Raw genomic sequence first — 72089 nt, forward strand, 5'->3', positions numbered from 1 at the left:
TAATTATTTTCTTTGATGATATACTTATCTTCAATTAATCAAAGGAGGAGCATGAGAAACATCTTCACATTGTATTTGGTTTACTACACAAAAATCATTTTTATTCAAATCCTGATAAGAGTTCATTCAAAATCAAACTGGATATTTAGGACATATTGTTTTTGTTGAAAGTATTACACTTAACCCTAACAAAATTCAAACCATAAATGATTCACCTCGTCCTAAGAGTGTGCATGAACTTCAATCTTTTCTAAGATTAATCGAGCTTCATAGAAAAATATTAAAATTTATATTTATCACAATATTTATCAAATTTTACTATTAAGAAAGATTGATTTTGTTTTATTTGTTGTGGATTTTATTTATTTATGTATGACTCCTGACTTATCGCACGATGTGTAAATGTCATACTAGTTCCATTATACCTAGCAAATAAATGAAAGAACACTAATGCGTTTTATATTATGATGAGCAGATTATTAGGAAAAGTTATATAATGCACATTTTAATACGTAAAATTTTTACACTTTGTCATGGAAATATTATTGAAATTTGTATGCTGGTGTGAAAATATTATATTTTGTAAGCACTTATAAGTGTGGCAACTTTACTTGTGCACATGCACAATAGATTTATTTTGGATATAATGATTAGAAAATTAAAATTATTATTTTCAATATAAACCTATTTAGAATAGTGTATGTTAGATTTATTTGCACAAAAGCAAGTCATGTAGGAAAAGAAAAAGCAAAAACTCAAAAAGATGTCTTCAATGTATTTTGAATACAAAAGCTTAATCCAATTTTATAGAGGGAGAGCCTTTTGTAGGGATAGAGGATGAGCCTGGTCTGCATAGAGCTTGTGCATACCATCATTGTGGATAGTTTGGTCATTATGAGAAGGAATACTAGCATAAGCAGAATGCTATGTCTAGAAATCATTGGAGGACTTAGTATTGTCATTATACAGGTGATTATGTAGGTATAGATTATGTCTCTAGAGGTAGATTGGCTAGAGGACATTTGTTTTCCATGGAGCATGTACTTAGAAGTATCACTCATCGACCTAGTGAATAAGGATTGGCTTTTGGATTCAAGGGCTATAAACCACATGACACATCATGAAGAATGGTTTGACAAAAAGTAAGAAATCCATAATAAAGAGTATGTAGCCACTAGGGATGATATCCTACATAAAATTATGGATATTGCCAGTATTACATTGGTCACTAGAGATGGGGTTGAGAATAAACTTGGAGATGTATTGTGTGTGCCCATTATAATAAATAATCTTTCTTCTATTTGGGACAAATAGCCGATCAAGGCTTGGAAATTAGCTTTAATAAGTTTGGTCATTTCATCGAGTTTGCAAGGGGCCAACTTGGTAGATTGATTGCAAGAGAACAAAAGAAAGGAAGGTTTTTTGCATTGGGTGCTAGCACTCCCATTGTACAAAGCTCTATGTATGTAGAGACAAGACATGGACAAGATAAGGATGTGGAATTTTGGCATAGATGCATTGGATATGTAAATTTGGAAAGATTGACACAAAAGCAATCTAGACCAATAGTATGTGGCCTTCCATTTCCATTGTACATCTTCATTATGAGAGCATCTATGTGAGGCATGTCTATTTGGGCAATGATCTAGATTTCCAATTCCAAAGGGGAAGTTAGGGTTGGAGCAACAAAGCTCACGGGGCTCATAGTCATCATAATTACCAAACAACAAGAAACTAAGGTTGATGATGATCAACCTTATTGTGTGCTATAGTACTGTCACATTCAACTATATCTAAGAAGGTCAAAGATGCATAATCTCTAATGTTCAAAGGACACATACATGAGCACAAAAAGGCTACATCCAAAGGTCATGTCATCTATGGATTATATTGTGGATACAAGACAAAGGGCCCCTCTATTCACCACATTGTTATTCATCAAGATAATTGATGGATACTAGTAAATATATTTTAGCAATTACAAAACAATGTTTATGAGCATGTCATTCCAACTTGTTGAGTGCTCAAGTAAATGCTTTAAATTCAATATATCATTATAACTTGTAGCAAGCTCCTACAATAATGCTTGGAAAGCAACCAAAAAACCTCATTAGGAAATGTCCATATTCATGTTCACAATAGAACACGAGAGCCTAAGCTAGAAGCATATGAAAAAAGTATCAAAGGTGAATGCCCAAGCAATTAACACGTGGGCTCATAATCGTGAGGTTGTGGCTTCAATTCTTAAAAGAGTCGTATAATTTGGTTGGACATGTGATCATGTAAGTCTCAAGAATCTTGCCCTTTCAAACACTTGATTCAACCTCCCCCTTCCTATTATGACAAGGGAGGAGGGTCAATGTGCCATAAAGCTCCATTCGTCATTTTGGTTGTAGCTATCATGTATTGCCATAGGAAACAAACATCAACATGGCCCTTTCTTGCTCTCTTGATTGGTCAATATTTGGAGGTATGACATCCCCCTAGAAAAATTTCCAACATAGCCCTTGCTTGCTCTCGTACACAAGCGGAGACACCCCCCTACAAGGACTCATGTGGGCTTCACTTCTCATTAGAAAAAGCATATGAAAACATTGTCCTATAGTCCATATGTATTGTAAATGAGACCTTCAAAATTAGGCTATTGACACTAGAATGTTGGAAATTCAATGCAAAGAGTGATATTTGGACAAATGATGAGATGCACATACCTCCAATACTCATCAATTTTCCACTTCATTCATATTTTGTATGTTACAAGGTTCTCGAATATGCCTTGGTTTGTTTATTGCCACTTCATTCATATTTTTGTATGCTACAAGGTTCTAGGATATGCCAAAGTTTGCTTATTCCCAATTACAAGTTTCAATTTTGAGTTCAAATCATGCTCAAAACCTTCAAGGCAATTTCACAAACAACAATATTTTCATTTTACATTTTCTTATTGGAATTTCAAAAATCTTCAAAGAGTAACAATTGATACATCATAGAAAGGACCTTTGTTGTACGATATTTCCTACCTACGTTATGTCTTGCTTTCATCCCTTCCTCGTGTAAGTTCTAGATCCCCTTTGGAGTGGCCTTGTTCCAAGAACCATGCCTTAATTCCTCACTTACAACCTAAATTCCCCTATCCACATCCCAAAATTTTATGTCTTACAAATTACCATTTATGCTCATAAAGCTATTCTATCCTTGCAAAAAATAAATGCTAATATCGATCTTGGCACTCTCTCAAATACTCTTTGCAAGGGGTACCCTCCTCAAGCCATTCAATGTTATTATCAAATACCCACTTCACAAGGACAATCTCCCTTGCAAGGTAGACATCTAAATTTTTCCATCAAAACCCCATGTGGAAGAACATCAATACCACAAACATTGCTTGGTGTCTTCCCTAATAAAGCAAAAAGTAACGACTTGGACAACATCTTTATGAAGTTCAACAAATGAAATTCTCAAACGTGATATGTTGCCCATCTCATCACTTGAATTCCTAATAAATTGACTCTCATGCATGTCAGTCCTGCATATTGAGTTGAACCTCTGATTCCATGTTGCATGTTTAACTTCACAAGTATTGCTATTCTCAAAGAGTGTGTTTAGCTTTGCTTCTATTGCATATCAAGAACGAGATTTAGACATGTTCCATGTAGAGAGTTGAACAACCTACTCTACATGTTCCATGTATAAATCCATGAATGTGTGCTCCAACATAAGGACATCAACATTCATAGCAAGAGGAAAACTACCAAAACCAAAAGTAAGCAAAGCAAGAAGACAATGATCGGGGATGGAGGGCCAAGTAGATTAAACTCCATTTCACGTGCTTCTATCTGTTGCCCCTTGACAAGCTAGCAATGTTACCCAATCTTAAACTTTGCTATATTACTCTCAATTATTTTCCACCAAAACTTCTCTTCTCCCACTCAATAAACAAATAGTGTTCGCATCCATATTTGAAGAACTATTAATTTGCATGGTACACCCCTTGATTGTCTATAGAGTGACTCCATCCACCATCAAACAAAGGTTGCCTTGATGGTAGCAATAGAAGAAAATAAGCATAACAAGCTACTGAAACCTTTGAAGAGATGATCTGAATGGAAGAACGTGTGCCCTACTTGTGCACATGCACACAATTATAACGACACTAAATAGGAGTGTATGCCTCTACAGCATGCAAAGGTGGGTATGGTATCTAGATATAGGACTTAGTTACAGTATTCTGGTTACGGGGCTTTATAAACATGATAACGTTTTATGCCAGCGCTACTCATGCAGACAGTAATCTGCTTACAGCCTGTCAAGATTAAAACGCACTCTCCCTTGGAAGGCATGATTGGATGTTCTCAAACTATTATCAATTTCAAGACTCATCGACAAAAATTAAGTTAGCCTACCAAAACGCATGCATCAGCTGAGATTTTTAATAAGTAGGTGCAAATTTCTGGCGTGGAATATATAATCAACTAGCTATACAACCAGAATGGAAAGCACTACAAGAAGACACACACGCTTCCCTCCCAGCCCCCAGAAGCAATTACTGAAGCCATGCTAGGGTGGTAAGACACATCGCTGCAAACGTTAGCATGAGCTTCCAATACCTTTAACAATTTTGTTGACCTGAATTGGTATATGTAAACTCGCCCATCTGATGAGCCTGAGACAAGAAGTCCACCATCTGGACTGAAATTACACTGTATGTGATAGCCAGAAACTTGATGACTTTCAAACCTTTCGTACTTGTTCATCTTAAAAGGGGGATTTGCAGAAAACAATGCAATGTAATTTCCGTTAGACTGTGCCACAAATAATCTCTGAAGAGGGTGGTAGCGTACACAAGGGCAAGTGTAAGCCTCCAGATAGACCTGACAATGGTACCACAATAATAGTCACAATCAGAAAGTGGAGAAACCAATGGTGAGCACAATGAGAGAGTGATAGCAGTTATGATGCTTACTTGATTGGAAAGTGGAATCTGAGATTCAAAGTCCCATACAACAATTGTCTTATCGCTTGCATTTCGATCTGCAATGTCTGATGTGGTTGCAAAATGCTTCCCATCCTTGCTAAAATCAAGATCCATCACTTGCCCAAGCCCCTTGCGATAGTCCCGCACAACAACTCCAGTTCTAACATCCCACAACCTGACAACACCCTTTGCTCCCCCAGAGAGGAACAGATCCTTTTCGAATGGATGAAATTTTACCACAGTAATGTACTGATCTTCCTTGAATGCTTGTTTTTCGCAGCCAGTCTCAACATCAGTTAGCCGACATGTTTGATCAAAACCACATGTCAGCACGCAGCTACCGTCTTGCGACCACTGTAGATCCTTTATTGCAGCAGTATGTGAAGAAAGTATGCGAGCATCACGCTGCTTTGCTTCAGTCCACACATTCCAAATGTGTGCAATACCATCCATCCCTGCAGACGCTAAAAGGGACCCTGCACAGTTACATTGATAGAAACATGATTCGAAAGTTATGAAGGTGAACATGAAGATCAACAGCAACACTCTTGAAAGTTACTAGCATAAGATAACTAGCACAGAACTCTAAAATTTGTTTAGTGCATAGTGTTACCTCAGTAGCTTTAAACTTTGATTTTGAATGCATGGCCACGTATTCACCATTGCAATTGCAATGATGAAAACTCAGCCATGAATATGATTCTATAATCTATTGCTTGTCCTAAGACTTTCTAAATAAGCTAAGCAACTCTTTACATGACATTTAACCCCCTACCGCTCAAGCACAATCCCCAAGCCTTCACCCTTGGTTCACTCTTACAGTTGACACCAACTACGAAGAAATGGTGTGGCAAGCATAGAGAAACACAAAATGTACAACAATACGAAGAGCATAATCTGTAGAAGGCTGAATGAGAATGAATGAAAGAAAATATGAATGATATAATGAGGGGCCTCAAACCTCCATGTCTCAATGACTGGGGTGTTGGAATAAAGGCCCTTTTTCACCTCCGTGTATAGTACACGTACATTATTTAGTTGTACATGTGAATGCACCCTTACGTGCCCTAAGTATAAATACATTTTATTCTTTGTGTACCAACACATTGTTGGTACACCCCCATCTAATCGAACTTTCACTCTCTCTCTCTCTCGCTCTTTGTCACTTTCACTCCTCGAACTGCTGCTCACTCCTCCAACTGAGCTCCAACAACTAGTATCAGAGCTGAAGGCGCACTTGACAGAGGTCCAGCGAGTAACCAGCGTGGAAGGGCTGAGTGCTGGCAAAAAACACGGGTGACTAACAGGAATGTGACACAAGCAGGCGTGACCTGCAACCAGCGGCAGCCAGGCGACGGGGACGTCCAGCAGGCAACGTGTCCAGCAGCAGAGATGACGGCACTGACGAACCGCCAGCATGACCAGCACAGGCAAGCACGACCAGCGTGGAGCGAAACAGGCAGGCGGCGTCACACGATGCGCCTGACAGGTCAATGGGTCCCCCCTCATTTTCCTTAAAATCAGAAATTTTTATTTCTTTCAAATCTCTTTTAACTCCTTTCTTTTGACCGAGGTTCACGCGTGGAAACACGGGTCACAAATCTATGTGAATCTGGCCCAAAAGTTTGGGGCTTTTCCCAGATTTAATCTCGTCTATGCCTGGCAGCGACATTCAGGTCAGAAATTGCAAACATTGTGTATGTTGGCCTCAATCAAATTGGGGATTTTGCCAAATTTGTCGGAATTTCGCTTTTTCGAGTAAATTTTCTTGACATTGGACCCCGAAAAATTGGGGCTTTTCATGCATTTGTAAAATTTTGCTCAACTGGGTCAAATTGGCTGACATTTATGCACTGTTGGACCTGGAACTTTGGGGCTTTGTGCAGAATTTGGTAAATTTCTGCAGCATTTGCTCGTGTGGTGGCTAGTTTATGTATAAACAGCAGAGATTTATTATTGTTTGAGGAAGAACAGCAATGTATTTGCTGGTTCAGCTTGTGCTTCTGCAATCCAGGGCATTTACTCTTGTGTTCGTGATAAAAATGGTTGCAACTTCTTTCTGTTCAGACATCAAGAGTTTGATAGAAATCAAACGTTTGATGGTCATGGCTTTGACCTTTGGAAAGACCATATGCAGGGCATATTGTTCTTAAAGGATTGTGAGGATACTTTGCAGGAAGATAAACCCGCACAAATGTATGATGCAAATTGGGCCAGACTTAACAAAAAAGGTTGTGGCTTACATAAAGATGGGTATCACTAATGACATTTTGATAGACTAAGGGTTTAGATATAGGTTATGCAATATGGGAGAAGCTCAATTCTACCTATGAGATCACCACACTTGTTAATCAGGTGCATTTAATACGCAAGTTGGTGAATATGCGTCTGGATGAGTCAAAGCCTGCAGCTGAGCACTTGAGTGCATTTACAGGCATTTTAAATCAGCTCAAGGATGCAAATTTGGACTTTGATGATAAGTTGAGGGCGATCTTTTTTATCATGACACTACCTAACTCTTGGGAGACCTTGGTGGTTCCTCTCAGCAATAACCCCAATCTCTCATATGATGGTGTGAGGGATTCAACCTTTGAATGAACAAATTAGACGTATATCTAGTGGAGTAGGCAACAACTCAGCTTATAATGTAAGAGGCAGGGTTGAAAAGAAAAATGCAAATGCTGGATAAAGAAACAGAAGCAAGAGCAAATGAAACGAAAAGAGTGACATTACTTGCTATCACTGTGGTCGGAAGGACCATAAAAAGCCTGATTGCAAGTATTACAAGAAGGAATAAGAGAGAAAGAAGAATGCAGGAGACAAAAAGAAGAAAGAGGATAAGACAAATGCATCTAAGGCAGCCAAAGGCAAGGAAAAGGCAAACGTGGCCTCCAATGTAGTCATAGAGGCTTTCAGATACAAACGCTGATGTATTATGTGCAGTTGATTATGATGCCCTTGTATGCCACATGCAGGATATGCAGATTATCAAGGCTGATGAGATTGATGCACTTTTGTCAATTAATGATGGTGTCACTCAGACTTGGATTGTAGACTATGGTGCCTCTTTCAATGTAAATCCTTGTTTGGAGTGTTTTGCTATATTCAATGTAGGCAATTATGGAAAGGTTATCTTGAAAATAACCGTGCTTGCAACATTGATGGGATTAACACTATACACTCGCCTTTAGATAATGGTCAACAGCTTGTTGAAAGATGTCAAATATGTGCCTAGCATCAAAAAGAATTTACTATCTGTTGGTCAACTTGACTTGCATGGTTACACTACACTGTTTGGTGGTGGTTTGTGGAAAGTGAAAAAGGGATTCCATGTTGGTTGCAAAAGGAACCAAGAAGGGCACTTTGTATTGTTTGCACTATAAAGTTTTAAATTGCAAGTTTCTTGCAATTGCTGAAACTGGTTGTCATTTGGAGTTGCGGCATAAGAGATTAGGCCATATGAGCCAGAAAGGACTTGATGTCCTTACCTCTTTGAAGACGGTTGATGGAAAAGGCTCTAAACTTGACTTTTGTAATAAGTATCAATTTGGAAAGCGAATGAAAAATTAATTTTACTCTGGTGTCTCTCGTAAGTCCAATGTCTTGGACTTAGTGCATTCTGATGTATGTAGTATACCCGTGAAATCGTTGGGTGATGCTGCATATTTTGTTTCTTTTATTGATGATTGTTCCAAGAAGATTTGGGTTTATCTATTGAAAAAGAAAAATGAATTGTTTGTTGTTTTTAAAACTTTTCATGCATTTGTGACCACTCAGACAGGTAGAAAGCTGAAATGCTTGAGAACTGATAATGGGGGTGAGTTCACATTTACTGAATTCAAGTATTTTTGTGACTTGCATGGAATTAAGAGGGAGCTTACAGCTCCTTACAGCCCTTCTTCAAATGGGGTGGCTGAGAGATATAATAGGACTTTATGTGAAAGAGTGTGGTGCATGCTATCTACTACTAATCTCCCTCACGAATTTTGGGGAGAGGCACTCAAAACCGCGGTTCACATTTGCAACCACTCTCCAAACAGGTCCTTAAATAATGGCATCCTTGAGGAGGTTTGGTCTGGCAAATCCACCTCATATGACCGTTTACGCATATTTGGCTATGATGCTTTTGTATGTTAGAGATGAGCTGAGGAACAAACTTGACCCAAAATCCACCGAATGCATTTTCATGGGCTATGGTGACGAGGGTGAATTTGGCTACAGAGTGTGGTTACCTCAGTCCAAGAAAATTATTCGCAACCATAATGTTGTGTTTAATGAAGCAAAATTGCTGAAATATATTTTAGCCTCTAATGAAAATACGAAAGAGGTCAAATTTCAGAATTTGCAGCCACCTATTACTTCAGATGATGAGCCTCATAGTGTTGCACCACAGGCTGAAACTGATAATCAGCCGTTTATTTTTTAGCCAGATGATGATGGACAGCAAATAGAAGCACGAGGAGGTTATGAACAGCAAGATAGAATTGCTGATTATGAAAATGCAGGAGCTAGTAATGAAAATGAAAGTGTTGTACATCATGAACAGCATGCTGAAAATGGCTTACAACGGCCAATAAATGCAGAAAATGACATACCTCCAGATGCAGACTCAATTCCTCAAACTATAGATCATTGGGTACGTAGGTGAAGGTACTGTACATCATGAACAGCATGCTGAAAATGGCTTACAGCAGCCAATAAATGCAGAAAACAACATACCTCCAGATGTAGACCCAATTCCTCAAAATGTAGATCATTGGATACGCAGGTCTACACGCGTAAGAAGGCAACCACATAGATATGACCCCTCCTTGCATTATGTGATGCTTACAGATGAGGGTGAACCTCTTACATATAAAGAGGTAGTACAAAGCCACAACCATGTTCATATATCAATCCCGGTGCTTTGGCCTAACCTTTGCACACCCTTTTCATTGTCAAACTAAGTAAATTCAAATATGCACCGCTACAATAGCAAACCAACATTTATTTTTATGGCCCCCAAAAACAAAGGGCAATCAATAGATCCTTCCTTGCATTTCCCTACTTCTCACATGCAATATTACTCGCAATAGAAGAGCTACAATCTCAATTTTGTATAATCCAAATTAGTTACAAATGGTTGTATTTTCAATGATTTTGTACAACGCAATTAATATACATGTGCTCAATCATCTTGTCACCTTTGATTTTGATCTCCAAGCAACATTAAAGTGTTCAAAAATGCACATGAACACTTCAATTTACCAAACCCTAAAAATAACATCAATATTTGGACCCAATTACATGCAATATTTGCTTTGATAATTATCTTGCATAGTCTCCATGCAATCTCGCGCTATTTCTCTTACTAAACATATGATTTCTCGTGATGAAGGGGAAAATTTTACGATAACTTTATCCAAAAAGTACACTAGGCTAAAGACCTCAAGGGAGACTAAAGGATCTCAATCCTTATGCTATACTAGTTTGTTTTATAAGAATGAGATCAAAAACAACAACTTATCCTATTATAAATGGAGTAATAAATTCCCCATGTGAGAAAAGAAGATTAACTCTTGTCCTAACTCCATACGCATTGTCAGCTAATACTCCATAGCTGAAACCTACAAATTTCTATAGCAAAGAGAAAAAAAGATGGTTGTCGCCAAACCTGTGCTACTCAAAGTAACCAAGTGCTTCTTACGAAAAATTTAAATTTGATTAAGGGCTAATTAATCAAATGGTGTATTGCACTTCGAAAGTCAAATCTTTCAGTGCTACTACAATGGTCACTATACCAAGTGTTAGGGGTGCCAAAAGTACTATTCAATTTGTCATGAGGACATGTATTTTTGAAACCTCACTTAACATGTGGATTAATTTTTAATCACATGGTTAAGTAAATATTACACATGTGAGATATAACTGGGGTTAGAGTAAATTAACGAGCCCGTGACCTAAGCAAATCACGGGATGTCAAAGAAAAAAGTTGTTATAAGTTATACTGCACATGTACTTGGTGGTATTTGGTACTAGTTGTTAGCCTAGGTCATTCATTTGGCCATAAGTGGCAATTGGTGATACTAGACAAGTGGCATTTAATGATATCTAATGCTAATCTGATAGTCAAAGATGGTCCAAAGACACTCGAGAATAAAAGTTGCCTAGTCAATTTAATTATTGGCATATCACATTATTTTTCAAGGAGCCGAAATAATTATTATATTAATTTTTAATATTTAAAGAATGAAAATTAATACTTAATTACGGATAATGCTAGAAAAACCATTTGGAAAGGCTGCCACTTGTCAAAAATGCAAGACTGAAAAATGTCTTTAGAGGCTAGAGAGAGGCATTTTAGTGTATTCAGTCTGCAAGAGAGAGGAAGGAGATGTTGTTAATCTGATTTGCAGCCATTGGAAGACCTTCTGAGGTAACCAAGGGCAAGAGAAGACCAATCAACAACAGGTGACGTCATCTACAAGCTGTTGAGACAGGGTAGCAGCAGTAAATGACTAATTTTCTTCAGTTCTTTGCATCTACAAGCTATTGAGATAGGGCACGGCAATAATGGCAAATTTTCTTCAGTTCTTCGCAAAGAAAGTCTGAATTTTATCTCTCCTCACCATTCTCTCTCATCTCGCAACCTTTCTACAACCTTGCTCCAAAGATTACAGCATTGAGATCACTAGAGGCTGAGAAATGTTACATTTCTCTACTGTAAAGCCTAATCTATAGCAAAAATTAGGGTTTAGCAGTAGCCTTGAAAAGCGTGCCAAAAATTGGAAGCTCCAAGACTTGGATTCAATAGGGCTGAAGCTGTTTTTAGTCAAATTCAAATGGAGGAACCAACAAATCAATGAATTTAGGGCATTTTCCATCTCTGTCGAAGCGACTACCCGAATCAAGGGAAAAATCAGATTGAAGACTTGTTGGTCATTTTGGACAGCAAGGGAAGTTGGATTACCGAAAGACATTGGGAGAATCCGATTGTACATCATCAACTTCTTCTTCAATTAAGTTAAATAAATACCAAAAGGGATGCCAATTTTAGTGCCAACAGGGCGTCCATTGTCCAAGATTGTAAGTTAATTTGAATTTAATTAAATCATTAAGTTTATTTCTCATTTTGGTAATAGTGATACTCATGATAGATGCTGAAAGGCAGTAGTAGTTGTTAGATTAGAATTCAGCAGTAAGCGCAATACTCATAGTGAACAAGCAAACAGTAAGAGAGAACAAAGTTAGTAGAAGGTCACATCCACTATGTGAGAATGATAATGATGGTACAATCCTAAGGTACTAAAGTACCACACCCGTTAACAGGTCTTCACATGAGGTAAAAACCCTTCTCCAACTACTAGAAGGTAACAAGTGCATGTAGGGAGCGTTCACACCCAAACTACGAAGGAACACAATAAGTGTAACATACCCCCATCGAGTGAATGATATGAACATATATAGGGAATCGGCAAACCAATCCCCAAATGCTAGTAAGCCTAAAGCCTTGTAAAATGCTTCAAAGTTATCTCTAGAGAGAGCTTTTGTAAACACATCTATCATACTGTATTGTATAGGGACATAAACCAAGTCAGTCTCCACTACATGGAGCCTCTCTCTGACATAATGATAATGCACCTCAATGTGCTTAGTGCAAGCATGAAATATTGCGTTTCTCACAACTACTATGGTAAGTATCAGTATCGATAGGAGTAGAGTGGATGACTATTGTTCCAGATCAACCAAAAGGCATCCTGCAATTAGTTGTAAATGTTGCCCTCTATTCAGCTTCACAACTAGATGTGGCCACTGTAGAAGACACAGCCAAGAGATACATGAATCACCAAGAATAAAACAATTACCACTAGTTGACACCTATGTATGAAAACAACCAGCCCACTCACTATCTATGAATGCTTGCAGCAAAGAGAAGTGTCTTCAGGACAGAAAATGTCCAATGTCTTAGACTTTAGTGCCTTTAAGAATCGAAAGACACATTTGACTACTTGCCAATGTGTAGTACTCGGGTTGTGCATAACGCATGCCAATCAAGACCTCAAACTGAATATCTGGCCATTTATTTGTGTTACACAAATACAATAGACAACCAACGGCCTGCTGATAGAGAAAAGCATCAAATGGATCTCCTACATCCTCAAGTGTAAGCCTGTGGCCCATCTCAACTTGCGTAAAGTAGGTTGCAGCCTTGCATTTGAAAACACTACGGAGCTGCCCAATGTATTTAGAATGCCACAAAATAATACCCCTCTCCACTGCAATATATTGTATACCAAGATAATAGTGTAAATGGCAAAGACCTATGACATCAAAAGCATACTGCAATTCAGCCTTTAAGGCTGCAATCTGTGTCTCATGAGATCCAATCAAACATGTATTACCCACAAAGAACGAGAATCAAGAGATTATCCCTATCTTTTGGGAACATAAAGCATGCTTTCAAAACGTGGATTACTTAAGCCAAGACAAATATGCATGTATATTTTCATCCCATACCCTAGGTACCTATATCAAACCATAAAGGGCCTTATGCAACCGACACACTTTGCTCTCTTAGGCTTTCTAAACAAAGTAAAGAGATTGTGTGACATAAACCTCCTTATAAAGATTACCATTTAGAAAAGCGATCTGCACATCCAACTATTGTGCATGCCAATCAAAATGGACGGCCAAAGCAATGACAATACGAATGGTAGTCATACGTGTAAAAGGGAGCGACGGATCGAAGGTTGGACTCAAGAGCTATGGCAGGAGAGCAAGAGCAAGAAAGAGAGAGACTAGAAATGGGAACTCCAACAGTCACAATGTGTGACCGGGCCTTTCTTTATTCAAACTGTCACTAAAAGAATAAAGAATAAAGTGATGGTGACAGGCGCCCGCCACCTGTAGTATGTAGTGGCAGTGACTATCAGTGTAGTAATACACAGGCGACTAGGCAGAGGCGCCTTTACCCCCAACAACCTCCCACTTAAAGGCGAATCTACCCCAATGAGGAGTGAAAAGAAAAAGAAAAAAGACAGTACAACATGTACACATGTACAACAGGATGAGGAAAGACGTCATCTCATCCCACGCCCATCAACCTCCTGAGGAAGGCAAAGCGCTCTGTAGAGAGGCTTTTCGTGAGCAGATCTGCAGGATTCTGGTCAGTCGAGATCTTGACAAGATCAACAGACTTGTCCTCAATGACCCACGTATAAAGTGATACCTCACCTCAATGTGTTTCGTCTTCGCATGGAAGACCGGATTCTTAGCTAACTGAATAGCACTCATAGAATCCGAATGCAGTGTAGGAATAGCATCAATACCAAGGTCAACAACTAAATGACCTAACCAAAATGGCCTCCTTACAAGCCTCAGTGGCTGCAACATACTCGGCCTCTGTAGTAGAGAGGGCCGTGCATTTCTGCACCCTGGACATCCAAGAAACAGCACCTCCAACATAGGTGAATACATAGCCGGAAGTAGACTTCCTACTATCTGCATGTCCTGCATAATCAGAGTCAGTGTACCCCACGGCTCCTGTATCCTGGCTGCCATAGCATATGCACATATCTGCATTGCCCTTCAGGTACCTCATGATACCCTTCACGACATTCCAATGCTTCTTGCTAGGTGTAGCCATATAGCGTGCCACAACACCAACTGCAAAGGCAATATCTAGACGAGTGGCTATCATGGCATACATAAGACTGCCCACTGCGGATGCATAGGAAATCTTGGCCATCTCGGCCCTCTGCTCATCTGTCTGCGGACAATCAGCCTGTAATACCTTCACATAAGAAGGCAATGGACAGCTAATAGGCTTTACGTCCTGCATGCGGAAGCGCTCAAGGACTTTATGAATGTACTCCCTCTGTGACAAGTAGAGAAGTCCCTGATACCTGTCGCGTCTAATGCGCATACCAAGTATGTGAGCGGCTTGTCCCAGATCTTTCATCTCAAAGCTCTTCTTGAGCTGAGCCTTAAGAGCATCTAGCTCATCATGAGCTTTCCCTGATATCAGCATATCATCCACATAGAGTACCAAAATCAATAAAGAACCATCACGGGCTTTCTTTGTGTAAAGACACGGATCCATAGCACTCCAACTATAGCCCTGTGACTGCATAAAGGCATCAAACTTATGATACCACTCCCTAGGTGTCTGTTTCAAGCCATAAAGACTTTTCTTCAATTTGCACACTAGGTGCTGCCTGCCAGGTTCTGCAAAGCCCTTAGGCTGCTCCATATAAATCTCATCATGCAAGTACCCATGTAAGAAAGCCGTCTTGACATCCATCTGATATAAATCCAAGTCAAGCTGAGCAACCAAAGCCAAGACTAAGCGCAGGGTGGTCATCTTAACCACAGGAGAAAAGACCTCGTCAAACTCCACACCATGCTCCTGCTTAAAACCCTTTGCTACCAATCTAGCCTTGTATGCCAGCTTGGGATGTCCAGGGGTACTTTTTAGCTTGTACACCCACTTGTATGGCAAAACCTTCTTGCCCATAGGCAAGGAAACCAAATCCTAAGTGTCATTCTTATACAGGGAGTCTATCTCAGACTGAATAGCCCTCTCCCAAGAGTGACTGTCACCCCTGCGCATAGCCTCATCATAGGTGAAAGGCTCTCCTGCATCTGTAACCAAGACAATGCATCGAGGGCTGAAATCTATCAGGTGGACGTATGCTAGTAGACCGTCTCATGGCAGGCTCTATTGCCTGCCCAACTGCCTGTCCAACACCCTGACCATGAGCATCTGCTACAGCTGTAGGCTGTCCAACTGGTTGTGCAGAAGCTCTCGGCTCCTCCTGAAATATGACCCTGCGGATCTCAACAACTCTCTCAGGCTGCCTATGCATTTTGTCTTCATGAAAGACTACATCATAACTACGGATGACTTTCTGCGCCTGCGGATCCCAGAGACAGTAACCCATCTCACTTGGATCCCCATAACCAAGAAAAATGCATTTGACACTCTTGGGATCCAGCTTACTTCTCTTGTCCCTGGGCACATGGCAAAATGCCTCACATCCAAAGATACGGAGATACGCATAAGAGGGAGGTTTTCTAGTCCATACCTCCTCTGCAACCTGAAAATCCAAACCACTAGAGGGTAATCTGTTTATGACATGCACAGCTGTACTAACTGCCTCAGCCCAAAAGCTCTGTGATAGGCCTGCATGGCTAAGCATACTGCGTACACGCTCCTGGATGGTTCTATTCATCCGCTCTGCCAAACCATTCTGGGGAGGGGGGGAGGTAGGGAGCGGTCAACTGACGCTTAATACCCCTCTCATCACATAACTGCTCAAAAGCACGTGAGACATACTCACCCCCATTATCTGTCCTTAGGCATTTTAGCCTATACCCAATCTGGTTCTCAACCAATGCAAGCCATCTTTGAAACACAAGCCAAGACATCAGATTTCAGCTTAATGGGATAAGCCCAAACTTTCCGTGAAAAATCATCTATGAACGTAACAAAATACTTTGCACCACCCATAGACTGACAAGGCATGGGCCCACAGACATCCGAATGTACCAATGCCAAGGGCTCACTCATGCGTGGCCTACCAGACTTCTTATGCATAGACCTAGTCTGCCTGCCATAAAGACAATGCTCGTATGAATCAAAACATGCATAATCAAGAGGCGGTAAGTACTGCAAACTAGAAAGCATTTTTATCCCCTTCAAAGACATATGGCCCAAACGGGTATGTCAAAGAGATACATGTGGAATAGAACCCACAGACAAAACATGATCAAGGGAAGAAGTTGATACAATCAAGGGGTAGAGACTCCCAGTCTTGGCACCTCTCGCAATCACAAGTCTGCCACGAGTGATCTTCCATACAGAGTCTCCAAAACATACATGATATCCTGCGTCATCAAGCTGTCCAGCTGACATGAGACTGCGTGTCAAAGCAAGTACATGACGTACATCCTGCATAACAAAACTGTTGCCAGAAGGAAACTGCAGTCTAACATCACTAATGCCCACAATATCAAGAGAGTTGTCATTACCCAAGCGCACAGAATTCGTAACAGTACAGTATGAATGAAACCACTCTCGATAAGGTGTCACATGAAAAGACGCACCTAAGTCCAAGAGCCAACACTGTGCATACATAAAGTGTATCTCTGTCATCTGCGAAGCACTAGAAGAACTTGCTAGGATATAATCATCATCATCAACATTCTCAAGCTGCATAACATTGATCTCTTCAATTTTAACACTAGCCTTTGCAGGTACTATGCTGCGATCAGAAGACTTATCCTGCACTTTGTCTTTCCCCTTATCTTTGCGCCTTTCATTGCGCAATTCATGGCATTGTGGCCTAATATGGCCCTTTTTCTCACAATGGTGACAAGTAACATCTGCATTCCTGCCATAGGATTTACTACGTGACTTTCCACGAGACTTGGACCGAGATTTCTAAGAATCCCGTCCACGGCCACTACCACTGTCATACTTTCCATATCCATCATTCCTGCCTCTAATTGTCATAGCATGAGACACACGAGAGGCATCCAAATTCTTACGGTTAACCTCTTCTTGCAGAAGAGCACTGTCAACATCAAATAATTTCAAGGTAGCAGTAGAGACACATAATGCAGTGCGGAATACATTCCATGACTCGTTAAGAGTACCAAGCAAAAAAAGAGAAGTGACATCCTCTGCAAAAGTGATGTCCTGCGAAGTCAAGTTCTTGAGTATAGCATGAAACTGGCTCAAGTGAGCAGACATAGTCACATTCTCCTTCATGCGCAAATCCATAAGCTGCTTCAGCCAATACATCTGACTCGCTGGACTTTTCTTGTCATAGAGATTTTTTATCTTTTCCCACAACTACCAAGCACTCTGTTTTTCCTCAAAGACATTATAGTGAACCTGTTCTATGGTAGACAATACAATAGTGGACTTGCATAACTCATCAAGCTCAAGCCATTTCTCATCTGGCATAGTTACAGGCGGATGCCCGCTTAACCTCAAAGGTTTGATCTACGATTTCTGCACCAATACCTGCCAAATTTGGCTCTTCCAATAAGAGTAATTCGTACCATCAAGCTTAGTGATGTTGAAAATAGCATGATCAGTGGACGAACTCGCCATAATGCACGCTGGAAGACTGTAGACAGTTCAAAACTGCTTGCTGTTTATTGCAGAAAATGACCAAAAAATCACCAAAATCAAGGAAAATTAGCAAAGAAAGTGGAACAAAAGCTGTTGCCCACCAAGTACTAGTGAAAGTACATCATTTCAGAGTGTTTCAGCATGAAAAATCCATGTCAATCCATACATATATGTTTGCTATAATGAATTTCAGATTTCAGTAAAAGAGAGCTAACAATGCCAAAATCGGATCCCAAGGCAATCAAATACTGCCAAGACCAAAGCCGGCATCATGCGGGCATAGCATAAGCATATGACGGTCGATAAGCATGAATCCAACACCCAAGTATGTCATACAAACATCTGCCAGTGAGTAGGCACACCCCCCAGGCAACAGAGCAAAGTGTTCCTGCCACTACCAAAACTTGACACAAGTAGGTGTCAGTTCACAAAGATACGGATCCAAAACTGAGACTTAGCTCATAAGCATACAGTGAACCAAGACATGATGTATCATCCCAAAAGGTAAGAAGTCCCAAAGTCTCAAGTGTCTGTAACTGCTCAATAGCATGTAACAATAAAAGTGCCACCTGCTCAATGTCTGATAAGCATTCAAGAATGCTCCCACTGGCACAAAAGCCGTATGTACGAGCTCAAGAGCTCAAGCCAAGTCAAGAAACAGTGCCAATGAGATAAGTCCAAGACAATACATCAATAGTACATCCCGAACATGTAGGCGGTAGAGCATCCGTATGTAGCATCCATAAGCATGTAAGACATCAAGTACATCCCAAGATACAACTCTGGCAAGCCAATAAATGGCTCAAGTAAGCTTCGAGAATCCAAGGTCAAGCTAAGACCGAGCTCCAGTAGCAATAGGCTCCAAACAATGTAACTAGTATATAGTAATGGCATAGGCTAAGCATGTCAAGATCGGTCAGATATAAGCAACATGCATGCCATAAGTACATCCAAGACGGAGCATCCAAATGCTTTGCAAAGCGAGCTCAAGCTCAATCAACGATCCCGAATCAAAACCAAGCTCTATGTTGAGCCCCAAGTGTCAATACATCACCATATATGCCCGAAACATAGCCCGAAAAGCATAGGCATAAGTATACATGAGTAAAATGACTTCAGCTCAATTGTGTACAGCAATGATTTACTGTTCAAAACTGAGAATTTCAGCACCAAAATCAGCTCCAAATGGTTGCCAAACAATAGGCATACATTCCCCTAACATCTGGGCATCAAACGGGACCAACCGGGCATCAAATGACAATGCCAAACAAGCTGTAGCATCAAATGTCAGTGTAACACTGTCATAAACTGCCTGTGGACTGTTATAACAGTTCCAAAACAATGTTAAATCAGTCCAAATGCTATGCCAACACATCAACCATCAAAACCAAGCATCAAAGCATGTTCATATGCCCAAAATGGAGCCTTTCCAAGTGCCAATGGAGGGGGAGAGCTGCTGTTGTGACTGTCAATGCTGAAGACACATATGGGAGGGCTGCGTGATTCCGCCAACTGTAAATGCTGGTCCTGGAGCTGCAAAAAATGGTGGCCAAGCTTCGAAGGGGTCCGGTTAAAGCCAAGTAAGGCCTCAAACAAGCTCCAACAAGTCTTGTTCAAAGGCAAGTGAGATATAAAGCAAGGGAGCTTCAATGGTGGCTGCCCCAATCTTGTTTACAACCTGTGAGACCTAAGAACTGAAGTAAACCCTGAAGAAAATGATCAAATACCTCTGATGTAATGCCTTGAAGGTGTCCAACAATGCCGGGAAGGTGCTCGGGAAGCTGGGGAGTGACGGGAGCTCGAAGGAGTTGGATATGGCTGCCGGGAAGGAGACCCAATGCAAGTAGGGAGTTGATGGGATGCTGAGAATGCCACAAACCAAGCTCAAGAGTTGGAAAGCAAAGCTCTGATACCAGTTGAAAGAGAGCGACGGATCGAAGGTTGGACTCGAGAGCTATGGCGGGAGAACAAGAGCAAGAAAGGGAGAGACTAGAAATGGGAACTCCAATAGTCACAATGTGTGACCGGGCCTTCCTTTATTCAAACTGTCACTAAAAGAATAAAGAATAAAGTGACGGTGACGGGCGCCCGCCACCTGCAGTGTGCAGTGGCGGTGACTGTCAGTGTATTAATATACGGGCGGCTAGACAGAGGCGCCTTTATCCCCAACAACGTGGAGTAGGTGCAAACATCTCATCATAGTCAATCCCATCCTATTGGCATATTCTCTAGCAATGAGACAGGCCTTATAATGATCAATGCTACCATCAGATCTATATTTTAATTTGTAAACCTACTTGGTGCTATTGCACGCTTGCGAATAGGCAAGTCACATAACTCCCATGTGTCATTTTTATGTGTAGAGTCCAACTCTGACTACATAGCTATCATCCAATGCTTATCCTCTAAAGTATTCTGTAAAGAAATAAGTTTCTTGTTGCATGCAATGGCTACAAGTGCCTGCACAACTATGAAATAACTAATGTAGATGCAAACACAAATTAAACCAATGCTGGAAATGGAAGGGCAACTGGCTGAAAACCAGGACACATCAGTCTTTGGGTAAAAACTGGTAAATGCAACAATGTAACCACCTAAAGATGATGGCAGCTAATCATCGGCGACAATGGAAGGCTAGATGACGGTTGTAGACCACGTAGGAGTAGTCGTTATGGGATCGACAGCTAGTGGAAGAGGGTTGATGGCTAAAGCCTGCAAGACAAGGATGGGGTTGAATGGTGGACATCCTATCTATTTATAGATGCAAAAGGATCTCCCCCAATTAGGGTTTTGCATGTTGGACACAAACTCTCATGAACTACTCCCCTTTAATGACTCTTTTCGTAATTTACATGTTTTGGGGCTATTTTAAAGAGCTAATCAGTATATACTGAATTTTTAGCTCAAAAGGTGTCATCCACAATGGCAGCATCAACATCTAAGGCATCATTTGATACTCTCCTCTCATATAAATCAATCTAATACAGGCCATTGTACTATGTGCCAATGACAATGAGGGCACCCATATCACTACAGTCAAAGACACCACATCGGTCCAAGTGGAATTCAACCACAACACCAACACATGCAATGGCTGAAACTAAAAGCAAGTTCTTCTTTATAAATTATGCTAGACACAGATAAAACCATTTCAAGCATGATAATTTTCCCATCCACTGCAACAATGGCAATCTATCCAATGCAAATGCAGTTGCTGCCCCTAGTGTCCTAGGTACTAAATGACACTAGGATTAAGGTTTTATTTTAGGGTTTCATATGAGGGTTAAGCCATAAGGGTTTATTTCATTATAAAAAGACACTGTGTCTCATTAGCACATAAGTGTGGCATTATTCATTGTGATCACCTTCAGCATTGTATTCTCTCTCACTCATTAATACATCGTCTCTCGTTTTGTAATTGAATTATTGTGCATGGATTAATTCATCGATAATCTTTCATTCTCTTTCAATTAATCACGCAATTACTTCACACGCAGGCCAACAGTGGTATCAAAGCCACTTACCTCCTTTGCCCTCACCAATGCTGGCAATCATCTCCAACACAACCATTGCCCTTTAGCGCCACACCTTGGCTGGCTGCCACTCAAAGCCATTGCCATCGCATCAACTTTCATCACTCCAACAAGTGGTTATCAACGGTTGCATGCTACCATTGTCACTACCATTCTATTCTTACAAAAGAGTACTCTGCCTTTTACCAATGTATCTGTCCCTATAATCACCCTTGATCATCGCCTAGCTATTGAGCAGCTGACCTATAGTCGCGATGTTTTAGCCATCACGTCAGACCATCTACCACATTGCTACCAACCCATCAACCTGACAACACGACGCCCTAGTCACCACATTTCACCCTGCCAGTTTACAGTCGCCACCTCCTCTACTACAAAAGGAGTTGCCTTGCTCAACTGACCTACATCCAATTGCTATGTCTCGTCGTCGGACGTGTCAATTGGTTGCCAATGTGCCACCAAAGACCCGCCGCCTCAAGAATTGACCTGCCTGCAATTGCTATCTCATCACCTACCTACTGACACGCCCTCACGATGTTGCCAAGCACCTCGTCACGGACCTACCATGTCCTGGTCGCCTTTTCACCACATCAGTTGTTGACAATGTGCCAAACAAGCACATTAACATGAAGATTTGGCGCGTTGCCTTCTTCATGGACAACAGAATCTAGATCGTTTTAACAAAGACATCAAATTTCATTTAAAAATACATTATTTTGTTCATTCTCCTACTTCAACCAAAGCCCCTTGTCCCACATATTGCCCTTGCTAAGCACAAACTTGCCTAAATTTGGGGTTTTTTTTTTCAATTTCTCTTAATTCAACCCTAATCCATGCAAAAAAATTGGGGTTTTCTATCAATTTCCAAATCCATCACCAAATTGAAGAAATTAGCCGTTGGCCATCACCAATTTTTGGCGCTTTCACTAAAAATTCAGCCCGAATTTGACTCCAATTTTATCGACAAATTTGGGGCTTTTCAAAAATTTGCCATTCTTCATTGACATTAAGGCTCAATTCATCACCATGCGCAACATTCGGCATCATTTGGGTTAAAATTTCAAAAAAATCTTTGAATTTCTCTTCAATTTCCCAATAAAATGTGGATTTGCCCCTCATTCAAGCTCAATTTCACCCAAATTTCTTCGAAAATTTGGGGCTTTTCTAAAATTCATCAAATTTCTTCAAAATCGAGGCTCAATCCACCTTGAGGTGTAGTGTTTAACAACGATTGAATAATAATTAACAAAACTAATATATCGCTTTTGTCATGAAAGGTAATTAGTACCAATAAAATAGTATTAATATTGGCAATTGTTAACACAGAAAAGTCATAGTAACATAGTACCATATAAGATGGTAGTAAACAAGGATATGTTCTAAAGAATACTAACCTTTGTACTAAATAGTACTAAATAGTACACACTTCTTAATACCTAAATGCTTCTTTCTAAGGACTATTTCAGTATTAACAACTAAATACCACAAACATAGAACTAATTATTTCTTAGAATATACTAGATGTAGTACTAAAGAGGCTAATATTTGGAGGGAAAACTCATCCTCCCCTCCTCTTATGTGGGGGTGGGGGGAGAAGGAGAGGACAATTTTTTGTAGTACTAACTTTCATTACTCAGAGGAAATACTACTAGCATACTAGTACCAAGGACTCTTAAAAGTTAAGGCACTGGTAGTAAAACAAGTTCCAACCTAGAGCAGAGAAGTATCCTTGTATATGTGCCCTATACATTTCAACATTCGTTGACTACAAATTTCTGCATTCTTCTATCTCTTTTCTCTCTCCCTTTCTCTCGTGTTCATTGTCTTTTCTCTTCCTAGGAGTCCCTACACGCAGCCTAAGGCATAAGTGAGAGCACCACATCAAGCTGAAATGATGACATCACCAATGGTGACGGAGATGATGATGATGATGGAGACAGAGAATTTCCAACCTATTGTCCACACTAGAGATGGAGAAGACTACAGCATCCAACTGAGCACCTGCCAAAGGAGAGAAGAAAAAGATCTGCACCAACTAGAGAACAGCTATAAATAACTTAAGCCAGCCAAAACTGGCCGACCTGTAGGTGCCACTTGGATAGTATCCCTCGTGGGAAAATTGTTCACTTGCCTAAGCGCCCTAGTACAAAGATGATGAAATCATGCAATGCATAGGGGAAGGTACAATAGGGAGAGGAAGGGCCAATATCGAAGACAAGTATCGAAACTAGTAGAATACCAAGAAGGGTAGGAATCCCCTCTCAACTTAGATGTCAATACCGAAGAAGGAAGAAGATCCTATGGATGTCTTCATGCGGTACCGAGAACCATGTGGATTAAAATGATGAAGTATATCTATTGGAAGAGTAAGGATAAAAGACACTGCCATGATAACATCAAGAGAGATGTTGCGCGATCCGCCGCGGGAGGGAAACCCTCCATGTTGGTAGTGTTAAGAAACCCTTCACCCGCAGTTTGCGTTTTTGTGTTTTAGTGTTTTGCGTTTAGGGTTTGCAACCCCAAAAAGGAGCGCCATCCTAGAGTGACTATGCCTATTTATAGGCCACTCTCTGATTCATTCCTTACGGCTGATTCATTCAATCCATCACCTCTTCTCTCCAGCCTCTCCACTGCCCTCACACCCCTTCATGAGGACATTGTGGTTCGTGAATCATGGTTCATGGTTGTCTTCATCATCTTCCTTGTGCCACGGCACCCTTGTTCCCTTGTATCACATTCACTCCACGATTCAAAACTTCATTCATCAAAGCTTCTCCTCCTCTTCTCTTCTCCATGTTTGCCGAGTTCACTCCGTGTTCCTCTCCGCAACCACGTACGTCATCTTTTGACAAGGCATCAGAGTTGGATCTACTCAAACAGCAGAAAAGATCCTCCACTCCAATGAAGACAAAGACCAATGGTGGGTTCAACATCCACTTCTTTTCTTATTCCACTGCATCAAAATCTCGTTTTTGCAGGTTTCAGGTGTTTTCAGCTTGCTGCCCACACCCCTTTCGCGGAGGACATCGTAGTCAGCTAGAGAGTGTGTTATGCTTCGAATAGATCTCGAAGCACGACAAGGCAACCTCCATGTGTCAAACACCAGTAAACGCAGCCAGAGAGGTTGGATCTAATGCTAACAAGCAATGCAGGAGAGAGAAATACTAAAAACGTAGGTACCTGAGGAGAGAGAAACTGACGACTATGCACAATAGGTAAACACAAGCTAACTGTTTTGGGCGACAAATGGAAACTAATGGCAACAGCGCAAATGTTGATGGTGATAGCTAGAGGAGAGAGATCGACTACAAACGCAAGCACGATGATGATGGCAACAGCTCCTATTGATGGGCAACTGGATAGAAATGATGGCGACTAGCCCTAGTAGCAAACACACGTTCCTTGATGATGGTGATAGCTCCAAGAGATAGACGACAGGTACAAAGGCTGGAATTAGGTGCTAGATGATAGCAGACTGCAATGAAAGGATTTGACCACAATGACTTGCGTGAACAAGGTATGGGCAGTAGAGATACGGCTCCTAGAACTTGCAAAGATGAGATTAAGAAAGAGTGATAGGCTAAATCCCTATTTATAGAAAGTTTGGGGCACCCAAATTAGGGTTGTGCATATGGGACACATTAACTCTCTCAAATCGCATTTCTTGTTAAAATAATAAGGTTTCTTTATTAATTAAGCGGCGTATTTTCAGCCATCGCCCTGCTATTTGTCAGAGTGCAGCGGTGCGGAAGCGTAGGACTGAGAGAGAGAGAATGCAGAGAGAGAAGAGAGAGAAAGAGACAGTGGAAGATGAAGATCTGCTGTATAAAGTGTGCTGAATACAAAGATATGCAGATATATACACGGGCGCAGTGCGCTGGACTGCGTGTCTCCACCTCGACGATGTAACCTGCTGTTCACTTCGAAGTCCGCTGCAGTCTGCATTGTCTCCTGTCTGAAATCTGTGAACAGAGACGGAATCTGCGCGTGTCACCGGTCTGTAATCTGCGAGCAGAGAAGTGTAGGAGACTGCTGGAGATGTCGGCTATTTATAGCCAGAATCTGGACAAAAACAGGGCGCAGAAAATATCCTGTCTGCCTGCACAGGTCGGACTACCACATGGCAATCCGACTGTGCAGTCCGACTGCACTGGCCTGACCTGCCAGGCTATGATCTCTAACACCCCCTCTCAGAGCCGGGGCAGGGTAGAAGCCTGAGGGATCTGGAATGTCTCCGAAGTAGAGCCTGGGGAAGTGCCTTCGTAAACAAATCCGCAAGATTGTCCTCCGTCTTGCAGTACTCCACAGAGATGGTCTCATCCAGAAGCTTCTCTCTGATGAAGTGGTACTGGATCTCTATGTGCTTCGTCCGGGCATGAAAAACAAGGTTCCGTGCCAAGGCAATGCAACTCTCATTGTCACATTGCAGCAAAGTAGGACGAGTCTGGGGGCACCCAAGCTCCTCCAATAATCGCCGAAGCCACACAGCCTCACATGTGGTGGAAGACGCGGCCCGATACTCCGCCTCAGTAGACGAAAGGGCTACCGTGGGCTGCTTCTTGCTACTCCATGAGATAACACCTGCACCCAAGGTAAAACAGTAACCTGTAGTAGACCGCCTGTGGTCCACATCATCGGCCCAATCCGAGTCGCTCCAACCTGCAAGTACAAGATCTGAACCATCTGTCCCTACGGGATAATGAATCCCTAAATCAAAAGTCCCCCTCAAATACCGAAGTATCCTCTGAGCAGCCTGCCAATGCACCGTCTTAGGTTCACTCATGAACCCTGCCAAGAGCCCAACAGCAAAACAAAGATCAACCCTAGTGTTGAGAAGCCAAATCAAGGACCCAATCAACTGACGATAGCGGGAAGCATCCGCCATAGGAGAAGCTGAATGGGAAGTGGCCTTCCAGTTCGGATCCATAGGAGTAGAAAGGACCCGACAATCCTCCATCTCAAAAGACACCAAGAGCTCCTGTACATATCTCTGTTGAGAGATGAAGATCCCCCTCTGAGACTGATAAATCTCATGGCCCAAAAAGAAATGGAGTAGACCCAAGTCCGTCATCTCGAACGTCCGATGTAAAGCTGACTTTGTCTCTTGGACCTGCTGTGCATCATCACCTGTGACGATCAAATCATCAACATATAAGACAAAAAGCACACAACCATCCTCGGAAGTGTGAACATAAAGCTGCGGATTGGCCTTGGAACGCCGATATCCCAACTGAGACTGGAGGAACGAATCAATCTTCTCGTTCCATGCACGCGGAGCTTGCTTGAGGCCATACAAGGCCTTCTTCAACCTGTAGACTTTCCCATCTGAAGATCCAAAGCTAGGAGGCTGCTCAACATAGATCTCCTCCTTCAAATCACCATTGAGGAAGGCCGACTTCACATCCAACTGGTAAACAGGCCAGCCAAAGCAAGAACAGCTCTAATGGTCGCCATACGAGCTGTGGGGGCAAAAGTATCATGACAATCAATCCCTGGGCGCTGTGCAAAACCTTTAGCAACAAGGCGAGCCTTGTGCTTATCCAAAGAACCATCGCTAAGGTATTTGGTCTTGAAGACCCACTTGACGCCAATCACCTTCTTATTTGGGGGGCGGGGCACGAGTGACCAAGTGCCATTCCTCTCAATAGCCTCCAACTCGGCTTCCATAGCTTTCTTCCATGGTGCGGACAGTAAAGCCTCCTTCACGGAGGTGGGCTCTCGATCCTGCATAACACGGGTCATCAAACAATAGTTAGAGCATACAAGCTCCGTTGAATGTGCCTGGTGCCGCCATGACCGCCGCGGACCATCCTGCGGTCCCCACTCCTCAGGAACCCCCTCGATCCCTGAATCACGGAGTGTGTCACGGGCCCAGCGAGGAGGAGGCCGAACCTCCCCTCGTCGCTCTCCATCAGCAGAAGACTCTGGAATAGCCACCGGTGGTAACTCCACAAGGGTGTCCGGTGGAACAGTAGACTCTGTGTCAGAAACAGAATCATAATCAAAAGGCACGGGCTCCAGTGGAACTGTAGAAGGAGCCCAACTCTCTCCTGGATCTCCAAGAACAGGATGCTCTTCACCCGTTGATATGGCCGGAACCTCCACAAACCGCACATCGCGGCTAGTGTACACATCCCGCTTGACGGGATCATACAATCGATAGCCTTGGGACTGGGAGCTGTAGCCAACAAATACCTGTCTTCGGGAAGCTGCTTCAAATTTATCACGGTGAGCCTTGGGAATATGAACATAGGCATCACACCCAAAGACCCTAAAGTAAGAAACATCTGGCTTCGTCCCAAAGTAAGCCTCAAACGAGGTCATCCCTTCCACGGCCGAAGTAGGGGATCGATTAAGGATGTGGACTGCAGTAGCCACAGCCTCGGCCCACAGAACCTGAGGGGTCTGTCTGTGCTCCATCATGGTACGCGCCATCTCGATCACACTGCGGTTCTTCAGTTCAAGAATGCCATTTTCTTGAGGAGTGTTGGTATTGGCAAACTCCTGGTGAATTCCTTTATCTGCACAAAACCGAGCAAACTCATTAGAAACAAATTCACCGCCCTTGTCGGATCGCAAGGTCTTCAACTTCCGGCCCGATCAGTTCTCCTCAAAGAGAAGCCAATCCTTGAAGTGTGAGAAAGCTTCCGACTTTAATGCCAAAAAATAGGCCCATGTCATCCTGCTGTAGTCATCTACGATCAGCATGAAGTACGAGCTCCCACGCAAGGACTCATTCCTCATAGGGCCACATAGATCCGTAGATACAAGCTCCATCGGTGAAGTAGACCGCCGCGAAGGTGTGTGGGGAATGGCATCCCTATGCTGCTTCCCCCGAATGCAGGAGACACATGGCTGCTGGCTCACTACTATATCCGGCAACCCTCGAACAAGCTATCCACGTGACGCCCTCCAAAGATAATCATAGTTGAGGTGACCATACCAAGCATGCCATAACTCTGACTGTGACTGAGAGGTAAGAAGAAGAGTAGAGAGAGCGGTAGAAGACTTCAATTTATAAATGTCATTCTCCTCATATCCGAATGATAGAACCTTCCTCGATCCACGATCAAGGACTCGTACCGTAGTATTGTCAAACTCCACCAAAAGGCCAAGGGAGCAAATCTTATGAACTGACAGGAGATGGTACCCTAAGCCTGGTACATGCAAAACCTCAGAGGTATGGGTACCACCTCGTCCATCTGGAATAAGCTGCATCTTACCCCGACCTGCAATAGATACAGAAGAGCTATCTATCTGCCCACGCGAGGGTCGCAACTGGGCAACACCATCTGATGAAGGAGTCATGTGCCGGGAGGCACCACTATCAACGATCCACTCTCGAGCCTGGGGAGCCGTCATCGCAGCATCAGAAGCATTCGGTGAAGCGTCCTCAATGACAGCTAGATGAAGAAATGCAGCTGATGAGGGTGCAGCCACCACTCCAGAATCCTTGGTGTCCTTCTTGTTGGTGTCCTTCTTGTCTTTGTCAGGGCAATCCTTCTTCCAATGGCCAGTCTTTCCACAAATATGGCATGTGGATTCTTTGTCCTTGTCCTTCTTGGACTTGTTATCCCCCTTCTTCTTCTTTTGGTCCTTCCCCTTCTTCTGAGAGACTTGACCTGTCAGCGCCTCCAACTTGGAAGCATTCTGTCCCTTTAACTGTTCCTCTTGGTCCAAGACCATAGGAACCAACTCTTCCCACCGAAGAGTAGACTCTCGCCCCGAAGCAATAAGGGCAGAGTAAAATGTACCGAATCGTGGCAGCAACTGGGACAATAGTGTGATCGCCATGTCTTCGGAGGAAATCGGCTTCCCCGCATTCTGAACCTGCATCTGAAACTGCCTTAGCTTGTTAATCTGCTCCCGCAGCGAAGAAGACTTGTTTACGAACAAGGTCCGCATCTGTACCTCCAAAGAAACCCGCTTCATAAGGGTCATCCAATTGTACATCTGATCAAGCTCCAGCCATATCTCCCGAGCCACCGTCAAGCGCTCGATGTGAGCGATCACGGTTGTAGTACATGATAGAAAAAGAAAGGAACGAATCCTGGCATTCAGTTTGTCCCAATGAGACTGAGCCTTGGCCAACTCGGCACGAGCATCGGAAGAGAGTTTGGACTCATCTCTTACCAAGGGCCGGTCGATCTCCTCCTGTACAAGCTCCGCCAAATCATAGGACTCAAGGATGGCCAACATCATGACGCGCCAAATGCGGTAGTTGTCGCCGTCGAGCTTCTGATCTGCAGGAAGAGCCGGTAAGACAGGCACCTTCCGGTCCATAATCGACTGGAACTCCAAGTCAATCTCTGTAGACATCTTCACCTGTAATGCCTTCACAAACGCAAAAGCAGCCTCCTCTGACTGTGAAAACTCAACCTGCTAAGGCTCTTCCGCGTCCTGAACCTTCTTCACCCGCCGGAGGCGATGAAAAAGCAAAACCTGCACTTGTAGGCTGAAAACTCAAACTTCCTCCTCGTCAAACAGCAGCAAATCCACCACCTGGGCTCCTTTCCTGTGCGCCCACACTTGCTTCAGCCTTGTTCCAAGGCGCAGCCCTCCTGTTTGCCCTTAAACGCAAAAAACGCAAATTTGTGTCGCGATAGAAACTCCTCTTCAGGTTGATTCTGCGCTCAGTCAGCCCTCTAACACTGCTCTGATACCATGTCAGAGTGCAGCGGTGCGGAAGCGTAGGACTGAGAGAGAGAGAACGCAGAGAGAGGAGAGAGAAAGAGACAGTGGAAGATGAAGATCTGCTGTATAAAGTGTGCCGAATACAAAGATATGCAGATATATACACGGGCGCAGTGCGCTGGACTGCGTGTCTCCACCTCGACGATGCAACCTGCTGTTCACCTCGAAGTCCGCTGCAGTCTGCACTGTCTCCTGTTTGAAATCTGTGAACAGAGACGGAATCTGCGCGTGTTACCGGTCTGTAATCTGCGAGCAGAGAAGTGGAGACTGCTGGAGATGTCCGCTATTTATAGCCAGAATCTGGACAAAAACAGGGCGCAGAAAATATCCTGTCGGCTGTCGGCTGCATTAAATGCAGCCGACTGCCTGCATAGGTCGGACTGCCACGTGGCAATCCGACTGTGCAGTCCGACTGCCTGTCCGACTGCACTGGCCTGACCTGCCAGGCTGTGATCTCTAACACTATTTGGATGTCTCCATCTACTACGTCATCATAGCATCTAATAAGCCTACGTTTTCAACATCTAGTGCCGACATTCTTGGACTGGGATGGCTAAGCTATTTCAGGGACAGTGTCCTTATTCTGCTCTTGATTAGAGTCTGAGCTTGTTGTAGTGTCCTCCTGGACATTATTTTGATCGTGTTGGATTAGGATTGACTCAAGGTCAAGACATAGATTGTTATATTGAGGTCCAGTTCGATCGTGATCTAGAACCTTGAGATAATCCAACCATTCCAATTTAGATGTAATTTTACAATTCCAGCATCAATGAGCAATGGCTTAGGTTGAGATGACTTAGGATCCAATCGAATCTACTGAACAATGCAGCCATGAGTGTCGTAATCCACTACGTCTCAATCAAAATCCTGTTCGTACCAATCGTCCTCAAGGTCACTAAGCTCTTCAACTTCTACGCCTTGCTTGCGCATTAGAAAGACGAAGTGGTTGTTGTGGAAGTCAAATAAGACTTGATACTTTCCATTGCCAAGTGGGGCTAGTCAATAATTCCTCAAAGATTATCAAATTTGCATCCAAGCAATCATGAAAACACGGTCTCCATTGACTCGAGATTTTTCTTAGTGCAAGTCTATCTTCGAGGCTCGGATAGCCCTGGAATGTGCTAGGTGGAAAGTCAAGGGCCATCATAAAAAGAGGCACTGACAGGGTTTCCAAGGATGATTCGAGGGTGAGAATTGTAGCTTCCAATGTGTCTTTCTGACTCATGCACTTGTAGGCTGAACAATATTCCAATTCCTCTATGAATGGCAATTTATCTCCCCACTAGTCAACTGTCGCAATACCTGCGTTTTCTATGTCCAACAGGCCATCTGCATCAACAAACACCTCTCTTGTTATCGCCTGACAATTCTCTACCTTGGGTAATCAGTTTTCAAACTTCTCTCGTGGTACACTACTGTGTTTACCAAATTTCAGCCTCCAACTGCTATGTTTTGGTGACCAACCTACTGTCCTTCATTATTCAACACTCTCTCATCTCCGATCGGCAGTTATAGCACTCAAGATTCGTCTTCGATGAGCATCACTCTGCAACACTACATTGCTCTACTCTTGGGCATTTTGTACACTCTTACATTCATTTACAGTATTCATTCACTTCAAAGTTTCTTCTCTCTGTGTTTGAGTTTTGAGTTTTTGCGTTTTGCATTTAGGGTTTGAGTTTTGCTTGTCTCTGTCTAAGTCTTTTTGTTCAATCTTGGTTGTACATGCTATGTTTTCTCAATGAAAAACTGAAATCAACCTTCCTTCTTGGAGAGGGTGGTAATTCCTTGATTACGCACTTAATTACAACAATCAACAAATAAACATAAACTGAATGCACAATTTACATTAACAATCTTAGACATTGGATACCGTTGGCCCCAAAACTCGCACCCCTTTCAATATTTCTTTAACTCTGATTGCTAATGGAATGAGTACAAGACAAGATTCCACAATCTCATTTGTTGTTCCAAAAGCCCCCTGCTGTAATAACAATCAGCAAAAGCAAGCCGGGCCATTTACCCTTTGACTTTTCACCCAAGACTTGCACAACTGGAACCACAAATTGGCCAAATGCTGCCCAAATTTACAATGAATGGGCTAGCATCTAAATTTCTTGACAATTACACAAATTTCAAGTGCTGAATTCAATGTACAATGCCTCCTCTTATTAGCACAAGTCCCAAGGTGGCTATCAAACCCTAAGTTTTGTGGAAATTTAAGGTTTACAACAAAAAACCTCCTATTGTCTACCAAATATGGCTGAGAAATGTTGAGAATGACTAAACAAAGGCTAGAGAATGTGAAAGAATGCCAAAAGAGAGAAATTTCTAATTTCCACACGAGAAAGTCTGTCTAATTGCTGCCTATATCAAACACATTTAATGTTGTCACTAGTTGCTCAAGACGCCCCAAATTGCTGTCGCCAGCCCCAATCTGCTATCACCAGCTCCTGGAAGGGCTAGAATTGTTGTCGCCTCCTCAATTTTTGGTCTTCTCTTGTCCGTAGCTACCTTAGATAGTCCTCCAATGGCTGCAGATCAAACCAGCAGCATCTCCTTCCTCTCTCTTACAAGCTGAAATGAACCAAATCCCTCTTTCTAGCCCCCAAAAACGTTTTTCAATCTTACATGGGCATTTTTGCTAAGTGGCAACCTTCTAAACCCATTTTTCAGCATTATCCAACCATTTAATTAATTTTCAAAATTAAACAATTCTGAAAATTAATTCTACCCTTCAAACCCACCCAAAATGAAATGTGCCCATCCATAATTAAATTGGCTAGGCCATTTGCAACCTAGAGTGGTCCCCAACCTCTGTTGAGCTTTAGACTTGCATTAATTAATTAATCAATGCTAGTCCCTAGTATCACCATTGACACTTATTGGCCAAACAATTATGCTAGGGTTAAAACTAATATCAACTAACCCCCAAAGCCCAACTAGCATAACTTATCACAACTTTTGCCTTTAACACCCACTACATTCTCAGGGTCCTTGGTCTGTTACCATGAAATAATTGCCATGTGCATCACATGTGCTAAACAACCTTGCACATTTGATTGATAACTTAATCAAATGTTATCGGTAAAATTCAAGCATCTCAAAATTTCATGTCCCCGTAACAACCCTAGCATATCTTCACATGGTATATTACCAACCACACCTGAATACATTAAGCCGTACACACCACGCATTGTTTGTTGCATACCATAAGGAGTTAAGCCATACATCCCGTATGTCTTCCCAAGCCCACCATAGCATGGAAACTAGTGCCACCACCAAAGTACCCTAGCTGCTTTATCATTACATGTATGCCCTATTGTCCAAAAGGCATTAGACTGGCACTTCCAAGTTGGCCTTACATATGCATCAATTGCCCCACTAGCATCATTTGTTTATACTCACTACCCACATTCTGAATATCATGTTATTATATTCGATCTTTCTTCGATGCATCTTGCTATCTTGAAATTCTTGAAGACAATCTCCTCTTCTTGCCTTTGCTGCCCTCCTTTGAAGGGTTCAAAAAGCGCATGAACTAAGGATCATTTACCAATTGCATAGACATTTTAGCTATTGTTCTCAACTGATCTTAGATTGGTCATCAAATTTCTCTTTTGCTTACTAATCATCCACTTCTCAAGGCCTAGAAGGACCCACATTTTGGTCTAAACCAACAATATCAACTTGATGTGCATGCTACGTGCCTTAATCCAAATCAATGATTGCGTTTTTCCCAACACTTTGTAAATTTTCAGATTGAGAGGCATCATCCTTGCTTGATCCCATCTCACTATCTGAAAACATTCTTGTTGTAATGCTCAACTAAATATAATTTCAGCATTAGAGCAAAGCTTTTGACCTTCAATCAAGTACCTTGAGCCCAAGAAGTCAAGGGAATTGATGGTATCCCAGCTATGGAACCACAAAACTGGCCTTCCTCCTCGGATAGGGTGGTAAATAACGTGATTAAGTACTAATTACAACAAGCATAAAATTCACATAAACTAAAAATGCACACTTTACCACTTTAATCTTGGACATTGGATACCCGGTTGGCCCCAAAATTAGCGCCCCTTGCGGTATTTCCTTATCTTATATTGCAAATGAAAGGAGTACAACTGAGATCTAATCTCCTCCGCTAATCCAAGTGCCTCTTGCTATCAAAACTGACTAGCAAGCCTCCAAACCAATTTGCCCCTTGGTTTGCTTAGGGATTGGCCTTCACCTTGCTTCTTGAAAGACAAATTCTACCCCATATCTGATATTAGTTGGCTGGCCTCTTTAATCTCACTAAAAATCCTCAATTGCAGCTATTAGAATTCAAGTCCTAGGCCCTCAATTCTAAACACGCATCTCGAGGCAACCGTCAAAACCCTAATTTCTGTTATAAATTAGGATTTACAACAAAGATTGACTGAAATCTCTTCATATAATGGCTCAAACTACTGGAGAATGCTGAGATAACTTGAGAGATGGTTGAGGGATGAGAGAGAATGCTGTAGAGAGAGAAATTTCAGAGTTTCATCGCAAGAAATGCTGAAAAACTACTATTACCCTTCTCAAACAACCATGGAAGCTATCATCTATAGCTTAGAACCACCAAAAAAACCGTTGCCCCCTCTTGTATTATCATCTGCACCAAAAGGACCTTGGGCTATTGTCATCTGCTCCGGGAGGGCTCTAAACTATTGTGACGTTATAGGACTAATCCCTGGTAGCTATAAATCACATCACCAACCTCTCCTTGCTCTCTAATAACCTCCTTCTCTCTCATAATGGCTAGAATATATTCCACCAACCCCTAGAAACGTTTTTTCCACTTGCATGGGCAAGTTTTGCCTAGTGGCAACCATCTAATCCTATTTTCCAACATTATCTAGCTTATTAAATTAATTTTCAAAATATCAGTTCTGAAATTAATTTAATAATCATTCTAATGCTCAAAAAATTAATTTCACCAACAAATAATTAAATTGGCTAGGCAAATATGTCTTTCAAGTATCCTTGAGCAATTATTGACCCTTAGACTGGCATGCATTAATTAAGTAATTAATGCATTGTCTCTAATGTCACCACTAGCATTAGTGACCAATAAATTGTGTTGAGCTAAAACGCGCTTTTTAGCTGATTAGCATTCTTAAAGAGCCTCAAAACGCACTTCAATGGTCCCCAAAAAATCCCAATTCTTTGGGACACCCTTCAACATCTATAAATAGACAGGCTGCTCCCATTCAGCCTATCTCGTTTTTGTAGATTGCAGCCATCAGCACACACACATGGTGGTCCAGCCCTTCGACTGCTGCCTCTCTCTCTCCATCAGCCCTTGCAGTGGCCTGGTGCCTTTCTCCAGGCCGTCGCCCAATCTGGCGCCCTCCTATCTACTGCGTTTGGCCCTGCTCCTCATCGCCAGCACCTCTACATTCATCTGCACCCTGCATTTGCAGCTTTTGGCTGTAGACGACAATTGGCACCCCTTCTCCTCCATCAGGCAACCTTTCGCTGCTGTGTTTGGAGCTCTTCATCACCTGGTGGCAACTAGTGACCATCTTCCTTCACCTAGTAGTTGTGTTTACAGCCTTCTGCTAGCATTTTCATCATCAAGCATCATCCTTTGCAATCGCCTACACTCTGGTGATCAACGTTTGGTGTTCTTTCTCTCTCTTCACAGTTTGACTGGTGGTCACATACTCGGGATCCGTCTCCGATGGACGTCACTCTTCAACACACTACTATGCCCTTGAGTATATGTACACTCTTACATTCATTTGCAGTATTTATTTACTTCAAAGTTGTGTTCTTCTCTCCCTTCTTATGTTTGTGTTTGAGTTTTTGTGTTTAAGTTTTGCTTTTTTGTGTCAGCGTCTGTCTCTTTGTGCTTCTGTCGTGTTCGTACACTTTGTGTTTCCTCAGTGCAAACCCTAGTGGTTTTCTTCACAATTGGTCTAGGCCCAAATATGAATCAGGTTCCACCTAGTACCTGTCAAGCATAACTTATTACAACATTTGCCTTTGACACCTATGGCATCCTCAGGATCCTTAGCCTGTTACCATAAAATAACTACCATGTGCATCACATGTGCTAACAACCTTGCACATTTGATTAATAACTTAATCAAATGTTATCGGCAATATTAAAGCATCTCAAAATTTCACGTCTCCCTGACAAACCTCCCCCTTAAAATCCTTGCAACCGTCCTCAATTGCACTGCATTGTACTAAAGAAAAAGCATACTGTACTAGAAATTCTTTAAGGCACCACAATTACAACATTGGCCACTCTTGTCTAACCATGCCATATGCCCCAAACATGCCGAAAATTTTCAACTAAGACAAACATGCTATAAATCCGAAATATAGTCCAGAACTGTTGCTAGAAACCCATTGGATATATCTATAACTTATGTTTCTCAACTTAAACCATGGCTGAAACCATCAATGGTATTTACTAATATGTTTTGGTCCATGGAACCAGCTGTAAATCATTGAAAACTAGGCATAATCCGATCATAAACTGATCATTTTCTGATCTGAGAACTGATCACAAATTGATCAGTAATTGATGCAAAACTAATCCCAAAAGTGACCATAAACTGTTCTCAAACTGATCAAAAACTGAGCTGAAACTAATCAGTATTTTTTCTAAAAACTGAGGCAAACTCATGTCAAACTGATCACAAACTTCTGCAAAGGTATAGCTCCAATGCCTAGGTGAAACTCATACTCATCTAAATATATCTCACAATGACTAGTACACTTAGTAGTGACTTCATGGCAAACATACTATCAACACAGTACCTTGATGCATGTTGAATACATCCAAGATCCACTATAAAACAAGAGCTGTCTACAATTGGCGGAGTGGAAGTGCTACCTTTCCCTTGAGTATCAAGCAATGCTCAAGACCCCTACTCTATTGAACCTAACTAAGCCCAAAAGTCGGCTCTAACTGAAAGGCATCTCGATAAAGTTGCAACAACTAAGGATTATCTACCAAGTCATCCACTTTGCATCTATTGGTGAAACAATGTTGAAGCTTCACCAAGAAGCATATGGAAACTTCACCTCTAACTTTACTTGCCTCAAGCCTCCACTAGGTTATAGACATTTCTTCTCCTTAAGCATTGCAATGCTTTATACTTTCACATTGATACAATTCCAACTTAAGTAATATGCAACATTGTATCTAGTTGACCAACCCCTCATGTGTACATGACATGCTAGGTTAAGCATTGCAATGCTTTATACTTTCACATTGTTGCAATTCCAACTTAACTGATATGCAACACTGTATCCAGTTGACCAACCCCTCATGTGTACATAACATGCTAGGAGCACCAAATGCATTAGGAAACATCTTTTTTGCATACTTTGGACCATTGCAATGTGACTATGTATGGGAATTTACATACGACCAGCCATACTAAGATACATTTTCCCATATATTGCATACATTACTAGCAACATTTTTCCTCATGAGCAACAATATACCAAGCATTTGCATGACCAACATTAATACTATGAGTCCCCAATATAGTGGGCTGCATATATACATTGCCAAACTTGCCACTTTGTGCCCCAACATCATGCCAATATTGTTATACATAGGGTTATGTATATTACCAGCCATACTCCGATACACTAGGCCTTGCACACCACGCATTGTTTGTTGCATACCATAAAGAGTTATGCCATAAATCTCTGTATGCCTTCCCAAGCCCACCATAGCATGGAAACTAGTGTCAGCACCAAAGTACCCTAGATGCCCCATCATTGCATGCATGACCTGCTGTCCAAAAAGCATTGGATTGGCATTTCCAAGTTGGCCTTGCATATGCATCAATTGCCCCACTGGCATCATTTGCTTATGCTTACTACCCACATTTTGAATATCATGCTATTATATTAGCTCTTCCTTCGGTGCATCTTGCTATCCCGAAGTTTTTGAATATGATCTCCTCTTCTTGCCTTTGCTTTCCTCCTTTAAAGGGTTCAAAGGCACATGAATTGAGGACCATTTGCCAATTACATAGACATTTTAGCTGTTGTCCTCAGCTGATCTTAAATTGGTCATCAAATTTCTCTTCCTCTTACTGATCATCAACTTCTTAAGGCCTAGAAGGACCCACATTTTGGTCTAAACCAACATTATCAGCTTGCTGTCAATGCTACGTGCCTTATCCAAGATCAGGGATTGCATTTTTCCCAACACTTTGTGAATTTTCAGATAGATAGGCATCATCCCTCTTGATCCCATCTCACTATCTAAAGACATTCTTGTTGTAATGCTCAGCTGAATACAATTTCAGCACTAGAGCAAAGCTTTTGACCTTCAATCAAGTGCCTCAAGTCCAAGGAGTCAAGAAAATTGATGATATCCCGACAATGGAACCACGAAACTAGCCTTCCTCCTCGGATAGGGTGGTAAATAACCTAATTGAGTACTAATTACAGCAAGTATAAAATTCACATAAACTGAAAATGCACACTTTACCACTTTAATCTTGGACATTGGACACTTGATTGGCCCCAAAATTAGTGCCCCTTGTGGTATTTCCTTATCTTATATTACAAATGGAAGGAGTACAACTGAGATCCTCTGACCCCTCCACTAATCCAAGTGCCTCTTGCTGTCAAAACTAACCAGCAAGCCTCCAAACCAATTTGCCCCTTGGTTTGCTTAGAAATTGGCCTTCACCCTACTCCTTGAAAAGCAAATTCAGCCCTAAATCTGATATTATTAGCTCGCCTCTTGAATCTCCCTAAAATCCTCAATTTCAGCTACTGGAATTCAAGTCCTAGGTCCTCAATTCTAAGCACACATCCCAAGGCAGTGGTATTTCCTTATCTTTTATTGCCAATGAAAGAAGTACATTTGAGATCCTCTAATCTCCTCCGCTAATCCAAGTGCCTCTTGCTGTCAAAACTGACCGGCAACCCTCCAAACCAATTCACCCCTTGGTTTGCTCGGAAATCGGCCTTCACCATGCTCCTTGAAAGATAAATTCAACCCCAAATCTGATATTGGTTGGGTGGCCTCTTTAATCTCCCTAAAAAACCTCAATTTCAGCTATTGGAATTCAAGTTCTAGACCATCAATTCTAAGCACATATCCCGAGGCGGCTATCAAAACCCTACTTTCTGTTGTAAATTAGAGTTTACAACAAAGATTGACTAAAATCTCTTTCTCTAATGACTCAAACTACTGGAAAATGCTGAGATAACTTAAGAGATGGTTGGGGGATGAGAGAGAATGTTGTAGAGAGAGAAATTTCAGTTTTCATTGCGAGAAAAGCTAAAAAACTACTGCTGCCTTGCTCAAAAAACCATGAAAAAACTGAATCGCTCCGTCACCCGTCATCACTACCTACCACCGCACCCCTGCTACCCACCGCTTCGCCCCCCTCTCCCCTCCCACGACACGACTCAAGCTCAACGGAGCTCCGTTTTCATTTCATGCGCACGTGGGGCGGCCAAGACCTGTTTTTTGTGATATAGGCAGGCAGCCCCACATGGCAATACACCCCCCTCCATGGCTTCTTGCCCCCATCCCCCCTAGACCGCCCTGAGAGACTTGTATACTTGATATATATGTGACTCTGTATCAACTCCAGCTAGTCTGCCAAGCATGGGCACTTCCTTGTATTCTAGGTTTTTTCTGAAGTAATATAATTAGCCACACTTTATTTGCAAACAACCATGGAAGTTGTCATCTATAGCTTAGGACCACCAAAAACATCGTTGCCCCTTTCTTATATGCTATCACCTACACCAAAAGGACCTTGGGCTACTTACTGTCACCTACTCCTAGAGGGCTCCAAACTGTTGTGACATGCTATAAGACTAATCCCTAGCGGCTAGGAATCACATCACCAACCTCTCCTTGCTCTCTAACACCCTCCTCTCCCACAATGACTGAAATAGACTCCACAAGCCCCTAAAAACGTTTTTTTCACTTGCATAGGCAAGTTCTGCCAAGTGGCAGCCTTTTAATCTCATTTTTCAACATTCTTCAGCTTATTAAATTAATTTTCAAAATATTGATTCCAAAAATTAATTTAATAAACATTCTAGTGCTCAAAAAACTCATGTCACCAGTCAATAATTAAATTGACTAGGCCAATTTGTCTTTCAAGTATCCTTGAGTAGCTACTGACTCTTAGACCAGCATTAAATAATTAATTAATGCCTAGTCTCTAATGTCACCACTAACATTAGTGACCAATAAATTGATCTAGGCTCAAATCCAACATCGGGTACCACCTAGTACTTGTCATGCATAGTTTATTACAACTTTTACCTTTGACACCTGCTACATCCTCAAGATCCTTGGCCTATTACCATAATACAACTGCATGTGCATCACATGAGCTAAAACAACCTTACACATTTGATTAATAACTTAATCAAATGTTATCGACAAGATTAAAGCATCTCAAAATTTCACATCCCCGTGACATATTCCATCTCCGCTCCTACCACTTTCTCTTTCTTAATCCCACCATCTACCTATCCTCCAATCACTCCATCTCTTGATGCATTGTTCAAGGGAATGCCACCCTTTAATATTGCACCTTCCACCTGTCCCAAAAATTTCACATCCATGTGGCATCTTCCATCTCTGCTCCTACCACTTTCTCTTTCTCAATCCCACCATCTACCTATCCTCCAGTCACTCCATCTCTTATTGCACCTTTAACCTGCCCCCACTTTACCACATCCTTACACTCTGGGACAGCTATGATGGTCATCCCCCTCACTACCCCTAGACACTCACAACCCCCTCCCCCACACGACCTTTCAAACGCAAGGATATCCATCCTCTGCTTATGAATTGTCGCCACGCATCCCTTGGGTCACTCCTATGCAAGGATTTTCATCCTCTACACCCCGTGTCCCTATCCCTCCACCTTGGGCTCCATAGGCGATTACCATGCTCATACCTAGTCTACCCTTGTCTACACTTGGATCAGCTATACACACTTCTCGCATACATGGTGGGCACTCTGAGATTCCTTCACAAATGTACTCCACTCCCCCACCCTATCCCCCCTATTCACCCTAAACCCATTGCACACCTTCTCCATCACCTAGCACTACCACTCCTGTTGCAACAAACAACAATGCCTTCACGGATATGACACGTTTTAACAGGTCAAATTTCACCACTTGGTCGAACTTCATGCAACAAGTGCTTGAATCTCAAGGACTTTGGAACCTCATTATTGGTACCGAGAACCCTCGATTCGCTCAACCTAATCACATCCATCAATGGAGAGCATACAATCCCATAGCCAATGTTAAGTTAGTGCAAGGGTTGCTTCCTGGGTTCCACTCTCAATTACAGCATTTTCCCCTCGCATCTAAGTGTTGGAGTCAAAGTCAAGTTGGCCAAATATTCATAGTTACTCACCGAGTTTGCCACTATTGGCTTCTCGAAGTCAGCCGACGGTCAGGTTACGTTCTTCTTGAACAAGTTGTCCAACAAATACTTTCATCTTCTCCAACCCTCACCCGTATGGTAGTCTACCCTTCACGACTGCTACCACTCCTCCATCAACCCTTGCAGTGCCTTGCACCTTCCTCCCTAGCTATCACCCATTGTCCGGCGCCCTTCTCCCTATTGTGTTTAGAATCTTTTCCATCACCAACACACACTCTGTCTTACCTCCAACTTACATTCGGATACTCCTCCACCAAGTGACAGTTGACAATGATCTCCCATACCTTCCAATGGCCTCCTACTGCTTGCATTCGGTCTCACCCTACCTGGCGGCACATCTAGTGACCTTCCTCCTCCAAGCAACCCTTCTGCTATGCTTGCAACTTTCTACTAGCGCCCTTATCATCAGGCATCATCCTCTGCAATTGCCTCAATTCCAAGACACTAGTGATCAACGTTTGATATTTCTCGCACTCTGACAAGTGGTCACATCACTTGGGATCTGTCTCCAATGAATGTCACTCTCCAACCCTACATTGCTCTGCCCTTGGGCATTCTATTGACTCTTACATTCATTTACTGCATTCATTCACTTCAAAGCTTCTTCTCTCTATGTTTGTCTCTATGTTTGAGTTTTGAGCTTTTGTGTTTTGCGTTTTGTGTTTAGGGTTTGAGTTTTGCTTATCTTTGTCTGAGCCTTTGTGTTTCAATCTTGGTCATACATGTTGTGTTTCCATAGTGCAAACCCTAGCATATCTTCACATAGAGAAATGCTCTAAATGTTGAAAACACAAAACCAATCATACAACAAAACACAAACTGATAAACACAGAACACAATGGATTAGGGTAACTCAAAGATAGTGAACACAATGAATAATGAAGTGAATGACTACTGAATATATAATGCTCATGCAACAAACACACTATGTAGTGAGTATTGAACGTCGAACTCTCGTATCTCTCGGATCAAGACAGAGGTTAGGGACTGGAAAGTTTGTCATACTCCAAACAAATCCCAAAACGCAAGGCAGCCTCCATGTGTTGAACAACAACAAATGCAACCAAAGAGACTAGATCCGATGCAGACATACAATGAGGAGAGAGAAAGACTAAAAACGAAAGTACCAAAAAAAAGAGAAAAACTACAAGCTGATGATTATGTGGCAAACTGACGGCAGCAAAAACACAAGTATGACGACGTGGCAATCTGTGCAACAACTGTACCTCACAAACACAATAGTTCAACAATTCGCCGCTATAGAAGATGTGGCTGATCAGCAAACACAACACAAATTGATAGTAACTACACGATGGAGGTTGGAAAGAGACACCAAACAAATGCAAACAACAATGGGCAGCTTCGAATGAGATGTCCTCCATAAACGGGGTGTGGGCAACGAAGCTAGAGGGCCTGAAACTTGCAAAAACGAAATTGAGGAAGAGTGCTGGACTACATGCCTATTTATAGAAAGTTTGGGCACCCAAATTAGGGTTTTGCATGCGGGACACAGAAACTCTCTAGGATCGCGTTTCTTTTTAAAATAAGAAGGTTTTTTCATTAATTAAGTATATTTTGGGACTATTTAAATCACTAATGCACTTTTAGCTCACCATCCCCTCTCAGGCCCAAAACTGAGCCGTGACAAATAAGCCTTTGGATTGAATTTTTCTTTTATCCCAAGGCGTCCCACCCCAAATCAACCAAGGTATTGGGCAAAAGGTGCATGTAAGTTGCTCAATGACCTACCAAGACTACAAAGGTGATGGTTATCTTACCAAGGGAGCCCAAGTGATCACCCCAGAGAGGCCAAGGCATTGGACCAAGGGTGCTCGTCAGTTATCTAAGGGCCTACCACGTATTGCAAAGACGGATAAAATCAACGAGGGACTTTTTTTTCAAAGAGCTTTGTGTTAATTTATTCCATGATTTATCATTGACAAACAAATGTTTGTCCCATTGAGTCACTGTGCCCTGAAGAAATAGAAATGGATAGCCCCACTATCTTCATAAAACAAGAAAAACAATCCCACACACTACGTGTGTGTGTGCCAATCATATGGAGAATATGTGAAGAGAAGTAAGACAACTAGAGAGCAAGCAAGACAAGCAAAGCCAACGTACAAGCATAAGGAAAACCCGCCTTAGGAGACTGCCATGTGTAATGCCAGGAGTATGGCGGATCCGAAGTCAAACTCTCCAAGAGTGACCGAAAAGGGATAAATGCGTATAGATACATATTTACATGAACAGAATGCCAATGGAGAGAGTAATGCAAAGGGAGACGCAAGTCTTCATACTCGTGTAAAATGCATTGCAACAATGCCACTTAAACAATGTCTTTGCAAGGGAATTATTCACTTGCCCAAGTGCCCTTTTACAATCTGTCATCCTAACAGTGAAGATGGACACACAAATCTCCATAATCTACAATACAAAATGTCTGAAACAAAATCTAGAAGCATCATCACTATTACCATCAAGAGAAAAAGCCGCCCCTTCTCAAAGTGAAAGGGAAAATTGTAGACTGCCTCCTCTCACCATTGGATGGTGGAAGGAGAAATAAGCACCCCCTCTGTCCCCAAAATGTCAATGTTGATAGGAAAAAGGAGTAGTACCCAAAAAAGAAGAGTGAGATACATGGCCAATTGAAACTTGTGAAATGAATAGCCTCCAAGTTGCCCTCTTCTTTAAGTTCGCATCTAGAAACACTTGAGTCGACTTTCTTTAGAGACCATTCTGCTTAGCAAATTGCGGAGCATTCCTCCAATTCAGATCTCCATGATATTGCCTGTGATTCCTTTCCACTCCCCACCTATACATCACTTGATCCTTGTAGGGCACGCTCTAGCTTGTCTTCTATTCTCCATTGCACATTTCTCCTTTTACTTTCTTACGTTCTTAATATATCTACCTTTTAGTAGTAGGAGTCCCATTCACATTTTATCCATTGCACTCACTAAAGGTCTACATGTTACCATGTGAAGAAATGCTCTATACGCAAAAAACCAATAGCACAACAAAACACAAACTGATAAACACAAAACACAGTTAGGGTTAGGGTAACTCGGAGACAATGAACACAATGAATAATGAAGTGAATGACAACTAAATATACAATGCTCACACAACAAGCATACTATACAATGAATACTAAACCTCGAACTCTTGTATCTCTAAGTCAAGGCAAAGGTAATGAGCTGGAGAGTGTCGTACACGCATCCCAATCTGCTCAAGGAGTGAGCTTTTCTATCTTGTCATCAAGAGTGTGCATATAAGCATGACTTCTAAGAACTCTGAAGTGAGAAATAGCAGACCGAGAGCCAAAAAATGCCTCATACAAAGTCTTTTTAGGAACCGTTGCAGTCGAATATTGGTTAAGGATGTACATCAAAGTATTAATATCCTCAACCCAAAGGCGCTTAAGGAGCTCTACTACGAACAACATAGAGCATACCATATTCATGACTATTTGGTTCCTATACTCTATGTCACGAGGACATGTATTTTTGAAACCTCACTTAACATGTGAATTAATTTTTAATTACATGATTAAGAAAATGATGCATATGTGAGGTGCAACTGGGAATGTAAAAGGAAAAAGTTACTATAAGTTATGCCACACATGTACTTGGTAGTATCTGGTTGTTGGCCTAGGTCATCCATTTGGCCATAAGTGTCAGTTGGTGACACTAGAGAAGTGTCTATGTGCCATCTTTGACCATCAAATTGGCACAGAGACACTCGAGAATGGAAGTTGTCTAGCCATTTTAATTATTGGCCAGTTAGATTATTTTTCAAGCACCGAAATAATTATTAGATTAATTTTCAGTATTTAAAGGCTGAAAATTAATATTTAATTATGAAAAATGCTGAAAAAGCCATTTGGGAAGGCTGCCACTTGTCAGAATTGGCCATGCAAGTCTGAAAAACGTCTTTAGAGGCTGGGGGGAGGCATTTTTATAAATTCAGCCTGCAAGAGAGAGGGAGGGGAGGTTGCTGGTCTAATTTGCAGCCATTGGAGGACCTTTTGAGGCAGCCAGGGGCAAAAGAAGACCAATCAACAGTAGGAGACAACATCTACGAGCTGTTGAGATAGGGCAGCAGCAGGTAATGACTGATTTTCTTCAATTCTTTGCATCTACATGCTATTGTGGCAAGGCAACAACTGCATTTGACTGATTTTCAATCATTCTTTGAGACAAAACTCTGAATTTTCTCTCTCTACAGCTTTCCCTCTCATCTCCCAACCATTTCATAGGCTTGCTCCGAAAATCTCAGCATTTGGACCCTTGGTGGCTGAGAAATTGCAAATTTATCTGCTATAAACCCTAATTTACAGCAGAAATTAGGGTTTAGCAGCAGCCTTCGGAAGTGTGCCAGAAATTGGAAGCTCCAAGACATGGATTCAACGAGGCTGAAGGTAAATTTCAGCTGAATTCAGGTGGACTAGCCAGCCATTGAATTTGGGGCATTTCCATCATCTATGAAGTGGGTGAAGGCCAATTAAGTGCCCGAATCAAGGGGCAAAGTAGATTGGAGACTTGCTCGTCACTTTGGACAGCAAGGGGAGTTGAAATACCGAAAGGGATTGGGAGAATCCCATTGTAAATCAAATTTTTCTTCAATAAAGCTAAAGAGATACCGAAAGGGGCACCAATTTTGGGACCAATCGGGTGTGCATTGTCCAAGATCAGTAGGTAAATTTGTATTTTCAGATTTGCATTTATTGTTTGATGTTGTAATTAAGTTGTAATCAAGGATTTACCACCCTGTCCGAGGAGGAAGGCTGGTTTCACTCTACAACTCCATTTTGTGTGGAGAGTTGGTAGAGATGGGTTGACATGCAATGCCCTATTGTCGAAACTCAGAAAACTCATGGAAGGTAAACTCGCCACTAGAATCACTCCTCAAACCAGTTTGGTTATGGACCAACAACACCAAAGCACTAAAATAAGGCATCTAACTTGTGCTTTAAGAAGTATAACCACATGAATCTAGAGAAATCATCCTCTATTAAAAAGAAATACAGCACGCCATTCAAGGCAACAGTGGATGTGGAGCCACAAAGATCTATATGAATGAGCCAAAGGGGTTCCACGGCACAAGTGATAGACTGCTGAGGAAAGGGTGTACAATGTTGCTTACCTAGCTCACATGCTTTACAGACCTCTCAAGATAGTTTTAGGTGTAGAGGGCTCTTAACCATCCCGTGATGCCACAACTCATAAAGAGAGCCATAGCCAAGACGTCCTAAGCAAAAATGCCCAACGCTCAAAGTCCGAGGACTCTTGTGTAGTGACCGAGGCTTGAAAGCAATGAAACTCCGAATGATTAGCAGTCGGCATGGTAAAAAAATGCGTCATATGGTAAAGGCCATTAGACTGTGCCTTGCCGCGAGTAATTACTAAACCAATCTAAAAGTCTAAGACCTTGACTGTGGTCACAATGAAGAAAACTACTCGTTCCAATTGACAAAGCTACTAAACAAACAACAAGTTCACCCCAAGTTGGGAAACATGATAGATATCATCCAACAAAGTACGATTTGAACCCTAGTCAATGCGAAAACAAACACTACCTTGGGCATGAATCTTGACCGAGAAGTTGTTTCCAATGTGGACACACCCAGCTACAGGGGCTCGAAAAATGAGAATGTCCGCTATAGAAGTCATGTGATGGGTAGCTCCACTATCCACAAGCCAAACGAGTGGTGAGGTTCTCAATTGTGACGAGTGGGCCTTTGCAAGCACCTCATCAAAAAACATGTCACGAGGACGTGAAATATTGCTTTGCTTAGCATTTTGTTAAAAGTTAGTTAAATGTGCTAATGTGGCTTGCACACATGTGAGATGCAAGTCAATTATTTCAGAGTGTGAAACCTAGGACCCTAAGGTATTAGTTGGTGCCAAAGGCAAATGTTGTAATAAGAAAAAAGTATACCTGATAGGTACTAGGTGATACATGTTGTCAAATTTTGGCCCAAACCAATTTATTGGCCACTAATGTCAATGGTGACATTCGAGACTAAGCATTAATTAATTAATTAATACTAGTCTAAGGATCATAGTTACCAAGAACGAGAAACGGGAACGAGAATAGGACCCCCCGAAACAAGGGGGACGCCCAAAGTTAGGGAACGGGAACGGACATGTGTGTGTGTGTGTGTGTGTGTGTGTGTGTGTGTGTGTGTGTGTGTGTGTGTGTGTGTATATATATATATATATAACGTATGTGTGTGTGTGTGTGTATATATATATATGTACACACACACACAATATATATATATATATATATATATATATATATATATATATATATATATATATACATATACATATACATATACATATACATATACGTGTGTGTGTGTGTGTGTGTGTGTGTGTGTGTGTGTGTGTGTGTGCATATATATACATATATATATATCTATGCATATATGTATATGTATGCATATATGTGTATATATATATATATATATATATATATATATATATATATATATATGTATGTATGTATGTATGTATGTATGTATGTATGTATGTATGTATGTGTGTGTGTGTGTGTGTGTGTGTACATACATACATACATACATACATACATACATACATACATACATATATATATATATATATATATATATATATATATATATATATAAACACTTAAGTCTTAGAATTATAGACAAGCGGGAGAGACGAGTAATTTTTTAAGCACTTGAATGTTTTCTAAATTAATTTTCAAAATTAATATTCTGAAAATTAATATCAACACTTAAGTCTTAGAATTATAGACAGGCGGGAGAGACAGGAGTAATTTTTTAAGCACTAGAATGTTTTCTAAATTAATTTTCAAAATTAATATTCTGAAAATTAATTTCATAAGCTAAATAATGGGATTAGAAGGCTCCCACTTGGCAAAACTTGCCCATGCGAGTGGAAAAAACGTTTTTAGGGGCTGCTGGAGTCGATTCCAGCCATTGTGAGAGAAGAAGGTTGTTAGAGAGCAAGGAGAGACTGTTCATGTGATTCGCAACCAATCTTTCGAGTGGTCCTAAGCTATAGGTGATAGGTTCCATAGCTGTTTGAGCAGGGCAACAGCAATTTTTATGTGTTTCTCACGATGAAACTCTGAAATTTCTCCCTCTACAACATTCGATCTCATTCTCCAACCATTTCTCAAGTTATCTCAGCATTTTCCAAGAGCTTGCGGCATTAGATAAGAGATTTCAGTCAATCTCTGCTTTAGACTCTAATTTACAACAAAAACTAGGGTTTGGCAGCCACCTCAGGATGCATGCTTAAAATTGAGGGCTTGGGGCTTGACTTCCAACAACTGAAATTGAGGAATTTCAAGGAGATTCAAGAGGCCAACCAGCCAATATCAGATTTGGGACTGAATTTGTTTTTCAAGGATAAGCAAACCAAGGGGCAAATTGGTTTGGAGGCTTACTAGTCAATTTTAATAGCAAGAGGCACTTGGATTAGCAGAGGAGATCAAAGGATCTTAGATGTACTCCTTCCATTTGTAATATACGATAACGAAATACCTCAAAGGGCATTAGTTTTGGGGTCAACTACGTGTCCAATATCCAAGATTAAAGTGATAAAGTGTGCATTTTTAGTTTATGTGATTTTATGCTTGATGTAATTAGTACTTAAGTTATTTACTACCCTATCCAAGGAGAAAGACTGATTTCAAGACAACTCGCAGATGTGAACGAGACTCGCATCCAATGTCTCTAAGGAGACGATGTGGGCCTCTGTAGACTAATCAAACAAACCCTCTCGAGTTGAGTGGTTCACTGACTATGATACTGAATAGTGGCAATATGGGTCTAGCATCACCACTGCCCCTGTTGGGGGTTGCCACCACCCTACTTCCCTTGCTAGGGGTTACCCAACTGAGATGCAAGGATTTGAGTCTTAGATTTTAGTTGTCTGCCTCATATCTCAGATCGACACTCCTCGTCATAATGGCCAGTCTTTTGACAGTGTTAACAATATCTATTCTTCTTAGGTGCATTCTACCATCTAAGTTTAAAAGTAGATTGAGTGGTTCCTTGGGATTCACTAGCCTTATTTTTATTTTTATTTTTATTGACGTGTTATGAAATTGATCGAAAAACCGTGCGTAACACAACAGTTAACACTTAAAAGGTGGGTATTTGAGACTATGAGATCACCTACTGCACAAAATGGAAATATTTCTTAGCAGCTTGTTAAGGAATAGGGTAACCTAATTGTCACATGACTTAGGAGCCCTAGTGGTTGAGAACTTAGCAAGGAGATACCGATACTGAGCCAACTTGACTTTCAAGTCATCCTTGTCTATAATTTTAAAGTTCTAGAGCTCATGATTCAAATTGATGCGACGGGGCCTATCCCAAGCAACATAGCGGTCAATCAAGTATGCCCAACACTCAAAGCTAAGTCGAAATGCTCAAGCTGAGAGTAAAACTCAAGCAATAAGCCCTACATAAGCTTGACAATAGCGAAGGTGTAAAGAGCCTTCCATGAGCCGACAACCTTGTATAAAACAAGTGTAGGATCGAGTTGGGATTCCAATCCCTACACTAAATCTCATAGGTTCTAAGAGTCTTAAGACATGCCTCATCAAATTTGACCAAGAGGTGTAGTTTGACCCATTGAAACGAGTCTTGCATTAAATGCATGCTTGGCACATGAGGAGCTAGAACCATGAGGTGTCTGTAAACAGGGATAAGTGGGGTAAGATGAGGGATAAGATGGTGGTAATGGTGGTGGTAAATAAGGAGGAGGAAGGGATAATAATCGATAGGCAGAAATAGGCTACTAATGTTCAATGAGTATCAATTGCTACAAAGCTACCAAAACAGACATAAGTCCATATGATACCATAGGGGAAGATGGAGGCACTAGGACATGAGACCTGTCCAAATGTTGACTGAGGCACAACATAATGGCCGGATGGTCCACTAGGTAATGCCATAGAGGCAAACTATGGTACCAAACGATCCACACTCGAGTATGTCTAGGATGCACTTCCAGAGGGATAACTCGAAAGTATGTGTAAGAAGCCTCTATCATAGGTACACCACCCAGAAACGAGTGTGTAGATATCCTAAAGGCTGTGCTTAAATGTGCAGAAGCCCCCAATGTGGTATGTGGTGGATAATATGGTGCAATTAATGGAAGCGAAAAGAAAGATGCATGAGGGAGGGATGGGTGGAAGCCCAAATGGATTTGTGATGGATGTTATTGTGGGAAACACGATTGGTTCCTTTTATCCATTAAATGCATTAGATAAAGATGCACCCCTCCAAATCAACCATGCGAAATAAAATCATTTGAAGGAAAAGAAAGTGACGGAATACTTACAAGTTCTTCTTTCACCTTCTTACCTCGTTTTGAGTTCATAAAGAAATACATGTCTTTCTCATTACTCAAAAACCAAAGGTTGTTTTAAAGAGACCCTTCTTGATGAGCATCCCCTAATCCAACAAATAACACAAAATCAATTGGTATAAAATCCGACATAACTGGATTCGTACCTAGCATTGAGGAAAAGATATCCTATGGAAGTGATATGTAATCCGAGCCAGGTTTCACTTGCAAATGGCTAGTCCATAGTGGAGATTTCAAAGGTCCTACAAAATCATTAGTTCTATGCACCAAATCTAAAGGAGAAAACTCGGGCTTACCTTCAATCTCCTATTGAGCCCTATGCATAAGGATGAGATCATACTCCACGGTAAAAATCTAATATGGTCTGTGGTCTCCATGGTAGTCCGATTGTTCTCCGTCCATGTCAGATCGAGCAGAAGCAAGCCAAGAGGCCCACTCCTGCTCGTTTCTACTCATGTTTGGTTGTGGGTATTGGAGTGGTAGTGAAAGCGTTCGAAGTCATTTGACCCTTCTGTTGTTCCTGCTTTCGTAAATGAGCTTTCCGATCAAAGACCAAGGTTTCTCACAGTGTACCTAGCTCTAATATCATGTAAAGAAATGCTCTAAACGTAGAAAACACAAAACCAATGGTACGACAAAGCACAAATTGATGACACAGAACACAATTAGGGTTAGTATAACTTAGAGACACTAAACACAATAAATAATGAAGTGAATGACTGCTGAATATAAAATGCTCATACAGCAAACACACTATGCAATGAATACTGAACCTCAAACTCTCATGTCTCTAGAATCAAGTCAAAGGTTATAATCCGGAGAGAGTGTCGTACTCCGAATAGATCACGAAACGCAGCAAGGCAACCTCTGTGTGTCAAACACCACCAACCACAGCCAAAGAGGCTACTCTAATGCAAACAAGCAGTGCAAAAGAGAGACTATAAATGCAGGTGCCTAAGGAGAGAGAAAACTAATAGTTGTGCAGAACAGGTAAATGCAAGCTAACTGTGCTGGGCAATAGGTGAAAATTGATGGCGACAGTGTAGACGCTGATGGCAACAGCTAGAGAAGAGATATTGACTACAAACGCAAGTAGGATGACGATGGCAACAACTCCTACTGATGGCTATTGGCGCTAATAGTAGCAAATGCAAGTTCCCTAATGATGGCGACAGCTCCAAGAGGTAGGAGACGGATACAAAGGCTGAAATCAAGCGCCAGATGATAGAAGACTGCAATGGAAGGCTCTAACCACGATGTCCCCCACCAACAAGGTGTACACAATAGAGATATGACTCTTGAAACAACGAGATTAAGGGAGAGTGGTGGATTGCATGCCTATTTATAGAAAGTTTGGGACACCCAAATTAGAGTTTTACGTGTAGGACACAAACTCTCTAAGATAGTAATTTTTGTTAAAATAAGAAGGTTTCTTCATTAATTAAGCGTGTTTTCGCGTTGTTTAAGTCAAGCTAATACAATTTTAGCTCAACAGCTATAAGAATATTCCAATATTAGGCATTGCATTTTTGCCTTCATTAGGTGAACTTTTAGAATGAGATGCATCATCACTGCTTAATCCCATCTCATTGTACAATGACATACTTGCTATAAATGCTCAGTTGAACACAATTTCAAAACTTGAACCAAACTTCTAGCCTTCAATCAGATGTCTTGAGCCCACCAAGTCAAGGGATTTGATGGTATCCCAATAATGGAACCATGAAATCGGTCTTCCTTCTCTGATAGGATAGCAAATAATCTAATTTAACACTAATTACAGTAGGTATAAAATTCACATAAACCGAAAATGCAAATGTTACCACTTAATCTCGGACATTGGACAGCTTATTAGCCCCAAAACTTGGCACCCCTTGTAATATTTCTTTAACTCGTATTACAAATGGATGGAGTATAGCTGAGATTCTTCAATCTCCTCCACTAATCCAAGTGCCTCTTGATATCATAAACGACGAGCAAGCTTTTAAATTGATTTCCCCCTTGATTTGCTAGGGAATTGACCTTCACCCATGCTTCTTGGAAAGTAAATTGGCCCAAAATTTAATAATGGTCGGCTGGCCTCTTGAATCCTTCTGAAATACACTGATTTCAGCTCTAAAAATTCCAATCTAAAGCCTTCAAATCTAAGCACACTTTCTAAGGTGGCTGTCAAATGCTAATTTCTATTGTAAATTACGGATTATAGCAAAGATTCATCAAAATCTCCACCTCCAATGGTTGGATTGCTATAGAACTTGGAGCAAAGTTAAGAAATGGCTTGAGAAAAAGAGAGTGTTGTAGAGAGAGAAAACTCAAAGCTTTGTCGCAAGACATTGGTGAAATTAGACCCGATTTTCTAGTCCCAAATGGATTCACCAACAGCAAAGGGAGTATCAAAGGTTATCTTCAAGAGAAAGTGTGTCATCACATTCATAAGCTTTCCCTAGTCAAAAATATGCAGCCTTCTTTAACACAATAGTCTCCAATGGCTAAGAAATGGCCCCAAAAGCAGGCAACCACAGCGCAAGCTCTCTTTCCAACAACTCCAAAATGCAGAAATGAGATTTTTTTTCTCCGTTTAGCCCCAATTCAACTTTTCCAAACTTGAATAGGCAAGTTTTGCTAAGTGGTAGCCTTCTAAATTGAAATCCAACATTATCCAACTTATCAAATTAACTTTTAAAATATAAATTCTAAAAAGTAATTTATGTGTCCAAAAAATAATCTAATCAACCAACGATTAAATTGGCTAGGCCAACTTATCACCCAAGTGATCTTGAGCACTCATCAGCCCAAAATTGGCATTAATGAATTAATTAATGTCAATTTACTAGTATTACCATTGACACTAATGGCTAATTAAATGGTCTAGGCCAACTTTTGACACCTAGTACCACCTACTACCTATCAAACATAACTTATTACAAGTTATGGATGTGAAGGAATTTAACTCATGAGTAATAGCAAGTGTAGACTAAGAAATAGATGTAGAGAGGCAATGATTATGTAACTCCATCCTTCACTCCTATACAAAGGTGAGGGTATTTCTTCCAAAACTTTTCCTCAAAGTGCAAAGTCTTCTCACAATGAGAACACTCTTCCTCTCTAAATTTTTAGACACTGACTAAGGGGGAGATCCACAATGGATGAATATAAATACTGAGGGATAGAGAAACTACACTAGCTCACTAGGAAAAACCCTCTCTCAACTCCTTGGAGTGGCATTGTCACTACCGGAAGGGACTGAGGTTGGTTTGGAAATGAAGATTGGATGAAGCTTTGGTGTGTGTAAAATACCCTTAACTGTGAATGGTGCGATTTTGGGTGTGGGTCTAATACCCTTGGCCTTTAAGTGACAAAAATCATCTATATGACTACGTTTCTGGCAAAAAATACAAAACCTATTCCTTTCAAATAATGCCAAGAGGGTCTTTGTGTTTGGACTTTACCACTTCCTTTTTCCTTTCAAGAAGGAGTCTAGACATCGACATTGGAACATGGTTTGTATTTAGATCAATTAGGGAAGGTGGAACAAGAAGAGGGTGATTCAATGTACGCAAGGGGGATTCCCCACACCACAAGACCAAAGAAAAGACAGTAACTTACTTACAGATATGGGGAAGGTGCATAGTGCACGGATGGCATTCCCAACAACAAAGCACCAAGGTCTAAAGTAGTACACCTCTAAGTGTCTCCTAATGGCCTAAAACTTCAATGTGCATCAACGACAATATGAGCTAAGATTGAATAACCTATGGTAGGTCTAAAGTAGTATTCTAGATGAAAGAAAGAAAAACGAAAATGTAAAGTGAAAGTAAGCAAAGGCCAAAAAATGTAAAGATGAATATGAAGCACCAAACTCAAACTCAAATGAAATAGAAGATAAAGAATTATCTTGTGGAACATATCATAGAGTTTTCTTCTACTCCATACCAATACCACTCTACGTCTCCATGGTGACTTATAGTCATTCCCCACATAACTCAAGGATCAATATAGACATGATCAAGATCACACAAAAATGGATTGTACAAAGCTACCACTAGGATTGTCTGTGAAGAACTTCAACTTATGTTTGTATCCTAAATGGATAGTCTTTCCTCGATTGAGAGGTGATCAATCTCGTCAACAAAGTGCTCCAGCTGAGATGTACCTTGTGAAAGAATATGAGACGGAGAAGAGCTAGGCCTCAACAAATGATCCTTAAAAGAAAGGTTAGTATTACAATAGGAGCCTGAGAAAACATCAGAGGATCCAAAGATGGAGTGGTTTGAACAATTGTATTTGTCTATTTTGATAAATCTAGTCGACACTTCATGGTATTGATCCTTTCTATATGCAAGTCTAACCCTAACATGCTTGAGTCCTAATCACAAGTGCCTAATTGGATCATATAGACAGAAGTGCATATCACCCTTCTTCTAATCCACAGCATGGGATCCCACTATAACTTGTGACCACTGATCAATGGTGGCCTGCTTCAATACACTTTTCCAAGTATCTTCTATTAATTACAAATGAAACAAATTCGATAGATAATTGGCTATGCAAATTAATAAAAAGGTTACAAATTCTTTTTCCTATTGTGTTGTGAACAAAGACACAAAGGCTTGAGCCCCTATTGTAACATAACTACATGAAGTGGGAGGACTCAACCATACACAAATAGCATAAATATACAATACCAAGTATCTGATTATATCTTGAACGTATACTTTCAACCATAAGTGCACTATGTTGCACATCTTGTTTGCACCAAGATATTTACAACAAATCTCAAACACAACAGAAATCAAACCTAACATATATGTCATGCACCAACGAATTGCAAGTCCAGCTTATCTAACCTGGACAGTCATACCATGAGATGGAGACCAGCGTACTGCTGTCACTGCTTTTGTATGCCCCGTTAGTCTTAAAAATATCCCTTTAGGCAGCTGGTTGCGAAATCCTCCATCCTCAAACTGTCTCAATTTCTTCTGTATGTTCCATGGCACCTCTGCATTTATGACAGAGCCAGTGGCTGCAACACAACAGGATCATCATTATTTCTCCGTGCATAGAATGCAATAAGTTCCGATTTGAGGGACTGGCTTTATGATTGCTAAATTTAATATATAATGTCATCATATACGCATTTCATTACAAGTACTATAAACTCAGAAGCAACACTTTCTGGAATGGAACTTCTACATAACTCTTTCCATTCTCCTGTGAACCTGTTAAGCCAACACTGATCCTTCAACTTCTAAGTTCCAATTACGAGTGGAGAATGGCAGTCTTTCAACATTTAAGATTTGATTGCAAACCTTCGATTCCTTTTCAACCTTCAGACTGCGCTAATAAATTAAGATCTGAATGTGATCTTTCAGCTTCTATTCTCATACCTTTAGAGTACGACAATCCAACCTCATTCTCTTCCCATTTCAACCTTAAGATTACGATAATTCAAAGAAGAGTCGCAGGGGCACATTTAATTTTTGAGGACCTTTTCCTTTCATGAAGCTTCTCTCTCATGATCCTTGACATTTCATTGTCAAGACTTTTCATTGATGTGTAGCCATTTTAATGTAAGAACATTTGGAGGTCAAAAATGACAGATAGGTGGCAGAGAAAGATACCAAGGGTAGGTGAAACTGGTTGTGGCCGAGGATGAAGAGGAGGAGGAGAAGCAGCTGCTGAGGCATGCGCTCTTTCCCTCTTTGAGACGTAGCGTCCTCTGATGGGAGTAGAAGGCACGGAGGAGACCGGAAGAGTCTTAGCAGGCGGGACAGCAGGATGCCGAAGGCCCCCGGGAGACTCTAGAGGCCCGATGAAGGAGCTGGCTGCAGACGGCTCGTTATCTGCATCATCGTCTTCCTGGCCGTTTCCGGTTCCTTTTCCTTCTTGGCTTCCTTCAGCCACGCCTTCCCTTCCTCGCATTGCCTGTGACCCTCCTTCGTCTTCGTCCGCGTCATCTTGTGGGGATTGTAATTGTGATTCTGCGTGGCTCGGACCCTCGTCTTCTTCCTCGCTCTCTGAAGCATATGCTGACACCAACGCCTCCATTTAAGGGCTTGTTCCCCTGAATCCCTACAATGCCTTTTCTCTCTCTCCATCGAGTTCGCTTCTCTTCATCAACCAAGAAACCAACAATACGTCTTTCCATCCTTGCAAAGCATAGTTCCCACAGCATTTTCATATAGTTAAATAGCACTTTCCCACGTCCCCTTTACGAAGTTCTACCCATAATAGAGCGCTTTGAGGGCATCTAATAACCTGCATAAACGGCACCGTTTTTTTTTTTAACAAATAGCAAATGTCCCAAAAAATAGAGCTTGTTTTGTGAGTTTCGTAACTTCTACAAGTGCTTGGCTCATTTGCCTTATAATTTCTCACAACTTGTAGCCAATAAACGCATGCAAGTTGGCATTACAAACCTACATTGAATGTAGATCCTACCTTTAATTAACATACATTTTGTCAATTATGTGGGAAAGCCATGGTTGGAATCATTCTGTGTGTTATGAAAAGGGGCCGTTGGAAACCCTTCTAATACGGAAACTTTGGATCATCGGCAAATGAGGAACCCAACACCAACATTATTCTTTTCATGACATTAGCACCATCCACCATAATAATTTGAGTTGCACAAACCATATCTGCCAAGTTATAGTACATTTCAAATAGCAGGGATGCTTTGTTATAATAGCACTATGTCAACCTACAATCCTCAATGCTACAATAAGTATCAATAGTGAATTATGAAGCAGTCACTTGCCATGCAATAAACATGTATTAGTATGCTTGCAAACTTGAGGGTGAAAGGTATAGAATTGTAACTTGTAAAACACAATCTTTGTTTCATAATTGACGAGGGCTTACATCAACAGTAATATTCATGTATAGAACTTGTATATGACATGGGAAAATTAAATTAAAAAGGCCCATGTTGTAACTTGCCCTAGCTAGATACTAGGATGGATCATATAAAAATTGTGCACCCTAAAGCCATGTTTATGTCCATAGGCAACCAATGTTTGAAATCGACAAGATAAGAATGATTAAGCTGATCAAAAAGATTATGAGACGTGTTGGAAGAAGAAGCATGATCAAAAGGGAAGGATGGTGCTTGATTAATGCTTCTAGGTGTAAGCATAAGGGCCTCTGGCTACATTGCCATGAGCCTCTGATCTTTCTAGGTGTGATCAAATGGGAGGGGGATCAAGTGACAAATTATTGCAAACATAAGGGCCCTTGATCATTCTAGTTGCATTGTCATATGCATGGGTAGTGTCTTATACATGCCAAGCTGGAGATATCACTTTTTGCCATAAGTAATGCACTTAAAACTTTATTATCCCTTTGGATAATCTTTTGAAGGCTTTCATTAGCTCATTATGCTTATTCCTTGCACTCTTTAGAGAATGATCATAATGATGAGGAGAGATGTGCGAGGCGAGTAAAGGAAACTACTCCACAGACTCTAAGACATGGATAACCTTTTGAAGGCTTTCATTAGCTCATTATGCTTATTCCTTGCACTCTTTAGAGAATGATCATAATGATGAGGAGAGACGTTGGTGAGTGACAATGAGCAACCGGGGACATGATGCTTCATGAAGTCAAGGGAGGTAACACATGCAAATATCCTTTTTTGTCTTTCTAACATGTACCCATAGCGGGAGTCAGGTTTATAAATGGAAATCCCAAGTGGTATCATGCATATTCGACAGGTGGTTGAGATATTTCAGTTTTGAAACACGCACTTCATGCAGGAAGAGAAGAAAATATGTTCTCGCTTCTAATTTTGAGTCCCTGAGTGGAATTGTAAGTGGCAAGGAGCATGTTTTCCATCTAGCAATTAAGGGGAAACAAGTGGCAACTTGGAAAATTAAGGGAAAAAGCAAAAACGTGAGTAGTTTTTAAGAAGAAGGGAAGAGAAGTGTTAAAAACAAGAGAAAAAGTGAGAGAGAGAGAGAGAGAGAGAGAGAGAGAGAGAGAGAGAGAGAGAGAAGAACTTTGCAGGCTGAAGAAGGGAGAAATCTGAAGCTCAGAAGAAGAACAACAACAAATTGTTAGAAGAAAGAGACCGTGAAGCTGAAGTTATTGAAGCTATGGAGCAAGATGGTAGGGCTGCAGTCGATGAGCTGATGCGAGTTCTCAATTTTCGGATGATGGTAATAGGAGTCTTCCTTTGTTTGGTTTTCTTCTACTACTTTGTGGAGCAGCGAGTTTGTAGGTCAGTTTTGATGTATGGACATGAGTGAAAGACAGTAGAGGGCTGTTCTTCGTCCTGTTGAGAGTGATGCACATTAGTTGTTGAGTGAGGCTTCGTGTCAGTAGAGAAGAATGGAAGTGAGGAGCCTCTACATCTGAAACTGGGTATGAGACACGGAATATGTATTATGAGCAAGTGTTGAATGCACGGGTTCGAGTTAGTGGAAATCTGAAAGGATTTGCAGCCAAGAAAATGATGAATCAAAGATTACAAATTTTGAAGCTTCCGCAACTCTTCATCAATGCAAGATTGTATTTTTGGAATAGAGAAGTTGTGTTTGTTGTATAAAGCGTGTAGGAATTTAAGACTACAGACTGTGCAAAGCTATTTCAAGGCAGCGGATCAAGGAATTTGACTCTGAGTTGTTTTGAAGAGTTGTGGATTGGAAAGAGAGCTACAACTTTCCTTTTTAAAGCTTGGTGATCCGAGGTCTGGTTAAAAAGTTATGAACTATTTTGTGTAACGCTTCATGAGGCAATTTCTGTGCTCCATGAGGAAATAAGTGAATTTAGCTGCTTCTACAACACACCAACTTGGTTTCCCATGGAAGTCATCATGATTATCCATTGATATATCAATGTAAACTCATCTTTGATGTAGTAATGGAATGTTTACAACAGTGAAATGCTTGAAGCGTTGAATGGGCATGGAAATTTGCTATATAAAGCTTTCATTACCTGTGTATTTGGTTTGTATTTATGTGTGCTCTGAGGAAAGAATAATAGAGAGGGTCTACAACTGATTTTGTACTACTTGAAGCAATCACACTTTGTGAGGCAGTTTGCTGCGTGGAGTTGCCATCCCTAAAAAGTAGGAGTCCTGTGAATCTGAAAGCTCTTGTTGTCAGAATCTCTACCATGGTTGTTTCAGCGTCAGATTCTCTCTAAAAGTGGTAAAGTCTGAACTTAAAGGTTTGAATTGTTTAAGTGTTGAGTTGAAGTCCCAGTGAGGAGTGAGTGATCGGGAATTTTGGATCATGTGTTCAGTGGTGCTGTCTTGTGGGTTTTGTTGAGGTGAGATTTTTCAGTCTTTATCCTGTGGTGTTGTCTTGGGGGTTGTTAGAGGCCGACTACCCAATTCACCTACCATAGGATTGGTTCCCCCACTGAGAATCTCCTATATTGAAGATCTCTTGCTAATCTTATCAGTTGGGAAGTGTAAGGTTTGGAAACCAACTTGTACACAAACTCAAGAATGGCAACTTTTGGATATGAACCCTTCTTTGGTACTAAAAATGAGGATGCTAATCAGTTCATCAAGAGATTGGAGTGGATGGCTTACCAAGATCGAAGGGACATTGATGCAGATAAGCTTCGAATGATCAGCATGCTACTTGAAGGTTTTGCAAGATTATGGTGGAACTCATTGAATGAAGATATAATGGCAAATTGGAATGAAGTAAAAAATGAGTTCCTTACAAGGTTTGCAACTAAGCAAACTCCTAAGAGTTTATGGAAATCTTTGGAAAAGATGTTTTAGGGAGAAAATGAGGAAGTAACTAAATTTGCAGCAAGATTTGAAGCAAAGTGGATAGAAATCGCACAGAGTATGGAGCAACCTCCCATGATGTTCTTGAAAAAAAGGACAAGTTTGTTTCATTGCTTAAATTTGAAATTAGAGAAAATTTTGTGATCAAAGACCCTAATATATATGAAGATGCAGTCAGAATAGCCAAAGAAAAGCAAAGGAAAATACAATTGAGGTCAGATCAATCAAGAGGTATTGCTGTGCATGCATTTTTACGTCCTAATCAAGTTGACAATGTTGCAGGAAATGCATGACAGCAAGTTGTAAATCTTCATGGGGCATTTGAAAGAGTGGAGAATGGAACTCAACAAGGCCATAGAAAAGTTGATGATGATGTGATTAATAAACTACAAGATCAATTGGCAAATCTAAATTTGAATATGAGGCTATTGCAAGCAAGGCAACCTCAAATGCAAACTAGATTTAGAGGACCTCAACAGGAACAAAGGCCACTTGAACCAGCTAGGCAACAGTTGGAAAGAAGACCTAATGAAGGCACATCGGGTATGAATTTGATTGAAACCACCATGACTGATGATGGGGAAAATGTAGATGTTTTTGCTAACAAGAGAATCAAAGAGAGGGATACTGAAACTGAAACTCAAGGGGCAACAAGGATTAAAAAGGGAAAACAGGTTGCAGACGATTCAGAAACCAGCAGGAAAGCTAGACCACGAAGGAAGATTCAAATGGGGGACTTTGCTTTAGGACTCAATCAAGTTCCTTACAACCTACTTGAGGATTTAAAAGGTAAAAAGATTGATGTTACGTAAGGTCAGCCTACTGCAGATGAACTCATCTCTGAGGAGGCAATGACATGGTTTGGTTAGCATCAAGAAAGGAAAAACCCAAACTGGGCATGTTGGAGTGGTATACCTATCAGATGTGAAAGATATTATACCTGTCATGGACGTATGGATACATGGAAGGAAAATCGATCAAGTTTATGTTGATGGTGGTGTGCAAGTTTGTGTGATCACTGAAGAAGCAATGTTGCAAATGCATCTTAAAATGACAGGGAAGTCACAGTTTAAGGTTAAAATGGCAAATAGCTCAAAAGTGAGATGTTTGGGAGCCATTGAGTGGAGGCCAAAGGGCATGTTTGGATTTCCATTTTATGCATGCAAAACTTGGGGCATATCCTCTCATTTTGGGACGATTATGGTTGATTGGTATGAGATCTAGACAAGATTGGTATAGAGGTCAATTGGAACTCTATCTAGAGAAGTCAATTCATGAGAGGGTGATCTTTGACATGAAAATAGGGTGTGTCATTCAAAGTGGACATGAAAGTGATGTTGGAGGTGATGAAAGTAGTGATTTAGAAAATTTCAGCCTTGATAAGGAAGATAGAGAATGGGAAGCTAGCCTACTCTGTAAGGGTTTTGACCACTTTGCATTGTCAATCCAAGGCTCAAAAAGAGAGGAAAAAGTGGTAAATATTGCTGCAGAAAGTACAGACTTCATGCAAGGAACATGTGATCGGCAACTTGAAATGAATGTTGGACTGCCTAAGCTTATGAATATGCTGGAAAATGACTTGATTAATGATGAAGGAAATGAATATTCAACCATTTTTCAGAAATACCCAAAACTATTTGCTACAGAATATCACCAACTGAGGGGTACTAACAGCATTATGTACCATATCAAATTGAAAGAAGGGTATAAACTAGTGGCTCAAAAACTTAGAAGACTTGGTACAATTCAGGAAAATGTACTTAAGGCTAAAATTCAGAAGTTGCTTGATGCTGAATTTATATTTCATGTTGATGATGCAGAGTGGGTATCTCCGTTATAATCAGACCAAAGAAGAATGGAAAGTGGAGGGTATGTGTTGATTTCAAGCAACTTAATGTAGCTACTAAGAGGGACTACTATCCTCTTCCGTTTTAGGATGAGATCTTAGATCAAGTGGCTGGTCATGAATTTTACAGTGTGTGCGATGGATACTCTAGATATTTCCAAATCAGAATAGCGGAAGAAGATCAGAAGAAAACAACATTCATTACCCCATGGGGATGCTTCTGCTATAGAGTGATGCCTTTTGGTCTGATGAATGCATACACTAGCTTTTCAAGATGGGTTAGTTGGGTATTTGCCACTTTCATTGGGAAATCTTTTCGAGTGTTTATGGATGACTTTTGTGTGTACAGCTCAAGGGCATTACACTCTAAAAAACTTGATGAAGTTTTCTGCATACTTGATGAGGATGGTGGTCAGTTGAACCTTGATAAATGTAAAATAGCAAGAACTAGAGTGATACTCTTGGGTCATGAAGTGTCTGCTAATGGTATTTCGCATGAGCCTAGTAAAGTTAAGGCTTTGCTTCTTATGGATTCTCCAAAAACTGTAAAAGAACTGATGAGTTTTGTCCAAAAATTGAGGTATCTATCAAGGTCATTCCATATGCTGGCTGAATATGTATATCCTTTATAGAAAGCAACTCAAAGGGATCCTTTAGTTTGGACGCAAGTTGAAGAGGATGCATTCTTGTAGATTAAAGAAAAGTTAAACACTTTGCCAATTCTTATGCCTCCAAACTAGGATGAACCTTTCTTCATTAGTATCAATGTTGGGAAAAATGCAGTGGAAATCATTTTAATGTAGAAGGGAAAAGGGATGTCTTATATGAGGCCGGTGTTTTATATAAGCAAATCCATTGGAGCAACTGAAAAAGCTTGGATGGAAGAAGAATTGTTGGTATGGGGGTTGGTATATGCAGTTAAAAGATAGAAATCATACTTGATTCAAAAACCATTCGTAGTACTTATTGGTTCCCAGTTGCTTCCACACGTTTTGCGATCTGTTGAAAATGCTCCAAGAGTTACTAAGTGGCTGTTGGCTTTGCAAGAATTTGAATCTACATGTTTGAAGGAGGATACTGTAAGAGCTAGCTTAGCTGATATCTTGACTTATAAAGAACCTGTTGAAAGTGCAGTTGTTATAAGATGGAAGCTAATTCCGCATCCACAAATTCATGGGAAGATGAAGGATAAAGATGCTACCTTGTTTTTTAATGGCAGTTACAGAAGAGTGCTGAAAAAGGGAGGATTGGGTTTTGTCATTATGGATGTTGAAAATTGAGAAGTCTTTTTTGGAAGTCAAGAAAGTAAAGAGATACAAAGTAACAATGAAGCTGAATATGCGAGTTTGCATGTTGGTCTAAAACAGTGTATTCAATTGGAATACAGGAAGATAGTTGCAAAAGGAAATGCTATGTTGGTGGTCATACATGTTCAAAATGTTTGGAAAGCCAATAAAGATATTTTGAAGGACCGGCTATTTAAGATAAAAGGCCTCATGAGGCAGCTACAAAAATTTGAAATTTGGCATATTGGTAGGGAAAACCACCGTAGAGCTCATGAATTGGCTGAAAATGCTCTTTCCCAGTATGTTGCAACAATGAGGGTGGATAATCCTAGATATGAGGGTAGGGAGATCCTTCATCTGATTGAAGAATTTCTAAAAAACTGGGGAGCTAAAGTCATTGGCTAATAAATATAAAAGGTATGCCATTGTCAGAAAGGCCAGGGTATATGTGCTCATAAATGATTAGTTGTACATGAAGGGGATTGATAATGTACTAAGAAGGGTGCTGGATAGTTCTGAGATTCCTGCTTATTTATCTTCCTATCATGAGGAAGCATGTGGTGGTCATTTTGGTTTTGAGCTTACCAAAAGGAAAATCCTGTTAGCAGGACTTACTTGGCCTAGTCTGAGTGCTAATGTTGCTCATTGGTGTAAAAGTTATCATGCTTGTCAATCCTATGTAAAAAGGGTACTAATTCTAGAACCTACTAAAGCCATTGTTGCCTATGGACCATTTGAGAAGTGGGTTTTGGATTTTATTGGACCTTTTCCTGGTACAAAAACAAGAAAGTCTTACATAATTACTGCAGTTAATTAATTATATGACCAAATGGCATGAAGCTAAGACTATAAGAAATTGCAAGAAAGAGGATGTAACTCAGTTTCTCATAGAGGACATATGCTGCAAATTTGGAATACCGCTAGAAATAGTGACAGATCAAGGTCCTGGCTTCAAAAATAAGATATTGAGAGAATTAATAGGGAAACTAGACTTGAAACACAGATTTACTACTCCTTATTACCCTCAATGTAATGGACTAGTGGAAGCATTCAATGGAACGTTACAGAAGATTCTCTTTAAGATGGTGGAAGATCATCCTAAAGATTGGGACAATTATCTACATCAAGCTTTGTGGGCTTGTAGAACAACATAGAAGACAAGCACATGATTCACCCCTTTTCAATTAGTATATGGTCAAGATGCTTTATTACCTATGAATGTCATGTTCCCAACGATGGAGTTTGTAAGAAAGCATCAGTTAGATCAAACAGAATTGGGAATCGACAGAGGACTAGACTTGCATACCCTACAATTGGAAAGGCAGCAAGCAATGAATTGTTATGAAAAAAAAAATGTAAAGAGAAGGGAATGGTTTAATACACAGTTGAAGAAGAAGAATCTTGCAAAGGGAATGCTGGTTATGAAATATGACAATAGCTTGGACTCTACTTTTCAGACCAAGTTTTGAGTTAGATGGGAAGGGCCTTTCCTCATAAAGCAGAAGTTTGAAAATGACACTTACTTGCTACAAGATTTAGATGGGACTCTTCACAATAGTAGAATTAGTGGGTTCTTTCTAAAGAAATATATATGCAGAATCCTGTAACTAAAGGGGATGTAGGTAATGTACATACTGTACATAAAGTAGATTGCTTCCAGTTTACTGTTTGGGGCAGATTCAATTTTCTGAAATCTGGTGTTGATTAGATGGTTGTAAATGGTGGACAGCATATTCAAAGTGTGCTTTGACACCTACTAAAGGTCTCTGTCAATTTTGGTGTTGATCCGAGCAAGAATGTGAAAGTTATGGTCTTTGGAAGGTCGATGTCTGAAGTGGACTACATACTAAAATTTAGGAATGTAGACTGTGTAGAGCTATTTTAGGCAGCAGATTAAGGAAATTGACTCTGAGTTGTTCTGAAAAGTTGTAGATTGGAAAGAGAGCTACAACTTTCCTTTTTAAATCTTGGCGATCCGAGGTCTAGTTAGAAAGTTATGAGTTGTTTTGTGTAATGCTCTATGAAGCAGATTTTTAGAAAAAGGTATTTGTCTTTGTCAGATGGTTTTGAAGCTTTTAATAAAGGTTTGTTCACACTTTGTGTTCCAAACCAAGGGGGTGGCTAATCATGGTGAGTGAAAATGAGTGATCAGGACATGATGCTTCATGAAGTCAAGGGGGGTAACACATGCAAATATCCTTTTTTTGTCTTTCTAACATGTACCTGTATCAGGAGTCAGGTTTATAAATGGAAATCCCAAGTGGTATCATGCATATTCGACACATGGTTGAGATATTTCAATTTTGAGACATGTGCTTCATGCAGGAAGAGAAGAAAATGTGTTCTCGCTTCTAATTTTGAGTCCCTGAGTGGAATTGTACGTGGCAAGGGGCATGTTTGTCATCTAGCAATTAAGGGGAAGGAAGGGGCAACTTGGAAAATTAAGGAAAAAAGCAAAAATGTGAGTAGTTTTTAAGAAGAAGGGAAGAATAGTATTAAAAACGAGAGAGAGAGAGAGAGAGAGAGAGAGAGAGAGAGAGAGAGAGAGAGAGAGAGAGAGAGAGAGAGAGAGAGAGAGAGAGAGAGAGAGAGAAGAAAGAAAGAAAGAAAGAAAGTTATATTAACGTCTTCTAAAGAGCAAAACTGGCCTATGAGACAAACTGTGGTACAACTGATGAGGTCCAGCTATCCAAAATAAAAGTGCTGAATGAAAAGCTAAAAACTGGAAACTGAAAATACGGTGCTGTGAGTGTGATAAGTGTCGTGTATGTGCATGTGCGTATGTAGCTCTGGTACTCCAGATAATGGCTACAAAAGGGGAATAAATGTCGGCTGTGATAGGGGAACAACTATCGGCTGTGATAAAGTGGTGCGATGTGTATATGTAACAGATGCAGGGAGATATACTATCCTGGGATGTAGTAGCAGTCGTCGAAGTCGCTAATAGCAGGTGATCCCTCCTGGATGCAGGATGTGGTACATCGGCGGTGGAGAAAGAGCAAACTGGAGGTCTGAGATCCAATGTGTCGAGTGTCGTCGGATCTCAGTCTGCTATCGATGTAGATCAAGAATCCTCCGGATCTCCTGTCGGTGTGGCTGTGGGGTCCGAAACCCACGGATCCTCGTGCGGCGTCGGGTACGCTGGTCCTCAGCCTGCTGTAGTGTGAGCCCAGAGGTCTGGCTGGAGGCTGGTACAGTAGCTCTCACTCTGTCTGTCTGAAAGAACTGTGTAATAGTCGTCTGGGTGGGCCCCTCTCTGACTGGGACCCGCTGTGTGCTCTGCTCTCTGATGTGCTATGCCTCTCCCAGAAAACAGCCAAATGATCTCTGATCCATATCAGTCATACATCCCTGAAGTGAGCTGCTCAATGTGTATCTAGATCTCAACTCTGAGTATGCCGGGCATTTGAGAACAAAATGCTCCTCACTCTCTACCTCTGATCTGCAAAGGGGGCATATCCTCTCCTCCCGTGGGATGCCACTGGCTCTGCCACTCTCAATCATAAGCTGATGTGATGATACCCTGAGCTGTCCAATAAGAACTGTCAATCGATGTGGCATATAGATCTGCATATATCTCGGAATCTCTACGAATCCCTGCTCTGATATGCTCAAGAACTGTGTATAATAATGTGCCATCTTCGATGGCAGTGGCTGTGCAGGGCTGACCCAGAGGAATCTTACAGGCTGAAGAAGGGAGAAATCTAAAGCTCAAAAGAAGAATAATAAATTGTCAGAAGAAAGAGATCATGAAGCTGAAGTTATTGAAACTGTGGAGCAGGATGGCAGGGCTACAGTCGATGAGCTTACTGCTTTGTGGGGAGTAGAGAGTTTGTAGGTCAGTTTTGATGTATGAACATGAGTGAAAGACAGCAGAGGGTTGTTCTTCATCCTGTTGAGAGTGATGAACGTTAGTTGTTGAGTGAGGCTTCCCGTTAGTAGAGAAGAATGGAAGTGAGGGATCTCTACATCTGAAACTGGGTATGAGGCACGGAATATGTATTATGAGCAAGTGTTGAATGCACGGGTTCGAGTTAGTGGAAATCTAAAAGGATTTGCAATCAAGAAAATGATGAATTAGAGTTTGTAAATTTTGAAGCTTCTGCAAATCTTCATCAATGCAAGATTGTATTTTTGGGACAGAGTTGTGTTTGTTGTATAAAGCGTGTAGGAATTTAAGACTATAGATTGTGTAGGGTTGTTTCAGGGTAGCTGTTAACCGTCAGACGAACAAGGTGAAAAATCTGGAAAAGCTAAAGCAGAAGACAAAGGCCAATGCAAAGTGAAACAAAGGACGAAGGCGCGCCAAGAAAAATCTAGAAACACAAGAAGTGCAGACAAGTCCTAAATAAAGGAAAAAAGGCATGCAAGAAAAAGCGCAAGTCAATACTTTTGTAAAAGAGCGCAAGTGCATCATGATTTAATTTAAAGAGTGCCGGGCTCTCACTCGTGCAATTTGTAAATGTAGACGAGTGGTGGAAAGGAAGCTAGGAAGATAGAAGGACAATGGGAAAAAGGGCCTAGGCCACGGCCGGCCATGTAAAAAAGGGGATAAGGGGATGACCGCCCAAAAGGGATTTAGGGTTTTGTATATAAATTTGAAAAGTGAATGAGAAGCTCATTTTTGTGTGTAGCCAAAGCTTCTTCTTCTTCTTCTCTTGTTTCTTGCCTCCTTGCTTGTGCTTGAGCGAGGGATTGAGGGAGTCTGAGGGAGTGAGTGTGTGAGAGTGAGGGATTGTGGAGAAGAAGCTCCCCATCTTCTCTCTTCATCTTCTCTTCTTCTCTTCTTCTCTTCTCTTCTCTTCTCTCGCGTGGCTATGGAGGATGGAGCTTGACGGAGAGGGCTTGAGGTTGCTTGAGCTTGCTGCAAGGATCGTGGAGCTACCGGAGTGCAAGAGAGAGGAGGAAACTCGATCGAGCATCAAGGTAAGCTCACTACACCCGTAAAGTAGGCATTGTGCGTTGGCTATGTGAGAGATAGCCATGGCCGCTTGGCTTGAAACGCTTGATCAATAAGTGGTCCGTAGGTCTTGGGGTAAAGCTTCACAGCTCCCCTTCATTTTGGTTCCATTGCCGGGACTGACGGAATCGAGCCTTGAGCGCCCCGTGCATCGAATCGAGCATAAAAGTAGGGTTTGCAGCCTGAACAGGTGCTCGAGATAGTTAGGAGATCTAGGAGGTTTTAATCCTTGGATCAAGTAAGTATTTTGATTTGTTGTTGAATATTAGAGTAGGACCATCCATCTCCATCTCTGTTTTTTATTTTTGTTGCATTAGGTTAAGATTAGGATAGGAAAAAGAAGGAAAACATAAAGGGTTCTGTTGTGGCTGGAAATAGGGAAATAGGGGCACAAATTCAAATTTCTGGTTGGAAGAGTATGAGGGATTAGCTTCTGAGGTTACAACAGGCTGGGATGGGGCAATAAGAGGCCTAGGGAACCAAGAAAGACCATATTTGACATTCTGCTTTGTGAGAAGAGAGTGAGCTTGAGAGCCAGGGAGGGGGAGAGAGAGAGAGAGAGAGAGAGAGAGAGAGAGAGAGAGAGAGAGAGAGAGAGAGAGAGAGAGAGAAAGAGCTGCAGGGAGATCCTTGGAGTGCCGATCGATTCGAGCACCACAATGATTCCAGGTATGTCTGGCATTTCCTTCTAGTATTTTGCACCTATCTGGAAGGCAATGGACGATTCCATGGAGTAGGCGTTGAGCTTGAGGCATCGTGCGCAACTTGCGGGTTGTCGTCTGCGCAGTCGGACCAGCCCATCCGATTCCCAGAATTGGACCACCCCGTTCGACTGCGAGAATCGGACCAATGCCAAAATCGGACCACGTGTCCTAGTCCCAAAATTGGACCAACTGCAAGGATCAGACCACTTTTCCTAGTGTGAGAATCGAACCAACCTGTCCGATTTTCACAATCAGACCAGTCCGTCCGAATCCCAAAATTGGACCACTTCACCAAAACTTAAAATAGAGGGTTTTCAAACCTGTCTGACAGTCCTGGCCACCCTGTTTATATCTCTGACCCCACTAGAAACCCTGTTACCGTGTTTCCCGCAGCACCGTGTTTTCGGCAGCACAGAGGAGCGGAAAATGGAAAAAAAAAGAGAAATAGCAAAAAAGGCGCAAGATAAAAGCAGAAAAAGGCGCCTTGACCGGTAACCAATCCTTGAAAAATTTAAACGTTCGGGCATGACCCTCAGAATGCCTCGATGTCGCCCCGAGACAAAGTGTACGCATTAGTTGGGGATGGGATAAATTAGAATGGTGGGAAATGGGAAAAAGGGCCATGTAAAAGAGGGAAAAGGGGATGACCGCCCAAAAAGGATTTAGGGCTTTATACATAAAGTTGACAAGTGAATGAGAAGCTCATTCTTTGGTGTATGGCAAAAAGAGTATTCTTCTTCCTCTCTTCTTCTCTCCTTCTTGCTTGTGTGTGCTCTTGAGAGAGGGAGTGTGAGAGTGTGAGGGAGTGAGTGTGTGTGGGAGTGAGGGATCAAGAGGGTGAAGCTCTTCACCATCTCCTCTTCTCTTCTTCTCTTCTCTTCTCTTATCTTCTCTTGCGTGCACGGCTATGGAGGATGGAGCTTGGAGATGGAGGAGGCTTGAGGATGCTTGAGCTAGCATCAAGAATCGTGGAGCTATCGGAGTGCAAGGGAGAGGAGGGTACTCGATCAAGCATCAAGGTAAGCTCACTACACTCGTAGGATCGACGACGTGTCGGCTAGGTGAGAGATAGCCATTAGAGCTCGCTTGGAATGCTTGAAACAATAAGCGGTCCGTGGGTCTTGGCAGTTGAGTGAAAGCTCCCACATTTTGGTTCCGTTGCCGGGACCAATGGATTCAAGCTTGAGCACTTGCGCACCTCATATCGAGCATCGAAGTAGGGTATTCATTCCCGAAACGGAGCTTGAGATAGGTAGGAAGTTGGGTGTTTTTGATCTTCAAAACAGGTAAGTATTTTGGGATATTCTGGTTATTTGATGATTGGAAAACATGGATAAATTAGTTCAGTATTTTGCTCTCGATTTGTGTTGTGTTTAGAGTAGGTTAACAGTAGGAAATCACACCCGAGAGGCATAGGGTTTGCTGCTGTAAAACAGGAAGAAAATCGGGAAAAACAGGGGGAAAATGGAGGAAATACGCATTTGAATGTGTAGGAATCGCAAGGAGAGTGATCTGTATTATCCGGGGAATGTCCAGCAGGGTTATAAGTTTTGGAAGGGCAAGGGAATCCTCATTTGCAACCAGTTGAGAGAGAGAGAGAGAGAGAGAGAGAGAGAGAGAGAGAGAGAGAGAGAGAGAGAGAGAGAGAGAGAGAGCTTGGGCGATTATTCAATCGATCAGTGCAAGGAGTGACATTGCTATCGGCGATCCCCAGGTATATAGATCTCTCCCCCATCACTCCAATATCATTCCTGGTGAATTTTGTAGTCTATCGTCATTGATGTCTTGAGATTTTGGATGAAATTGTGCTCGAAAGTGCATCGGGCCGGCGGAATCGCACACCTGATTCAGGGTCCGATTCTCAGAATCGGACATCCGATTTGGAGAATCGGACGCTCGGAAAACCATCTGATCGGACCAACCCATCCGACTCGGACACTCAGACACTCGGATCAACCCCGTCCGATCGCACTACTTGTCCGATCGAGGAAATCGGACTCACAAATTAGGACATGTCAGCAATCGGACCACATGCCTGGTCTGATCGGACCACTGTCCGATTTTCAAAAATCGGACACCTAACTCCCGTCTGATTCTGAGACTCGGACAGCTCAAACTCGGACCCACCTGGTCCGATTCCTAGAATCGGACCACTGGTAAATCAGACCACTAGAATCGGACCACCCGAATCGGACCACTGGTAAATCGAACGTCCGATTCCCAGAGTCGAACACACCTTAGGCAAAAAAAAAAGGGAAACATAAAAAATTGACCCCCATGAGCGATTGGAAGCGCAACCCGCTCCAGGACAACATGGCGAATGTCTTGTAGGCAGTTCTCGACGTAGGAGTCAAGACCGAGGGACAGGGGGACAGTGCTGGAGCACTC

At 41.4% G+C, this 72089-nt stretch overlaps 1 protein-coding gene across 1 annotated transcript; it reads right to left on the minus strand.

Moving 5' to 3' along the window:
* Window positions 1–4408: 4408 nt before the first annotated feature.
* On the minus strand, window positions 4409–57311 carry LOC148034813 (Transducin/WD40 repeat-like superfamily protein). The gene is made up of 4 exons (XM_087680570.1): window positions 56779–57311; window positions 56019–56180; window positions 4964–5451; window positions 4409–4871 (listed from the first exon to the last, which is right to left on the minus strand). Exons 1-4 carry the CDS (start codon window positions 57203–57205, stop codon window positions 4500–4502), a joined length of 1449 nt encoding a protein of 482 aa, XP_087536696.1. The 5' UTR covers window positions 57206–57311; the 3' UTR covers window positions 4409–4499.
* Window positions 57312–72089: the final 14778 nt, after the last annotated feature.

Source organism: Lygodium microphyllum, chromosome 6 (assembly GCF_053477565.2).
Source record: "Lygodium microphyllum isolate KBCC chromosome 6, Lygodium_microphyllum_v1.1.10, whole genome shotgun sequence".
NCBI classification, from domain to species: domain Eukaryota; kingdom Viridiplantae; phylum Streptophyta; class Polypodiopsida; order Schizaeales; family Lygodiaceae; genus Lygodium; species Lygodium microphyllum.

Excerpts from the sequence above, each read along its gene's own strand:
- LOC148034813 (XM_087680570.1), bottom strand. The coding sequence starts at position 57,205 with ATGGAGGCGTTGGTGTCAGCATATGCTTCAGAGAGCGAGGAAGAAGAC. Across the intron at positions 56,181-56,778 it reads ACCAGTTTCACCTACCCTTG|CCACTGGCTCTGTCATAAAT; the intron begins GTATCTTTCTCT and ends GTTGTGTTGCAG. Across the intron at positions 4,872-4,963 it reads AGATTCCACTTTCCAATCAA|GTCTATCTGGAGGCTTACAC; the intron begins GTAAGCATCATA and ends TACCATTGTCAG.